At 30.7% G+C, this 72,089-nt stretch overlaps 1 protein-coding gene, 1 long non-coding RNA gene, 1 other non-coding gene and 1 pseudogene across 5 annotated transcripts; 3 read left to right on the top strand and 1 right to left on the bottom strand.

Annotated features, from left to right (window-relative positions):
* Positions 1-20,674: 20,674 nt before the first annotated feature.
* LOC111278539 (uncharacterized) lies at positions 20,675-22,705 on the bottom strand (annotated as a pseudogene). Its single transcript, XR_002688775.2, has 2 exons — positions 22,473-22,705; positions 20,675-21,726 (listed from the first exon to the last, which is right to left on the bottom strand). The product of XR_002688775.2 is annotated as an uncharacterized LOC111278539 (transcript).
* Positions 22,706-36,204: 13,499 nt separating this feature from the next.
* Positions 36,205-36,311, top strand: LOC149517597 (small nucleolar RNA R71). The gene has a single exon (XR_016344351.1). It is a non-coding gene; the product is annotated as a small nucleolar RNA R71 (small nucleolar RNA).
* Positions 36,312-56,038: 19,727 nt separating this feature from the next.
* LOC149517596 (uncharacterized) lies at positions 56,039-56,792 on the top strand. Its single transcript, XR_016344017.1, has 2 exons — positions 56,039-56,366; positions 56,587-56,792. It is a non-coding gene; the product is annotated as an uncharacterized LOC149517596 (long non-coding RNA).
* Positions 56,793-58,694: 1,902 nt separating this feature from the next.
* Positions 58,695-71,833, top strand: LOC111278909 (uncharacterized). Of its 2 annotated transcripts, XM_089764642.1 has the most exons (9): positions 58,695-58,756; positions 59,371-59,436; positions 63,408-63,446; positions 64,055-64,135; positions 64,218-64,261; positions 70,059-70,113; positions 70,212-70,280; positions 70,861-71,103; positions 71,389-71,833. In XM_089764642.1, exons 1-9 carry the CDS (start codon positions 58,739-58,741, stop codon positions 71,638-71,640), a joined length of 867 nt encoding a protein of 288 aa, XP_089620768.1. In that variant the 5' UTR covers positions 58,695-58,738; the 3' UTR covers positions 71,641-71,833. The 2 variants fall into 2 exon arrangements, 1 of the variants encoding a protein (XP_089620768.1); XR_016344016.1 differs by lacking the exons at positions 58,695-58,756; positions 59,371-59,436; positions 63,408-63,446; ... (2 more) ...; positions 70,861-71,103; positions 71,389-71,833 and adding an exon at positions 63,453-63,919 and having other exon boundaries at positions 64,008-64,135; positions 64,218-64,285.
* The last annotated feature ends 256 nt before the right edge of the window (positions 71,834-72,089 follow it).

Here is a 72,089-nt window from a genome sequence, read left to right as displayed (position 1 = left end):
AAATATTCCAAAATAGTTGCCCACTCCTGCATCAAAGCTAGTGTTGACAGCCTTTAAAATTTTCCAGCAAGAATTTAAGGTAGAAAGGAAAAAAGTGGAGAAAGAAAAGATGGTGATATTAGAACAGGTTAATCAATTGAGATATGATTTGATGATTAAAGATGATCTATTGCACAAGCTAACCAAGGAACAAAAGGTGTTGAAAAGAGATTTGAAAGATCTCCATCAAGAAAACAAAAAATTAAGAATAGATGTTGGGCTTTCGAGAGGATCCAAGAAGGAAACCAAGGATTTAAGGAAAATGATGGAGTATTAGAAAGGTAGAGCCAGAGAGAACAAAGAAGCTATTGTCACTCTCATTCAGGACCAACAAATATGAAAGGACAAGTTTTTTGAAGTTGTAAAAAAAAAACAAACAATTAAATTTAAATTCAAGGAAGAAGAATGCAAGAATTCCATTGTGCAAAAGACATTGGAACAAAAGTTGACAAGGCTGGAACACTAATTGGTTAAGAACCAAAATCACATGGATAAGATTTCGATGAAGTGGCAAGAAAAAGAGGACGAATGGGCCCAAATCTGTAACATGGAAGTAGAAGTTCGAGAGATGTGGAAAGTAGAAAGCTTAGGAAGGTAGAATACATAGAATACTTGAGCTCTCAAATTAACAAGGCTGTCCAAAAGATGGGCAAAATGGTTGAAAAAGCAAAAGCACTTAAATGGGAGATCATACCAACCCAAGGCTACAATCAACCATTATTAAATTTCCTATGCGAGGCTAGAGAGCTATATTCTCATGTTAAATGTTTTTTTGATTTTAATGTAAGGATGATCAGATGATGTATAAGAATTCCTATGGTTAAGAAAAGTTTCTTTTGTTCAAATTGATCCAAAACAATGCCTCAATTTGCATTACATTCATTCCATGCATGCATTTTAATAAAAGCAAAGATTGAAAATAATAATAATGATATTGTATCATGAGCTCTAATTCATGGTTAATAAACTAAGGTTCAAGGATAGCGAAGCCAAAGACAAGTTAATCAATCCCACACAGATATAACCCAAAGACAAGTCAATCAATCATACACAGATATAATGTTTGTTCTTTAGCTTGAGTCATGGAAGAAGTGAATGTAGCTAGGTTCGAGAGAGTTAAAGAGGTGTAAAAGGAAATAAGAGAAAGAGTAACGGAGAGTAATGGAGATTCACCAAAGTATTAAGGCATAGATGGCTGAACTAAGGTAGCTATTATCCAATTCATTAAAAGGGTAAAAGAGTTGCTGGTACGTCAAGACCAGGGGGAGAGGCTAATATGAAAGAATTATTATACCTTTCTGGGTTCACCCCACCCTAAGCTCAAGCTCCCTATGGCATACATGTGTAGCCACCAAATGTTCAATCTTTTTGCTAGTCAACCATAGATTCACTTGAATGCTAACCCAAGATCTATCCCTGTTGACCACATTTTCATATTGAATCTAGATGACCTGGACAAATAAGAGAAGTTATGTGAAATGTCAAAGTCAGTTGTGAATTAAAAAAAATGGAAAAGTATGACCAATTTGAAGAAGGCTCAGAGCAGTAGAGGGCAGCAATATCTATGGGTTAATTGATGCTAATAAGCTCAGTTTGGTGCATGACTTAGTTATCCCAATGAAAATCAAAACCTTGGATTTTGAGAAATATGACAGAACAAAATGTCTTTTTGCTCACATTACCATGTTCTATAGAGAAATGGTGGGTCATACCTAAAATGACAAGCTCCTAATGCACTATTTTCAAGATAGTTTAACTAGATCGATAGCAAGATGGTATGCATAGCAAGATCAAATTCGAATCCATTTGTGGAAGGACTTGGCCAAAACCTTTATCGCCTAATATAAACATGTCCTTGATACATCCCTTAACAAGCTATCGTTACAAAATATAGAGAAAAGGTTAACGAAAACCTTTAAGGAATATGCACATCGATGGAGAGATGTGGCAGCCCTAGTCCAACCACCACTAACTAAAAAAGAGATCATTGTGCTATTCATCAACACATTAAAAGCACCATACTATGACAAGTTGGTTGGAAATGCAACAAAAAATTTTTTTGATATGGTGATTCTAGGAGAAATGATAGAGAACGCTATTAAGAGTGGCAAAATTGAAGAGCCCCAGAAGAAGATAGCAAATCCAAAAAAAGAAGGAGCATAAGGCACACGTAATTACTTACAAAAATTCCTCTCACCGTTCATTTATTCCATACAACCTAAACCTACCATACCCTCTTTATTACCCAATTACAAACCAAATCTCCCAATAGCCTATTATTACCAAGTACCCCAACAATTACCACACAGGTTGAGCCTTAGTCCTCAACCACCCAATTACACCCTAGTACCTCCAACTCAACCATTTGCCTAACCCATGGAACCAATAATCAAAGAAACCTATAAAGCAACAACAATAATTGAGAAAAGCCTCAGTTTGACCTAATTCCCATGTCTTAGACTACTTTGTACCTTTAGCGATTGAAAGGCCACTTTATTGCCCCTACACGTGTGGTACCATTAAAGCCACGCTACCCAAATTGGTATGACCCCAACACCATGTGTGATTACCATTATGGTGTGGCAAGATACTCCATTAAAAACTGCATAGCATTTAAACATAAGGTACAATATCTAACAAATGAAGGGCTCTTAACTTTTGATACTGAATTTAAGCCAAATGTCAGTGGAAATCTTTTGCCAAACCATACTGAAGGGAAGATTAATGTTGTGGGTAGTGGAAAAGATGTAAGGATCATAAGATGCGTGGATGAAGTAAAGACCCATTTTGAATGAGTGTATGATTATTTGATTAAGACAAGCATGATGTATCCGATATCTTTGGATGACAATGGAAGCCATGAAGACCACAACTAGGTTTACAAGTACTATAAAGGAATGATCAAACATTTAATTCAAAGATGTGAAGTCTTTTGATGAAAATTGAAAAGTTTGATGGACATGGCTATAATAGAATTTTATGATAAGTATGATGAAAGCAGTGTGTATATGATGGATGATGAGTACCCTGGCAAGTTTTTTTATCCTCAAACCTTTAATGGTATTCTATAATGAGAAACCAAAGCCTGTAGTTGAGAAAACTATCTTTTGTTCTAGAAAACCAATGACTATTTATGTCCTTAGTCTGTTCCCTTACCAAACTAATAAAGTAGTCTTATGGAAGTATGACTATGATGTTGTGATACGAGGACCTAACATAACCTCAAATGATCCAAGTATGGGGAATACTGCAAACATAATAGGCATAAGAGAAATGACTCAGAGTGGCCAGTGTTACACTCCCGAAATATCAAAAAGAGCCAAAAAAAAGAAAGGTAAGATGGGAAAAGAAGAAAGTCAAGGTACTTAGCTGGTGGTAAGCTCAAAAGTGCAGGTAAAAAAGTTGGTATCAGAGAAAAAAACATGTGAGTTTCTAAAGATCATCAAGCATTACGAGTACAATGTGGTTGCCAGCTAAACAAATTACTAGCTCACATTCTTTTATTATTACTATTATGAAGCTCAAAGCCTCACAAGAATGCTTTATTGAAAGTACTTAATTAGGCTTATGTTGTACATAATATTTCTGTTGAGAAGGTAAATCATATAGTGGGAAATATTATGTCCCCTAACTTTATTACTTTCAATGATGATGAAATACCTCTAGAGGCACAAGGTAGTGTTAAGGCCATACACGTTACTATTAAGTGCAAAACTCACACCATGATAATAAGTCATTTATTAATGTCATGCATATGATTACATTGTAAAAGCTTCTAGTGGACTTTTTCTACATGAGAAGCAATCGCATGATAGTGAAGGCTTTTGATAGAACATGAAGAGAAGTGATCAATGATATAGAGATTTCATTACGATTAGCCCGTATACCTTCATATAGTTATTTACTTGCAAGACCTTGGATTCATATGACTGGAGTTGTACCTTTATCTTTACATCAAAAGGTAAAGTTGTTGTTGTTGAAGGGAAACAAGTTTGTCTAGATGGTGAAGAATATTTATTAATGATGAAAACTTTGACCAATCTTTATGTTGAAGCTATAGAAGAGGCGATTGAATGCTCATTTAGAGCTTTTGAAGTAGCAAATGCTACTTATGTCAGAGAAAGGTCAAAGATATTGGTCCCTTACTTATCGAAGACTACAAATATGGTGATCAAGTAGACTATCAGTAAAGGTTGGTGAGCTAAACAAAGTTTAAGAAGGGTTTTAGCAGGAATCAAGGAGGCACCGAGCACGATTGAGAATAAAAAAATATAGGGCTTAGGTTATAAGCTTACTGTTATTGATAGAAGGAATATGATGCTAGAGAAGAAAGAAAAAAGAATGGCACACCTTAAAAGGCAAAAGTTGATTGATGGAAAAATGGTGTTCCCCTATCTGTATGAAACATTCTGGTTTGGTGGATATGTCCACCTTGGATCATCGAAGTTGAAAAGTGTGAACCAACGATGGGATCAAAGGAAGCTTTTTCTCACATTTGAGTTAACGTAGATGGGGAAGTTTTGCAAGATGAAAAGATGTTCCTTTTTAGGTTAAGAGATCCAAGAATGATGTATTGATCCTGTTATCCTTGAACCATTCAAATTTAAAAAGTCCAATTGCTTCTGCCTAAGAGCATATGGAGGTTAAATGTATAGGCTTACTTTCATTATCCTAATAAAATGATGAATGCGATGCATTTCACATATACCATCTTCTCTGTTTTTTCTCTTTTTTTTCTTGTTATTCATATTTTTCTTGCCTTTGCCAAAATCAGTCATATTTCTTTGAGATTGTATCCATTTTTAGGCCTTTAAATAATGAACATTATGGATGATTAAGGCAATAATGTTGGATTTGATTTTGAAAATTCGATGATGTTGATTTAGAAGACTATGATTTGCCTCATGATCTATTAAAATGGATGGAGTAAGAGAAAAAAATCATAGAACTCCATAAAAAATCCATTGACTTGTTGAATTTGAGAGATTGTGAGAATAAGAAAGAAGTTAGGATTGGTACTTCACTATCACCAATTTAGAAACAAAAATTGGTGGATTTATTGCAACAATATGTGAATGTATTTGCATGGTCTTATCATAATATGCCTGGGCTTAGCATAGATATTGTCGACCATAGACTGCCTTTAAAATTAGAATGTCAACCAATATAGCAAAGATTAACACGCATGAAACTCGAAATGTTGCTAAAGATAAAAGAGGAAGTGAAGAAATAGTTTGATGCAATTTTTTAGAAGTAGCCAAGTACCTTTAATAGGTAGCCAATATAGTCATAGTTCCTAAAAAAGATGAAAACATTAGGATATGTGTAGACTATTAGGACTTGAATAAGGCCAGCCTAAAGGATAATTTCTCGTTGCCTCGTATTGATACCTTTGTGGATAACATTTCTAGGCACTCTACCTTTTTGTTCATGGATGGATTTTTGACTATAACTAGATCAAAGTGGCCCAAGAAGATATGAAAAAACCACGTTTGTGATAATGTGGGGTACATTTTGCTATAAAGTCATGCTTTTTAGGCTAAAGAATACTGGTACCACATATCAAAGAGCGATTGTCACCTTTTTTTATGATATGATACATAAAGAGATAGAGGTGCATATTGATGATATGATAGCCAAGTCTCAAGAAGGGGATGATCATGTAACTAATAACATAAAACTCTTTGAAACGTTACAAAGATACCAACTCAAGTTGAATGTGACCAAATGCACATTCGATGTTAAATCTAGAAAATTGCTAGGGTTTATAGTTAGTGAAAGAGGTATAGAAATAGGCCATGATAAAATTTAAGCCATTCAAGAGTTGTCAGTATCGTGCACACAAAAGGAAGTGAAAAGCTTTTTGGGGTGATTGAATTACATTTCTCACTTCATATCTTAACTTACATTGGAATGTGATATGATTTTTAAGATGTTTTATAAATATAATCTGGGTAAATGGGATGAAAAAAGACAAAATACCTTTGAAAAGATTAAGGAGTATTTGACAAGCCCACCGATATTGGTACCCCCAGTTGTAGGAAAGCCATTGATCTTGTATCTAACAACGTGGAAAAAATCGATGGGATGTGTATTAGGTCAAAAAGATGAAACTAGTAAAAAAGAGCATGCTATCTACTATTTAAGCAAAAAGTTTATAGAGTATAAAGTTGAGTATTCCTAAATAGAAAAAATATGTTGGGCCCTGGCTTGGACTACTTGTAGGCTTAGACAATATATGCTCTATCATATGACTTAGTTGATATTAAAGTTGGATCCCATCAAGTACATTTTTGAAAAACCATCTCTGTCAGGTAAGATAGTGAGATGGTAGCTCATACTTTCAGAATATGATATTGTGCATGTGGCACAAAATCCATAAAAGAGAGTGTGATAGTTGATTTTCTTACTGATCAAACTACATAAGATTATGAACCTATAAAGTTTAAATTTCTAGATGAAGATTTAATGTCCATCTTACAAGGTGAAAATGAAGAGCCTATAAAAAAAATCATGAAAGATGTTTTTTGACAGGGCATCTAATATAATAGGGCATGGCATTGGGGTAATGCTAATATCCTTGGAAGGAAATTACTACCCCTACACTGCAAGGTCGAATTTCAATTGTACAAATAATGTTATTGAGTATGAAGCATGTGTCACAGGTTTACAGATGGCCATTGAAGAAAGATTGAAGCACTAGAAGTATATAGGGTTCAGCCTTAGTAATTTACTAACTAAAGGGTGAATGAGAGACCAGGAACCCAAAATTGGTGTTATACTAAAGGCATATAACTAACTTGATAAAATAGTTTCAAGAGATCCAATTTAAGCATGTTCCTCAAGAGGGAAATCAGATCATTGATGTCTTGGCTACTGTGGTAGCAATGTTCAAGTTAAATGATAATATAGGAATCTAGCCCATCATGGTACAAATGAAAAATTCACCGCCACTGTTCAAATATGAAAGAGGAGGTAGATCGATGACCATGGTATTATGACATTGTGCAGTATATTAAATGCCAAAATTACCTTGAGCAGGCCTCAAAGAATGATAAGAGGATTATTCAAAGATTAATAGCATGATTTGTGCTTGATAGAAAATTCTTGTATAAGAAGAACCAAGACCAGATATTGCTAAGGTGTGTAGATGCTATGGAATACACACCAATGGGCATATGACAGCCAGAAAGATTATGAGAATGGGTTACTGCTAATCTACATTAGAAAATAATTGCATCAGTTATGCCTGAAAGTGCCATAAATGCCAAATTTACGTGGATAAGATTTATTCCTCTCCAATCCCATTACATGTGTTGTCACCACCATGGCCTCTCTTTATGTACGAAATGGATATGATTGGACCTATAACCCTAAATGCTTTAAACGGGCATCGTTTTATCTTTGTAATAATTGATTACTTCACTATATGGGTGAAAGTAGCTTCGTATGGTAGTATTACAAGCTCAGTGGTATACAAATTCATAAAGAGAGAGATAACATGCTGGTATGGGCTCCCAAAAAGGATCATCTTTGATTATGCTAGTAACTTGAACAATAAAATGATGAAAGAGTTATATGCATAGTTTAAGATAAAGCATTATCATTCAGCACCATACCATTCGAAAATGAATGATGTGATAGAGATTACGAACAAGAACATTAAAAGAATATTGGGGAAGATGATCGATACATATAAAGACTGGCATGAAAAGTTACCCTTTGCCTTATTTGCTTATAGAACATCAATTTGAACCTTTATAGGGGTCATCCTATTTTCACTACTGTATGGGATGGAAGTTGTTTTACCAATTTAAGTGGAAATTTCTTCCTTGAGGGTTTTGATAGAGGTAAAATTGAATGAAGTAGACTAGGTTCAATCTCATTTTGAACAACTAAATCTCATTAAAAAAAAAAAAGCTCTCGGCACTTAATCATGGGTAGATGTACCAAAAAAGAATCATGCGAGTACATGATAAGAAGATACAACCCCGGTGCTTTATGAAGGTGAATTGGTTTTGAAAAGGATTTTTTCAATTCAACATGATAGTAGAGGAAAATGGACACTTAATTGGGAAAATCCATATGTGGTAAAGAAGGCATTCTCTGGTGGAGCTCTAATCCTTGCAGAAATGGATGGTGATGAATTACCAAATCTTGTGAATGCCAACACTATTAAAAAATATTTTACTTAAAAAAATAAAAGAAAAAAGAAAAAAAAAGCTTAAAAAAGAAAAAAAAGAAAAAAAAAAGATAGAAAAAAAGAAGAAAAACAAAAAAAAGGAGACGATTTAGATTGCAAACATGAAAAAGGTAGTTTGAACCAAAAAGAGGATTGTTTCAACTAAAAACCTGAAAAGGCAACTTAAATGAAGGTGGAGCTAGAAGAAAACCCTTCAAGTAATGAAAAGATGGTACACAATTGAATGAATCGACATCATAGTTAAAGGAAATGACTTTTGGGGCAAGTTTCCATTAGTTGGAAGAATGGGGCAAGGATTAGTTGCATGAGATCAAACATAGCAAAATTGCAAATGTAACTAGTTTTTGGGAAATGATCTAGTCTAAGTAGGTCAAGGTTGTTCAAATGTTCATCATTTAAAGAACTGATATTTGATTGCTAAAATATCTTTGAATTACCAGTTCTTTATGTTTTGAAAAGCTCATATTTCTCTTTCTAAAACTGAAATAAATATCTCATGGTTAACTAAATCTCATATTTAACTTTAAACATGGGATCATTGCATTTGTCACTTGAAATTAGGATAATGATTGATAACGTTCATGACAAACCAACGTGTAGCTAAAAAAAAAAAAAGATTTAAGGATGACGGAAAATAACAATATAGGGCCAAAAAATTAAAAAAAAGAAATGAAAATTGATTGCTCACCAATAACAAAAAGAAATAAAAAGGAAGAAAGATAAAGAAAGAATTTGGAGAAGGTTTTAGGATAAGTAAAGGTCAAATAGGTCTATTAAAAGTTTGCGATTCGAAACTTAGAGAGGAAAAAGAAGCAACTGGATGAAAAAATGAAAGATTCAGAATGATGAGAATACTAGAAGTGGCTTATAAAGTTTGAAAGAACCAAACCAATCTAAAAAATCAAATTAATATGAATGAAAGCGCATGATCTAAATCATTGATTGCATTTTCATCTTCCTAATTCATCACAATCATTGCATGCATTGCATACATTCTTACAATAAGTTGTATTGAGGGTCTCTTTATGATATGTCTAAAAAATTAGGATGTGTTTCTTTCCAAACAAGGATGATGGTTCGATTAAGAGAATTGGCCTCAAAGATGAAATGTTACCCTTAGCGTGATCCTTAAAACCTTTATTATCGATTTATAAAGCACCCGAATCACTTCTTTGACTTATGGTTAAACCATGATCACATTCATCAACTTGCAGTCCAATCCTAGTCATATTTATTCTTTGACTCATAATTCAATCCTGGTCTTTTTTATTTTTCAACTCGTAGTTTAGTCCTAGTTCTATTTATTCTTTGACTCTTTGTTCAATCCTAGTAATTTTCATTTCCTAACATATGGTTCATTCCTAGTCATATTTTCATTCTTTGATTCATGGTTCAATCCTGATCATATTTATTTTTCGACTCATGTTTCAATCCCGATCATATTTATTCTTCAACTCATGGTTCAATCCCTAACTCGTGGTTCAATCCCAATCATTTTCATTTCTTTACTTGCTGTTCAATCTTAATCATTTTTATTCTTCAACTCGTGATTTAATATCAATAATATTTATTTTTTGACTCATAGTTCAATTCTTGTCATTTTTATTCTTCAACTCATGGTTTAATCCTAGTCATATTTATTTTGACTTGTAGTTCAATCCCAATCACTTTCATTCATTGACTCGAGGCTCAATCTTAGCCATTTTCATTTCCTGATTTATAGTTCAGTCCTAGTCATATTTATTCATCAACTCACGGTTCAATCCAGGTCATTTTCATTTCTTGGCTTATGGCTTAGTTCCAATCATATTTATTCTTCAACTATGACTCAATCTCAATCATTTTTATTTCTCAACTAGCATTTTCATCCTATTCATTTTTTATTTTTGGTTCATGGCTTAGTCTTGAACGTTTTCATTTGCTAACTTGTGTACCAATCCTAATCATTTTTTGGAGTTTATAAACTTATCAATTTAAAGAAAAAAATGAATAAGAGTTTTCTCTTTCACTCGAAAGCATTATCTGGATAAAACTGTCATCTATGTCTTTATATATTTATGAGAATTTTTATCATTTCTTATTCTAAAAAATATGCAATGAGAGACAATTGTAGACACTAAATTTCATCCAAAACATTTTTTTAACATGATTGACCCAGATCCATTTGTGAACATAGGCCGAAACCATTAATTTAGGACCATTACTTAAACCATTTAGAGACCCAATTACAAGCCTAAACAAAGCCCATTTGAAGCCTATAAGAAAGCCCACTTTAAAAGCTCGTAAAATACATCGATATTTAGACCTATAATAAACAAAAAAAAGGAAACTCGTAGGGTTGCTGTCAAATATTTTTGCATGAGATTTTTATGGAGGCTACCTTTTCACATGGATGCATGAGAAATAAAATAAATAAATAAAGTGAGTGAGCCTCAAAGTCAACTCGAGTCAAATCAGGTCAACTAGGGCAATAAAGTTAAAATTAGTCAAATAAAGTCAAAGTTGCATAAAACTTGGTCAAAATGGATAGAACTCAGTCAATTCTCAAAATTCACAACCTAATTGGAATTAATGTGGTTTAAAGTTAAAATTGATGAATTTTATAACACTAAAAATTTTTATTGCATGTGAAAAAGTACAAAATTACTAAAATACCTGTTGGAAGGATTTTCGTAATTTTACTTTCCTGGAGTAAATTTTTTCCATGAAACTTTTCAAATCTCAATTTCATAATATTTCATGATTTTTGATGCATTTGAAATCACAATAGTACCTCAAAAGGTGTGAAATTACCAAAATACCTCATAATGGTATTTTTGTAATTTCGCCTTCTTGAGCTCAGATTTTCATGAAACCTTTTAGATCTTAATTTTATAATATTTCAAGATTTTTGGTGCTTTAAAATCTCAAAATTGAGTATGGGAACATTGATTTCTAAGAAAATAGCCTAAATACCAAAAACTTTGTACTAAGGGTAAAATAGTCATTTCAATTAGTTCAGAGGTTATAAAAATCCAACCTTTGCATTAATGTGGACTAGTAGATCTCATATTGAATCTTGATACAATGGTTAAAGATTGCTTTTTGAAAAAAAAAAAAAAGAGAAACTTTAGCCCTTGGATGAGATTTGATCCAAAGGCCTATATTCAATCTTTCAAAGATATTTTAGTGGCTTTCTTCTTCACAAGAACAAGGGGGGCTCTTGGACAAAAGGAAAGTTTTTTTTTAAAGGAAAGTTGAGAGGGAGGAAAAATTTTTAAAGAGTAGCAGAAAACTAAAGGGAAAAGAGGAAGGGAAAAGAGAAAAAGAAAAAATAAAAAAGAAGAAAGAAGCCATCTGAAAAAATGAAAAAGAACACCCAAAGGAAAGAAAAAAGAAGGAGGCCTACTGGTCACTTGAAAAACAAAAAAAATGATGGAAAGGTGGGAGCAAAAAGGAAAAACCTATTAGCTCTTGAGGGAAACAGACAATAGGTACATTTCTTAATGCTTTTCATGGTTTATACACTTGTGAGAAACCATTATCATGTTTTTGTTGTAGGTTTTAACATTTCCTATAGATTGAATAGGCTTTCCACATAGAGTATAAGGTGTAAAAATATGAACTTTGTTTTTTTTCGATACATCGATGAACTAGGAGCATTCAAGCTCCATTTATGGACCATGGTTGTTGGTTCTTTTAGTTAGTGTTTGCCGGTAGTGTTTTTAAAAACAAAAAGGTGCAACTTTGGTGGTGCAATTTTGAAAGAGTAAGCTATATACAATGAAAAGGAGCCTTTTTTTCTTTTTTTTTTTTCTCTTTGAAGATCGAAAACCATTGGAAAGCATGAGAAGGTTTTAAAAGTTTAAAAGGTTTTAAGCATCAAAACCTTGTTTTTTTAATTCATTTTTGGTCTAGTTTAGACCTTGGTGTGTGGTTTTGAAAAAAACAAAATCCATTCATGGTTGCTTCTATACTTGTTTGAAGAGGTTTTCGGCTCCATTATTTTCACTTGTGCCATTTAGTTTTCAGCCTAATCCATGGATAAGAACCCAGAGTATCCCTTTTCATATTTGTTGACTTCTTTAAAGGTGTAGTATGTGAATAGATATTTAAAGATTCACCTAGTATATTTGAGGAAATTGGTTTATAGAACAAAAAGAGCTGGGACTATTGATTATATGGTTTTCTTTTGGAAATCAAAAGTCATGTAAGTTAGAAGAAAAAATATGTCTTTCATAAGAATATTAGGTTGTCTTCTGATGAGATTCCACGATTAGCCATTTATGCTTTTGACATTACAATCTGCAAGGTAGCCCTTATTTACAAGAAATAGAAATAAATAAATTTGACAGGCTCTAGATGGTTTGTTACCTTCATTGATGATCACACCAAAGTTACATGGTTGTTCCTCATGAAAGACAAGTTAGAGGTTAGTTCAATATTTTAAAATTTTAACAATATGGTGCAAACTCAATTTCAAACAAAAAATTCAAGTGCTCAGAGTAGATAAATGGACAAGAATACTGCACTCAATTCTTGGATCTTACTTGTTAGATCAAAGAGTTATCCATCAGAGCTCATATATTGAAACTTTTCAATAAAATGAAATTGTCGAGTAGAAGAACAGATACCTGATAGAAGTTGCAAGATCTATTATGCTAGCCTCTCATGTCTTAAAATATTTCTGGAGAGAGGTAGTCCTAACAATAACCTTTCTTATCAATAGGATGTCTTCTTAAGTACTAAAATTCCAAACTCCCTATCAAACACTTCTCAAAACCTACCTTCATGCCCAAATCATTTCCTTCATACCAATCAAAGTGTTCAAATGTACTACCTTTGTTCATATACACCAACAATAACATAATAAACTAGACCCTAAATCACTTAGGTGTATATTTTTTTGCTATTCACCTAACTAAAAAGGCTATAGATGTTATTCACCAACTACCAAAAAGTTTTACACTTCTATGGATGTCACCTTCTTTGAGAATAACCATTCTATCCCAAAGTCGATATTCAAGGGAAGAGTTCTAGAGAATATCAACTTTGAAAGATTGAGCCATTATCTTATCTTTTCTCTACTTGTCTGCCAATTCAAATTCCCATTTCAAATAATTCTTCTTCTTCTTTCAAGTCAACTAGTGATCCTGAGTCTTCATAATCTCCTGAAATCACATAAGAGACAAAAGCTAAGGAAATGATTATATATTCAAGAAGACCAAAACTCAAAAGGAGATAAGAACATATACATCTCCAACATAGAGCCAAGATTTTAAACCAAATCCAAGGACTTTTGAAATTTATACAAGTAACAAAATTATCGAACCTATCTCTTATGATTTTTCTAGTGATCTTGATCAGACCATTGCTATAAGAAAAGGTGTGAGATCATATACTTAGCACCGTATTAGTAACTTTGTTTCTTATGAAAATATGTTTCTTACTTATCGAGCATCGGTTACATCATCAACTAATGTTCATATACCAAATACCATCCAAGAAGTGTTCAAACAACCAAAATGGAAGGGTACATTAATGGAAGAAATGCAAGCACTAGAAAAGAATGGCACATGGAAAATTACTGATTTTTTTAGAGGAAAGAGCCTAGTGGGATGTAAGTAAAGTTTTACTATCAAACACAATATAGACAAAAGTGTGAATAGATTCAAAGCTCATCTTGTGGCTAAGGGATTCACTCAGTCTTACGGGATTAATTATGAGGAGACACTTGCTCTTATAAGAAAACTGAATTATGTTCGTGTGTTACTTTTGCTTGCTACAAGCCTAGATTGGCCTCTTCACCAACTTGATATCAAAAATGCATTTTTAAATAGTGATCTAGTGAAAAAGGTCTACATGAAGATTCCTCTAAGGTTTGACAACCAGGACAACATCGACAAGGTGTGTAAGCTTCAGAAATCTTTATATGGCCTCAAACAATCTCCTCGTGCCTAGTTTGAGCATTTGACTAAGGCTATTAAAAAAAGGGTTATTACATGATTGGTTATGTTGATGATATTATCCTCACAGAAGATTATAAAGAGAAAATAATTGGAGTAAAGACTCTTCTAGCTAAAAAGTTTGAAATAAAAGACTTGGGACACCCTCGATACTTTCTTGGCATGGAAGTAGCTCGATCAAAAAATAGTATTTCTATTTCACAACAAAAATATGTACTTGATATTCTCAAAAAAATAGGGATGCTCAGGTGTAAACCAATGGATAATCTAAATAGACCCAAATGTCAAGATGGGAACTAAAGATAGAAGTCATCTTACAGAGCAAAACAGACACCAAAGACTTGTGGGAAAATTAATTTATTTAACACACACTAGACCTGATATTGGCTTATCTATAAGTATGGTGAGCAGATTTATGAACAATCCTATAAACACACACATAGAGGCAATATACTGAATTTTTCAATACTTGAAAAAAATCCAGGCAAAGGGTTGTATTTCAAAAAAAATACTAAATAGAGATGTGAAGATTTTCTCAGATACAGATTGGGCTAGTTTTATGATAGATCAAAGGTTAACTACAGGGTATTATACATATGTATAAGGTAACTTGGTCATTTGGAGGAGCAAGAAACAAGCAATGGTATCTCTAAGTAGTGCTAAAACTGAATTTAGAGCTATGCTCACTGGATTTGTGAAGGAATTTGGCTTGAAAGAATGCTACAGGAACTAAAAAAGTCTGCTGGGAATTCAATGAAACTATTTTGTGATAATAAAATAGCTATTAAGATTGCCAAAAACCCTATTCATCATGATCGAACCCAACATGTAGAGATTGATCACCACTTTATCAAAAAGAAGATTGATGAAGGCACAGTCAAATTGGTATACATTCTAATAGAACATTAGACAACAGATATCTTTACCAAGGCTCTTCATCATGGCAATTTTGATAATTTGAAGTCCAAGTAGGATATGATTGATATCTACCACCCAACTTGAAAGAGAGTGTGGAAAACCGATTCCTGACCATATTTGATTAGCTGTCATTCATTTAGTATTTTGGGTGTTTCTTAAATAAAATGGATTTGGTTCATTGATCAAATTTTTACTTGGTAGTTTTCATTTATTGTTAGAAGATTTTTAAGTGATTTGTTATTATCTCTAGGATATCATAAGATTTGTCAATTTTGATATTTTAGCTATATATATCCTCTTGTACTCTAGAAAGTTTCTTAAAAATTCATAAATAAAATTCTCATGAATTTTTTTGTGTACAAAATGCAAAAGTTGAAGTTCAAATACAAAAAGAAAAAATTATTTTCAAAATAATTCAAAATTTGACATTTTTTATTTTTCATTTTGTTATGTACAAAATGCAAAAATTGAAGTTCAAATACAAAAAGAAAAAATTACGTTGAAAGTAATTCAAACTTTGTCTTAGATAATAGAAAGCATAATTCTTTTTTGTGAGACCAAATGAATCAATCTAAAATAATCTACAACATATAAACCTTTCTCTATTGCCAATGCCACTGTAGTACCAACTGCCACTACTATCTCTTCCTTCTAGTACCCAGCACCCTTACTCACTAGCACTATCATAAAAACAAAGATATTAGCAATAACACCATTAAGCTTTGCAATATTGGCATAAATATGTACCTAAATCATCATCATCTTCACTTTTTTTCCACTACTATCACTACCACCATAAGGATCATCATTTCAATCTGTTATCACCATCATCATAATAGTTTCATTTTTAGCAATTCCTTCATTAGCTAGAACATATTAAAGAAGGATAAAGAAGAAATTTAATGACTTTTCATCTAAAAGCCCCAAAATGTTCTCAATTTCTTTCAATATATTTAGAGCCCATTTGAAAAAGTTACAAAAATAAATATCATTTCACACATTGATGAAAACTTTCACCAAATAAAAACATGAACACTTCATTCTGCTAACTGAACATAAATTGTGGGAAAATACTTATTTACAATTGGTTGTAATCTTGTAATATGTATATTTATATTTGTTTCTCTAGAATTAAGTATTTGCATTCCTAGAATTAAGGATAAAAAATTAGAATAGACAATCCCTTAATTATAAGATCGATTTTAGGAAGATTTAGTTTCCTAGTTTATCCACTAGTTAATTGTTTATAAACTTAAGATGCTTGTATAATTCTTTATGAGCAGTTTTTCAATATACATTCAGTTTTACTCTTAGTTTTTCACATAGTTTTATTTCTTAGTTTTTTCACATGGTATCAGAGCTTTAGGCTCTTCTTGGGAAAAAAAATTTTTTAGCCTTCATTACTGAATTCTATTTTAGGCCTTCATAGCCAAATCTTGTTAAATCTTTTAGTCTTATTTTTTTTTTCGTTAGCCTTCATTGCCTAGAATCATCTCTGGTTAAACATTTACTATCAAGACTCATTTTGGTTCTGAGAAAAATAATCATGTCAGAGATAGCAAAATATACCACTACTACTCGATTTGAGGAAGAGACAACTAGTAAAACCACTGAAGTACTACAAAAGTCTCGAGAACAAAGGGAGTTGAACAAAAAAAAAGATTGAGAAACTAAGAAGCCTATTGAAGACTCTCGAAAAGCCTACTGTGGCATGTTATTTGGGTAAGATTTCTAGTTCAGGTAAAACTTCTAGTTCTCATGGATTAAATATCTCGATTAAGCACGTTACGAGTTATTAGGTCATTGACTCAAAAATCACATACTATATGACACATTCCTCATATAAGTTTAGTACATATACCTTGTGTCCTAGTAATAAGAAAATTGTTGTTGCAGATAGTTCACTTACTATAGAGACAGGATTAGGAGATGTTCAAATTAATCCCTTGTTTGTTTTTAAAAGTATTTTTTATGTTCCTAGATTGTCTACTAATATGTTATCTATACAAAAACTTACTAGAAACATGAACTACAAGTGACATTTTATCCTTCTTATTGTGAATTTCAGGATCAGAGTTCAAAAAAAAAGATTGGACTTACTAAAGAGAATGATGGACTATACTATTTTAAGACATCAAACCACACAAATAATATCAAGAATAGTTTACCTTTATTATTTCTTTCTGAAAAATCTCCTAATAAAAATAATTTTTGGCTTTATCATTTTCGTCTTAGACATCTTTCTTTTGAAACTTTAAAAAACATGTTTCCTTATTTGTTTAAAGGATTAAATGCCAAAAATTTTCATTATGATGTTTGTGAACTTGCAAAACATATACATGTGTCTTTTTTAGTTAGCAATAAAAGAAGTTTTACTCTTTTTTACTTGATTCATAGTGACATATAGGGTCCCACTACAAGTCCTAATATTTTCAGTGCAAGGTGGTTTGTTTCTTTCTTAGATTATTATACCATGGTCTCTTGGATATTTTTACTTAAATCCAAATCAGATGTGAATAGTATACTTTTAAGCTTTCAAAACATGATCCAAAATCAATTTTGAGTGAAAATCAAATGATTTAGGTCTGATAATGCAAGAGACTATTTCAATCAGAGTTTATCTACCTATTTTCAAAAAGAAAGAATTATCCATGAATCATTTTGTGTTAATACTCTATAATAGAGTGGAGTGGTAAAGAGAAAAAATAGTCATTTACTAGCCACAACCCGAGCTTTACTTTTCAAGCAAACGTACCAAATCCTACAAGGAAGAAGTTATTCTCACTGCTACATATATTATTAATAAGTTACCTTCAAGGGTTTTAGGATTTAAAGCTCCTATGGAACTACTCTCACAATTCTATCTCAACTTTAATACCACAAACAACCTCACATCTAGGATATTTGGTTGTACATCATTTGTTCATGTTCACAGTCACAATAGGGAGAAGTTGGATTCTAAAGCAATTAAGTGCATTTTTGTGAAATATTCATCAATTTAGAAAGGGTATAAGTGCTATCCTCTTCCTACCAAAAAATTTTATGTGTTTATAGATGTTACTTCTGAAGAAAGTAAATCATTTTTTACTCAACCTTATATTCAGAGGGAGACTTTTTTCATGAAAGATAATGATAAAACTTTTTTTTGCTTGATTTATCATCCTCTTTAATATTTTCACCCATTAATTCTTATAAATCGAAACCTGTTTATTCTGAGTCTAAGTCAAACACTGAATTTGAGTCTGAACCTATTCCAAACACAGAGGATGTGACAAAGAAAATATTGTTCTTAATTTTATGAAAAAATTACAGGTGTACTCAAAAAGAAAAGTTTCAGATCCTGAACTAGTGCAAGTTCAAGAACCTGATCCTAACTTTGGAAATGAGGTAACTACAATCTTTGACTCTATTTTTCAAAATGAGCATAAATCCTCTAAAACTATAACTAATGATTATGATCTGCCTATTGTCATTAGGAAAGGAACCAGAGAATATACTAAGCATCAACTATACTCGATCTCTAATTTTGTGTCATTTGAAAAATTCTCACCATCCCACAAAAATTTTCTTGTGAGTTTAAACACTATTTTTGTTTCAACTACATTATCCGAGGCATTATCTAGTGAGAAATGAAGGCAAGCCATGAAAATAGAAATAGAGGCCTTAGACAAAAATAAGACATGGAAATTGGTAGCGTTGCCTAAAAGAAAAAATTCAATTTGATGTAAATGAGTTTTCACTATAAAATACAAGGTAGATGGTACTGTTGAAAGGTATAAAGCCAGATTGGTGGCTAAAGGCTACACTCAAACTTATTAAGTGATTTATCAAGAAACTTTTGCTCTAGTTATCAAGATGAATACGGTTATAATTTTGTTATCATTGATTGCAAATTACAATTGGCAGCTTCAATAATTTGATGTAAAGAATACTTTTCTACATGATGATTTGGAATAAGAAATATATATGAAGCTTCCAATGGGATTTAGAGTTCATCTAGAATAAAAAAAAGTACATAAGTTGAAAAAAGCTTTATATGGCCTTAAACAATCTCCTAGGGCTTGGTTCGGGAGATTTGTCAAAGTGATGCTAGCAATGGAATATAAACAGAGTCAAAGGGATCACACATTATTTATCAAGCATTCTGATTCAGGGAGAGTCACAGTTCTATTAGTATATGTTGATAATATAATTGTCATTGAAGATAATGAAAAAAAGAAAGAATCTTTAAAATAATATTTGGCTAGCGAATTTGAGATAAAAGAGCTAAGGAGATTGAAGTGCTTTTTAAGAATTGAAGTAGCTCATTCATGGCATGGTATTTTCATCTCACAATAGAAATGATGAATCTTTTGAAAAAAACTAAGAAGTTCACATGTAAACCTGTAAATACCCCTATAGATCCTAATCATAAACTTAGATAAACTAATGAAGATGTTGCTGTAGATAGAAAGATATACCAAAGATTAGTTGGAAGACTTATTTATCTCTCACATACTAGACCTAATATAGCATATGCTGTGAGTGTAATAACTCAATTTATACATAATCTTAAAGAAGTGCACCTACAGGCTGTCTACCATATATTGCACTATTTAAAGGTCAATTCTAAGAGAGGTATCTTATTCAAAAGAAATTCGAGACTAGTTTTAGAGGCATATACAAATGCTGATTATGCAAGTTCAGTAACTGATAAAAGATCTACCTCAGGTTACTACACTTTCTTAAGTGGTAATCTTGTGACTTTAAGGGATAAAAAACAGAATGTGATGGCAACATCAAGTGCAAAAGCAGAGTTCAGAGCAATGGTTCAATAATTTGTGAACTACTATATTATCCTAGAAGACTTGAAGGTCAAGTGAGATGGACTAATGAAGCTCTACTGTGATAACAAGTCTGCAATAAGCATTGTAAACAATCCTGTGCAACATAACAGAACAAAACATATTAAAGTAGACTGATATTTCATAAAGGAGAAACTAGACAGTTGGTTGATTTGTACACCGTATGTATGAACCAAAGGTCAACTTACAGATGTGTTGACTAAAAGTCTCAGCAGTACAACATTTTAAGAAATTATTTTCAAGCCATTAATGAAAAACACTTATTCACCAGCTTGAGAGGGAGTGTAAAAAAAACATTTATTTAAAGCTGATTGCAATAAGCTGATTGTATTCTTATAATCTGTATATTTATATTTGTTTCTCTAGAATTAAATATTTGTATCCTTAAAATTAATGACAAAAAATTAAGATAGACAATTCCTCAATTATAAGATTAGTTTTAAAAAAATTTAGTTTCTTAATTTACCCACTATAAACCTAAAATGTTTGTATAATTCTTTATGAGCAGTTTTTTAATATACATTTAATTTTACTCTTAGTTTTTCACATAATTTTATTTTAGTTTTTCCACATAAATCAATGATTCAAGTCTCTTGTAGTGATCAAGTCAAAGTCTAACATAGCTAAACACAATACACATCAACCAATCAGTGTACTACGTTTTTGTGCCACATTGGAGCAGTTTAGCCTTAGTCCAACAAAGAGTTCAAAATGAAATCAATCAATAAATAGCAGAAGCCATAGCTTTTTCTTTTCAGGCTCTTACATAGAGTTATTCAACTAAAATTTACTATTAATTCCTATGAAAAAAAAAGTACTATTAATTGGTGTCTTCATCATTGATAATAAATGCAAGGAAGTTTAAGATGTAAAGTATTTCCCAGTCCATTCTATCCAACTTTATCATACAAAAAGTAAGAGCAATGTGGAGTTTTATTAACCCAAAAGTAGAAATCAAGTAGCGATTGAATAACAAATGCAAACACACTTGGTACTTATGGTTCCTGCAATCTGACTGTTCGTTGTTGCTGATTCAGTGATGTGATTATTCGCCTCGTTTGAAGCATGAGTAACTGAGATAGCTGTATAGGGTGTAGAATCAGTAGGATTGCTATGAGAAGAACCTTGACCTGAGTGTGACAAATCTTGCTTAATATCCCTGTTGCGGTTATGAAAGCGATAATAAAGAATAGGAAGTGTTGCATTGTGGCTTTTCATTTCTTGACAATGACAAACAACGATAGATGTTATAATCTGACTGAAAGTACCAACTAACTCAACAGAAATCCATAATTCAGAATTTAAAGGGCTCCTGCGACGTCAACCATACCCATCATTTCTCCTCATGAATGATGAACTCCTAGAGTTTAATCTGTTTGAGGAAGCAGTCTGATTAATGGGAGCTTGTGTGCCGCTAGAAGGCCTATTTTCATTCTGTTCTAAGTTCACTCCAGAAGGTTGTTCACCCTGAGACGAGCTTGAAGAAGTATCATCATGCCTTGTTATGTCAATGATGTGCTCTTGATCAATATGGCTTTCCACTCGTTCCATTAGCAAAGGATAGTGGTCAGTTTGCTTACCGCTTTCTTCTGGAGAGAAGCTGCCCATCGAAGTCTGGCAACCCAATTAGAAGGTGCTAAAACATAGGTCGCTTATAGACTTTCCAGATATCTATTGCTTTCCCCCTCCAACGTTGATAGGCGTGTCAAGCAACTTAAACCACTTGGCACTGCAATATCTATAAATCCACCAACTTTATTCCCTCTTTACACAAAAGCTGCCATGAAATCAAGCGTAGAATCAATTTTTACATGAATCATGTCAACAAAACCCATGTCTTGAAATTTTAGAGAGAGCCTCGACTTGTGTGTAGCAATTATAACATGGCTACGACACTGCATAATTGGTGAGTTAAATTGAGCAGCACCAGCTCATCAAAATGATGCATCAACAGCATAACAGACGACAAAGCAACTACAACATATATAGGACTGCACTCACCACAAATACATTAATAAATAACTTCAAATCATCTTTCGAGATTACCACTACAAAAACAAAAGAAACTAGATCCTTAAACAATAAAATACAGCATAACAGGGACGTTAAGCATCAACAAGACCTTCTGAAGAAAAGGTCATATATTTCCACACAAAACTCATACAAAACCAAACTAAAACTACTCATAAATAAAAACCCAAGCAAAAAAAAAAAAAAGAACTTTTCAAAAGATCATGATTAAAGTAAACTAACATTACATTTCCAGCAATAATTTTGATAACCCATAACTTTATTCGCATAATATTTTCTCAAGAACTTGGCTTCAACTGAAAATAAATAAAAGTTCAATCTTTTAAACATTTATGCTATTTTTCTAAGCGAATTAAAATCAACCCATTAATAAACTATAACAAAATTCAAAACCCATTATCAATTTTGCAGAATCAAGTTAAATTAATAGGAAAGTAAAGCCCTAAATTAATTAAATGGAAAAAAAATCGAGTAAAAAGGCTGGAACATTACCTAAGATTTTGAATAAGAAATATCTGATAGTATATGAAAGTAAATAAAAAAGAGAAGTGCCAGCAGATAAACTGATAAGCCCCCTTCTTTTTCTTTAATTTTCTCGGAAAATACAGCGTCAGCTTTTCTGCTCCATTGCTTACGCCAAAACAGTGAGAGAGGGAGAGAGCAAGCTTTTCTTTTTCCTTTTTCTTATTATTATTATTATTTTTTGTTTTTTGGATTGGAAAGAAAAAGAATAGAGAGAAGTAGAAATAAGTAAGAAACTTTGTGGACCGTTTCATTGAGTGAATTCAGATCAAAGTGGTTGAATTTTCCTCCATCACGGATCTAACGGTTTAGATCTATTTAAGAGACCACAAATAAAAATCATGAAAACTCAAAAGTTTAAAACTATAAGGTTTTTTTTTCTCCATCATGTGTAAAATTTGCCACATGCTAATTTCCTCCATCACGGATCTAACGGTTTAGATCTATTTAAGAGACCACAAATAAAAATCATGAAAACTCAAAAGTTAAAACTATGAGGTTTTTTTTTCTCCATCATGTGTAAAATTTGCCACATGCTAATTGCATAAAAAATATTTTTTTTAGTTTAAAAAAAAAAGAAAGATATTTTATTTATGTGACCACGGAGAAAAAATGTAAATTACATAAAAAAAACCCTTTAAATTATGAACTTTTTCATGTAAAGGAATTATAAATTTCAAAATATTGCAATTTTAATTTTTTTATTTTCCATGGAATAGTTTTGCTCACTTTCATTTCCTTTACTCGTTGAATGATTCCTTTACTCGTTGAATGATTGTAATTTTTTAAAAACAAAAAGAAAAAAAATTGAGGAGGATAGGCTTCGCTTTATATAACAATAGTAAAAAGAGACAAAGAGTAGTTGATTGGAGTGATGAAATTAAATGAAAAAGGACATGTTTAGAAAGAAAAATAATTAAGAAAAAAAAAGTTTAGACCTCTTCGGTCAAAAAATATGCAATTTCTTCTTTTAAAACCTTAACTACTTATTATATTTTAATTTTATTACTACACTTTTAAATTGTTTAATTTTTTAATAAAAATAATTAATTTGAAATATTTATAAAATATTCTACTAATACATGTCAAATTTAAATAAAAAATTACACACCAATTAATGACATGATCCAAGATTTTTAAAAAATATTTAGTTATAATATATATAAAAAAAATATTTACGACTTATTAATTTTACAAATATAATGGTGTTCAAAAAAAATTTTTGAAGATGTCGAAATAAAATTTCTCATTAAATTTTTTTTTTTTTACTTTTCCATTTTTGGGAGTGTTCATTAACACTCCTCTATATGTGAATATGCCATTGACACTTATCATTGAGTTAAATTTTCATCCGCAATCTTAAAAATCTATTTGATTGAAATAATTATTTGAAACAAATTATTGAATGAATGACAAAGCTTTTTAATTTGAAATTGTTAGGAGATGATTTTGCATTAAATTGTATAAAAAAAACTTTTTGCAATTTTTGCTTCAAATTGTATAAAAAATAAGAACTTTTCACAATTTTTTTTATTTAATAATGGTTAAAAAAAGTTATGATATAAAATTGTAGCATAATTGGAAAGAAAAATAGAAAGTGATAACAAAGTAAAAGATGAGAAAAAAATTATATTTATACAGTAATTAAATTTAACAGGAGAGTTGTTTAGATTTTTTTTTTTTTTTGGAAAAGATCCTTTCTACTACTTAAAAATTTGTGAAAATTTTTACTATTTTATCTAAAGGTGATAAATGAACTTTCAACTAAATCTATGGTTAAAATTTAATAATTTAAACTAAATAAAAAAATAAATAAAAAAATAATTAAAATGATTAAAATGGTTTGAACAAATAGTCATTATAAATTTAGTTGAAAGTGCATTTATTACTTTTAGAAGAAATAGTGAAAACTTCTATTGATTTTTAAGTAGCGGAGAGGATCCTCCCCCTTTGTTTTCAATGTTTTAATAAAATGTCATAAAATATAAACAATCATCATGTTGAACTAAGAGTTTTAATCTCATGAATTAAATTTCAAATTATCACAAAATACTCAGCTCAGCTACAACTACGTGCTCGATTTTAGTTAGGTTGGCTAAATTAAGTGTCAATTTTAGTTGCAGCATGGTTATCACCTTTTTTTGCTACTTTTTTTTGTAGTAGGCATTGGAAGCTTAGCTAGATGAAATGCCACCTACATGGTGCTCCAAAATGTTGGTGCTAAGCTGACTAAAGAAGGTAAAGACATGAAATTACAAGTATAAGGTTGGTCAAGGACAAAGGCTTAAAGTATCTCCAATGTTTATACTTCGATGCCTAAATCAATGCTCGAAAGAGAGAGAGAGAGAAATAAGGGAATTTAAAGAGAGTGTAGGAATTGATCGACTATACTTGAAATGAGAAGGGTATGTATACCTAAGAGGAAAGACTTCTAGATTTTGGCTATCCAAGCTTTTTGAGTCAGGTTAAGTGCTAACAAGGTTGACCTATCCTAACATGGCATGAGAGGAACCAATGGGAAGATGACTAATCAGCGTGTCCATGTGCAATCAAGTGGGATGTTAAGCTAGCCAAGTCGATATGAACTCTGATAATTTAGGTCGGCTCGCCACGTTAACTCAACTCTAATGACCAAAATGTCCTTGATTTATTGATGAGTCATCATTTACGTAAAAAGATAGTTATACCTTTTTTACCATAAAATGTCCCTTACAATTAATATAACTTAACTATAATCACAAATTATTAACAAAAAAGCAAATAAACAAACAATATTTTAAATACTTCAAATGAAAATTTTTAACTTTTTTATAAAAATTTATTGATTTTAAAATTTATAATCTAATCTTAAAAAATTAAATCATGTTTTTTCTTCTATGCTTGCAAATAAAAGAGGAAATTGAAAACTCTATAATTTAACTCCATACATTGTCAAGTGAAGAAAATGCAAATCCTTCTCTATGTTTTCCATAAAAAAATGAAAACAAGTTTCCTTCTTCACTAATCAACCTATGCATTGTCAACCTCCCTTTTTACCTCTAGTTCTAAAATCCAGTTTTAGATTCACAATGTTATTTAAAAATCCAAACCTAAATATTGAAATAATAACTTATCAAAATATCCAAAAATTAATAAATTTGACTAAATTTTAATATAATTAAATAAAAACATAATCAATGTATTTTGCTTTTTAGCCTATAAGCTAAGAAGGCTTAAGAAGATATGTAAGGCGGAACTTTAAACCCTATCATCCCATCTTTTTTTTGTAGAAAAAATAACACAATCAATAAAATCAATCCAAAGTCACAAGGTAGTGAAAATCTATTTTGAAATGTGTCAATGGTATTTTTGGGACAATGAGAAGATGTTTTGTTTGAAGCATGTTGGGAAGTTGATTAAAAGGTAGAGTGACCTGAAATGAGAGGGCATCATATGTAAGAATCCAAAACACACTTAAACACTAAAATCAACAAGTAAAGAAGGTAAGAAAGGTATAAAATGAGGTAGAAAGAAGAAGGTAGAAGAAGACGAGAATATATGAAAGTAAATATAAAGGTTAGAATGATGTACTTGTATTCCAAACCTTAGCTTTTTATAGTGTGGATTATAGCTTAAATGTGGAGATATGGCTAGTTAGCTTGTTGTTTAAAAAACATTAGGTCAATTAAGTTGATCATTTGCCTAGCAATCAATTGGTGTTGACTAGGTTGATCACTTATTTGACGATTGGTAGGTATTGACTTGACGATCAAGACATTGAATGGACAATCAAGATATAACAAAATGTGAAATTGGGTTATATGACTTTTTAAATAAATAATGTTTATAAATTTTCATAAAGAAAGAGTCAAATTTACCCATTTTCAAGTATTTGAAGTAATATTTATTTTATTTATTTCATATTCATAATTTGTGGTTATAATTGAACCACATCAAAATTTCATGGTAACTCCCATAAAAGCAAATACATGACATCAAAACTCATTAAGGGGGTACATGGTTCGTAGTTCTTAGATTCCAAGAAAAGTGATATTGAAAAAAATGTGATTTCTAAGTTTAGTGACCTTAGGGAACACAAAATTTTTGCATTTGGTTAGAAGAATATAAGATTATTTAATAAAATCTTTTATTATGTTATCCTTGATAACACATGAATAACATATGGTATTCATAACATATGACACATGAATAACAAGTGATTTATTTAAATTTTTATTTATTTAACATGTAAATTATTCATTTAATATTTTTGTTAAATTATTTAATTAATCAATTCTTTTGATAAAATATTTTTCACAAAAATTGCGTTTTCGTTGAAACTAAAGAATTCTTAAATATAAAATTTTTCGTATTTTTAACTAAAATTGTGTTTTTTATCCTAAAAATGTTATTTTCATTTAAACTAAAGAATTTTGAAATATAAATTTTTTTATATTTTAAATTAAATTTGTGTTTTTTATCTTAAAAATATTGTCTTTGTTGAATTATGAAAAATAAATTTGTTTTCATATTTTCAACAAATATTGTGTTTTTATTTTAAAAACATCATTTTTGTTGAATTATGAAAAAAAAAATTTTTCATATTTTTTATACAGAGCACATTTGTTTTTTAAAAATATTATCTTTGTTGAATTCTGAAAATAATTTTTTTCATAATATATTTTCAACAAATATCATGTTTTTAATCTTAAAAACATCGTTTTTATCAAAATTAACTATTAAAAGCAAAATATAAAATTACTATGTTTCTAAGATAGATAACATTATTTATGTAATTTGAAAATGTGATTAAGTGAGGGTAAATAAGAAAAATAATTAAGAAGGATAATATATACCTAATTGTTAATAACAAGTAACATCCAACTCTATTGTCATTAATCAATCTAATCCAAATACATAAATATACAATAAGAGATTTTGCTGATAAGTTATTCTAAATAACATGTATAATGATAAGAAAATATATAATCATTTGAATAACATGAGTCTTGATAAGAAATTATTTTAAATTATGTATAAAGTCAAAACAATATATTAGACATTTGAAATTAAGAACATTACATATTCTAAATAATTATAGTTGTTATTTTACTATTTTAAATATGTATTATCGAGTATTTTGTTAATTGAAGATATTATGGTAAATAAATATTATGGAATATATTTGAAAATTATTATAAACAACACACAATTTGGTTATTTGTGAATTATTTTGCTATTTTAAATATATATTATGGAGTATGAAATGGATTGAAAACATTATTATTTTGTTATGTAAGCTATAGTTTAATGTCTTTAATGGAACATTACTTATGAAAGTTGGAGACTTAAACTTAGTAGTATAATTTACATTATATAAATGTGTTAAAAGCTACTATTTAATTTTTAGTATCTTCAATTATTTAGTATTTAGTCTTATTTGGCTGATTGCAACTTGTAAATAAATGGTTGTTTATTATTAATTTAGCCATGTTATTAGTGTATATCCATATTAATTGTGTCTATTCGTACCGTATTTAAAGAGATTAATTGTATATATATTAGGCGTGTTGTGTCTTGTGTAATACGTATAATGAATGTATTGTGTTCATATTTAAAATTTAGACATATTTTATAATTTGTATCATATTTGCATTTTAATAATTCATGTTGTTACACGTGTTCAACATGAAACTAGACATGACATAGATACACAAATTACTAGGTCTATCCATAGGCTTGTTTTCTTCTCCCATTACTCTAACCTTAATGTCTCCTTAGTCTTGCTCTTCTTTAGCTCTAATGTAGCTTGGAGTCATATGGTCCCTAGCCTTCTTTCTCTTCATCATGGTTACATAGTATTGTTTGGCCACAGAGTGGTCTCTTAAAACCTCACTTATCCTATTAGAGGGAAGAAAATTTGATTTTAAGGTGATTAACTGGCCCTACAACTCTTAAAGTTGACTGACTCGATCGTGTTAATATCATGTTGTATGCTGAGGGGATGTCAAACTCGATAAAGAAGGTGACTATCCTTGGTTCAATCCCTAAGGTGATCGGTAGCCTGATAGAGCTTTTCACTAGCACTTACTCATTCCTAAAGCCGATTAAGATGGCAGTGAATGGCCTCAACATATCTTTTGTAATCCCCATTTTCACCATGATAGAATGGTATAGGACATTGGCCGAACTATCATTATCGAAGAGCATTTGATTCACTACATAATTGTACATGACTTGTATGATGATGGCATCATTATGGGGAAATTGAATCTTTTCCAAATCCTCTGAACTAAATAAGATTTGCTCATCTTTTTAGCTCTTTTACTTTTTTACTGTGGACCTAATGCCATTGTTATTCTCAAATCAAACTTATTATTGGTTGATGCTGGGGTCCCACCAGTAATTACATTACTGGTCCCCGCTATAAGTAGATTATTCACATCATTTTTTAGTCATCTCTCTAGCCGAGTTTATGATCGATATTACCTTTGTCACTACCACATTTCTTGTTTTCTTAGTCTCTTCTTGGTTCTTCTTTTCTTGGTCTTTTTTTTTTCATTTTCTTTTCTTTTCCTTTTATTTTATTTTGTTTGTCCTTGTTTCTTCTATACTTTTCTTTTTCTTTTTTCTTTTCACTTTTCACTTTCAATTTTTTTTTCTTTTTACTTTCTCTTTCTCTCTATTTTTTTTTCTTTGAATGGATTCAAAACCTTTTTTGGACATTTGCCCTCAACATATAAGGTTTTTTTTTTTTACTTCACCGTACTTAACCTTTGAATACATTCCTCTTTTGCCCTTTTTAATGTAAAGAGTGATTCTTGGTAAGAGTTCATTTAGAAAAAAATTTATCAAGCTTAAAGAAGTAGCAAAAGATAAGTTTCAATATTTGTAAAAAATGATGAAAGATGGCCAATTATAATCTCAAGTATGTCACTTAAATTTAAAAAGTAATTCTTTTCTAAAAAATGGGTTTAAAGAAAGGCTTTTAAAAAAAAAATTTGGAATTTTTTTTTTTTTTTATTTTGATTTTGAACTCTTAGTTTTCTCTCAATGGTGTTTTGACAAATTTATTAGAATTTTATTTTTGGACTCATTTGAATGTGTCAAGTGCATGATGTCACAATCAAAATTTCTTTTTTTTTATTATTCTTATTTTTCTTGTTTCTCATTTTTCATGCTTCTTCTTTTTTTCTTCTTCATGCCTTACATTTTTCATGTAAGATCATAATTTGGGGAAAATGCCCTCATTTAATAGGCCACCCCTTAATAAAAGTCAATGTGATAAAAGAGTCATGTTGATTAAACTCGTTTGAGGTGTTGAATGGTTCATGTTACACCATAATAAGGAAAAGATCGGTCATAACTCAATTTATCTTAAAGACAATGAATAATTTTGCTTTTTTGGGCAATATGCCCTAATACGCATATAAGGACAACTTTAATATAAAGAATTAAGAGACTCGTACGGTTATGGTCATTCAAAAAAATTTAAGGCTTTGGCAATTTTTGAAAATTTAGCCTAACTTTGACATATATCAAACTACCGACATCTAGAATCTTTAAAAAATGTCATTTTTGTCTAATTTTTTAGCAACTTAAAAATATTTTTCAAATCAAATGTTTTTTTTTTTTTTATCACCTATGAAAAAATTATCACCCTTTTTTGTTTTGGCATGATCAACTAAAGGTTTAATTCATAGGATTCAAATGCATGCCATTTGAAACATTAGGATTCATGAATTTTTCTCCAATGATTTTTCCATGGAATATTCGAGAGCAAAAATGTGAAGGTATTTATTAGTTAATTTTTAATAATGATTACAAAATTTCTAAAACTCTAGTCACCGTTTAAGAAAAATCTTCTTTTTTTGTTTTTCTCTTTCCTTTGGTTTTTTTCCATCTCTTTTGAAAATTAATCATGTAGAGCTTTATTCTAAATAATTGCATAAAAAAACAAATTCATGGGAAAAACTTCAAAGCATTTATTTAAAAGTCTAACAACATTAAACTTTACATGCATGGTATGCACACAAAATGAAAATTCAAAGATTTTTAAAAAATGTCCTCTTTTGGTCATTCAAAACTTAACATTCCCCTTCTCTCATCCCAACTTTCAAATATCACATAATTGATTTTCATTGTTACACAAGCTTTGTAGTTAATAAACCACTCTAGATAAGATTGTCAAGTATATCTCTCAACTATTTACTTTTTTCAATTGAATTACCAATTACCCTATATGGTATTTGCATTTACCATTAGGATTGTAAACACCTTATTTTGTCTAGGAATTTTTTAAAATTTATTGGGCTTTGAATTTCAATATTAATTGTATAATTAGGACTAATTGGAAAGTTAATTTTGGGCCTAAAGATTTTCAAGCTAGGATGATGGAAGAAAAACAAGCTATTAGAGTAGAGAAGATGGAAAAAGCCCAAGAAAAGATAAATGGGCAACTAGCACAAGTAACAAAGTAAAGGGAAAAGGGTAACAGAGGAAATCACTATCCAAGAAGGGCACTAATCATTTAATGATGAAGATCATTTGTATCCTTTTAATTCCCATCCATATCATGCTTAAACCTTTTAAAAAGTACAACTACAACAAGTACCATTCATTAAAGGGTGCTCATATTCAAGTTATGGTATGCCATCAACTATTAGTCATGCTCAATTTCAAGGGCATACTATTCCAATTTCTGGCATGAAATCCTCAAATCTCGTTGATGTCCTTGATTTTTATAATCCTAAGTAATAAAAGAAATTTAAAGAAAGCGTATTACATGTAAAATGAGACTTAGTTTCTTAACAAAAGATAAACCTCATAAAAGAAAAGTTTTAGGCTATTGAAAGATTGGATTTTTATGGTTATGTTGATGGAACTGAATTTTTCTTAGTGCTTGATGTGGTTGTTCCACTTACATTTAAGGTTCTTGAATTACAACTACCAAGGGTGATCAACTACAAGCTTTATATCTAAACTAATGAAAAGATTGATTGTGATTACAAAGAAAAGTAAATCAAGAAAGCAATTTCACAGGCCAAAATCTCAATATCCAACTGTCATTTGAAATTCTTGGATATGGTTGAATATACTAAAAAACTAAAGTTAAAGAATCGAAAGCTTAGAGAGAAAAGAAAAATTGAGGCTGAAAGTTGTAAAAGCATAAAACAAAGAATTTAATGAATCTTGTATGAAAGTCAAATACTTGTAAGAAAGAAAGATTGTAAAGATTGCTTAAATGTAAACCGAATGCTTTAGATTGGAAAAGAATGATCATTGAAACTAAAAGAACATAAGAATAGTTTATAAATTGAAAAGAATGTATGAAAGCTTGAAAAAAAATAACAAAAAAATGCTTTGAATTAAGAAATGAATTTAGAAAACACTTTAGTTATGGTTAATTTGTCGCCTTAGCCAAACTATAAAGAAACTATACAAAAATAATGGAACTGAAAATAAAACTAGAGACAAAAAAAATAGAATAGGATGAAATGTGTTATTACAAGAGAAAGCCTTTCTATTTATAGATAGGGATTCGACTATGGAAGAAGATTTGGATTACGAAGTCATTTTTCTATTTAAGCTTTATAAGATAAGTCTATCTTGATCTTCAAAAGAGTTGGTCGAACATGAGAGTCTTGCACTTTGGATAGCCTTTTCCAAATAGGTCATCTTGGGATTGATTTTGGACATTGATGAATTCTTGCATTCATCAAGAGTGATTCAGCTAAAACATGATTGATCAAGACCATATAGTTGCATTTGATTCAAACTCTTAAGATTAGCTTCTAAGAGTCTTTATTTAATCTAAACTTTTTTAACCTTGACTCTTGTGTAGTATTTAACTTGCATGAAAACTCTTTCAAGTTAATCAAAAAGTTCTTATCTTGTAAAATCTCTCTTGTCCAAATATAATGAGAAATCATTCTTCATGTATAAGTTTTCAATTCTTTAAGTGCATGTAAGAGTCTTTTTGTAAATAGGATAATCAAATATGTATAGGAGTTTTAGTTTAATTAGGATTCCTTAATGTAGGAGAAATTAGGAAACCAAATGTAAGTGAGATTTGGCTATTCTTTTTCTAACATGGCCGAACAAGACAATAATTAGACTTATCCTAATTTTACATGAAGTACACATCCCAAGTACATAAAGCTTCCAAATTAAGAAAACATAGATTAAAGGCACCAAATGCACTCAAATTTCAAAATTTTTAAACTAAAATGAATTTGTAAAACACTATATATTCATTGTTATCACACCCCCACACTTAACTTTTTACTTGTCCTCAAGTACAACACTCAAATCAATAATACTAATAATCAAAACAAATGCACACAAAGTCAAAATCTCACAAATTATCAATCATGCACTATAGCATAATACAAAGTTACAAACATAGTTAAATAAGAAACTTATTCAAAAGTAAGCTTTCAATTTCATACAACTCTTATGCATGTGAAATTAATCCATTGCTAATCTATACATACAATTTAAGTAAAAAAAATGCAACATATGCCATCACATATCAACTTAAAGATAAAATACACTTCATGTGTTTACTTTTCTCATTACTTGTCCATTAATGTTAGACTTATATACTTGACTCAAGATTAAAAGATCTTTTAAGCTTACAATGTAAAGCTTGGGTCAATGTAGGAAAAAGAAAAATTTAGGCTCATAAACTTTTTTGCTTACTTTCTTATTTCTTGGAATTGAGACTTGAATTGAGAACACTTTCCAAGGCTTGAGGCATCTCTTTATTTTAGCATTTTTTTTCATAGCCATTTTTGGCTTTATCCATTTTGGCTTTTATTTTTCTTTTTTGTTAAGCTTTTCTTTTTTACTTTCTTGATTTCTTTACCCCTCCCTTCCTCCCAAATGTAAAGAATGGTTATTATGATTTGTCCAACTTATGCATAAACAATATTGGGTTAGGTAATAATAAAAAGAAGGATAAATTCAAAGAAAAGGTTTGGGCCTATTAATGTGGCTAAATAATAACAAAAAAAAATATATATATATATATAGGCTCAAAATTAAAGATACTAGGGATGCTTTATTAAATGTGGACTTAAAAATACTCAAACTGTTCAAAGAATGCCTAGATCATCTTTTGAATCAAATACAATATAGAATTTAGTCTTGAAGTTTGAGTAGGTAAATTCTAAAATCATACCAATACTTTAAATTTTTTTGCAACTTTATATCTTACATGCTTTCTACAAGAATCGATACATATCAAAGATCAAGATCAAAATGCACAAAGCTTTAAAAATATATTTCACTAAAAAAACATACTAAAGAAATCATCTCATGCTTTATTACATTCATAATTTTTCTCATATCATACATAAGTCAATCTTGAACAAGTTATGAAAAATCAACTAAGCTAGCACCATCATGAATATAGCATGCTAATTCAATTCAAAAACAAAGCATATAAGAAAAATTTTCGAAAACAAATTTAGCTCAAAGGTATTCTTTTTCCCCTATATTTAATTTAAACAATATTTCAAATAGAACATTTAAGAACTATAAAAAAAGAAATACTCCTTTATCTATACTTTTATTTAAAGCTGAAACTATCATCATTCTTTGGGCATCTCTTTGTATCTCTTCATCTTATAAAAATAACTCAAGAACAAAAAAAAGATCAAAGCATACCTCTTCTAAAAACAAATAACAAATAACAAAGGAAATGTAAAACTTAAAAATGACAAACTTGGTTTACCTCTTAAGTAGCTCTAATTTTGGTCAAGCTTGACCATACCTAAATGATTTAAAATTACCTCATTCCTTTAGAAAAGGAGTTTTCCTTATTGTTTGCACCTTTGAGGTATTACATAAACTAGCTTTACTTTAAGAGGTGTACTAACTTTTCTAGCAAATATCACATAAAATGGAATTGGGTTTAGCATAGGGACATTTGGTTTAGGACTTAAAGGACTGACCTTGGGGTTACAAGAATTAGGGCATCATAGGCTTGGTAAGTGGGTTGTGACTTTGGATTTAAAGGTTGGTGGGTTCAGTTATGCTCTTTATTTTTAGGTTTCTCTTTAACTTTAGACACAGCTTGTACATTTTCATCTTCATTAAGGATACCTTGTCTAGTTTTAAAGGAAATCCTTTTATCCTTAAATCTTAATGTGACCTCATAATTGTGTAATACAACAAGATTGGGGCTTTACTATCCTCTATATGTAATACAATAAAATCAGTAGGAAAAGCATACCTATCCATTTTCATAAAAACATTTTTTAACACTTCTTAGGGTCTTTTGTGAACCTATCAACAAATTTAATGGTAAATATTGATGGTTTCAATATACCAGCACTGATCTACACAAAAGTATGCAAAGGCATTAGATTTAAACTTTCATCTAAATCACAAAGAGCTTATTCAAAATATAAGCTATTAATTAAACAAGGTATACAAAAATTTCTTAGATCATCTTACTTTTTTTAAAAAAATTGTTGAAGTGTAGGACTACACTCTTTAGCAAGTGTAACTATCTTTATCTCCCAAAGTAGCTCTTTTCATTTCAACTTTGGTGTTGGTTGTGCTACTTCGAATATCTCCTTTAAGGTCATTCTTACTCTTTTCATTTCTCAGTTATCTTCTTACATTTTTTTTCTTTAAGTTGTATGCTTTCAAAAAGTGTTATTCCAACTTGAATAAGCCTTTAATCTTCCCTTGTCAAATTTTCCTTTATGTATTGTTCCTCTAGGTTTTTTTGTTGAATGTACTCATAATGGTCCTCCTTTATCTCATAATTTTCATGCATCTTCCTATTTGCCTCAACACTTTCAAGAGCTTTCAATGCCATATGATCAAAACTAGTCAAAAATTCTTTTTTAAATTACAATAACCTCTCATCTTCCATACCTGAGTTTTTAACGTAATCCACCTCAGGTTGCTTCACAAAGTTTTGTAAATTCACCACCACTGGGTCATTCATAAAATAATCATCATCATTAGAATAATATTTCACCATTGAAGTACATAACATTACATGCTTCTTTGCCTTTTTTTTTAAGTTAGATTCAACATTGTTGGGCAAGGTTCTTAGAGCTAGATTAGCTATGGCTTGAGCTAGTTGACTTATTTAGATTTGAAGGTTTTAATTGATATAGCTTAGCTTTGAATGGTGGCATTATTGAATTACGTCAATTGGGTCAACATCTCTTCAAAGCTTGTTTTCTTTTTTTTGGGTGGGTTATATGGTGGTGGGCAAAAGTTTGAATTTTGGTTGGTGGTTTGATGTTTAGGTTGGTTTTGATTTTAAGAAAAGTTTAGGTGGTTCCTCCAACCTGGGTTATATGTGTTACTATATACGTTATGGGCAGGCTTGGATTGTTGGGTATATAAGACTATTTCTATCCTAAATGGGCATTTATCAGTGGTGTGTGGTTTTTCATAAATTTCACATGTAAGAAAAGGGCTATGAATTCTTAGGGCATTTATTTTCTTTGTCAAACTAGCCAATTGTGATATGATAGATGTAAAAGTGTCAAGCTCATAAACACCAATAGACTTTTTATGTACCTTTCTTTATATACCCCATTGATAGTTGTTTGTTGCCATTTTCTCTATCAACTCATGTGGTTTTTCAGCGATGTTACTTATTATGGCTTCTCCAACAATCAAATCAAGTGTAGTTCTCATGGATGGTATCAATCTATTGTAGAAAATTTGAATTTGCAACCATTGTGGGAAACCATAATATGGACATTTTCTCAACAATTCTTTGAATCTCTCCCATGCATCATATAGATTCTCACCATCAAATTGCATAAATATTGTGATTTCGTTCCTCATCATAACTATATTGGTAGGTGAAAAAAATTTTACGAAGAACTTTTATACCAAATCATCCTCAAGTGATTAAACTAGAAGGAAAAAAAGAAAATCAACTCTTTACTTTATCTTTGAAAGAAAAAGGAACAAGTCTTAGTTTAATTGTATCATAAAAAACACCATTATATTTAAACATATCACATAATAAAAGAAAGTTAGATAAATGGAGATTAGGATCATCGCTTGTTAAGCCTCCAAATTATAAAGAAGTTTGGACCATTTGAATAATTGAAGGCTTTGTTTCAAAATTATTTGCTTGGATCACTAGCCTTCTTATGGATGGTTGAAATCCATCAGCATTAGGAATCACATAGTCCTTTAATGTTCTATGACCTTTATTGTTTGCATTTGCCACTTGGATTGGTGTTGTTAGTGTTGTTTGCTCTCTTTTTAAACACCCAAAGGTTCTTTTAATTTTTTTGTCAAATGGAGCTAGGTCAACACTTCTAGATCTATATAAATAAAAAAAAATCAAAATAGTTTTAAACAAATAAAAGAAAAAGTGTTTAGATTACAAAGGAGTAGAAAATCTTTATTGATATTGATTTGAACATTGATATAATCCTCGAAAATAGCTCCAAAAACTTGATTGCTACCTTTTGTAATGCTTGTAAATGCACAGATCATAATCAAGCAATAGTAGTGAGTGAGTAGAGTATCATCCTCAAGGATTATATAATTGAATTGTCGGGTGAAATCAAGTACCAAAGGTGATCAACTACAAGCTTTATATCTAAACTAATGAAAAGATTGATTGTGATTACAAAGAAAAGTAAATCAAGAAAGTAATGTAGAAAGCAATGTGTAGGCCAAGATCTCAATATCCAACTATCACTTGAAATTTTTGGATATGGTCGAATATACAAAAGAACTAAAGTAGAAGAATCAAAAACTTAGAGAGAATAGAAATATTGAAGTTGAAAGCTATAAAAGCATAAAACAAAGAATTGAATGAATCTTGCATGAAAATTGAATACTTGTAAGAAAGAAAGATTATAAAGATTGCTTGAATGTAAATCAAATTCTTTAGATAGGAAAAGAATGATTGTTGAAACTAAAAGAACATAAAAAAAAACTATGTAACTAAAAACAATGTATGAAAGCTTGAAAGAAAATAGATCTTGAAAACAAAAAAATGCTTTGAACTAAGAAAAGAATTTAGAAAACATTTCAATTATGACTAATTTGTCACCTTAGCCAAACTATAAAGAAACTACAAAGAAAAAACTAATAGGACTAAAATGAAGAACTAGGGAAGAAAATAATGGAATGAGATGATATGTGTTTTTACAATGGAAAGCCTCTTTATTTATAGATGGGGATTCAACTATTGGGGAAGATTTGGATTACTAAGTCTTTTTCCTATCTAAACTCTAAGAGATAATTTTACTTGATCTTCAAGAGAGTTGGCTGAACATAAGAGTCTTGCATTTTGGAGAGCCCTTTCCAAATAGGTCATCTTGGGATTGATCTTAGACGTCTATGTATTCTTGCATGCTTGATCTTGCATTCATTAAAAGTGATTCGATAAAACATGGTTTATCAAGACCATGTAGTTGCATTTGATTACTCTTGTGATAAGTTTCCAAGAATCCTTTTTTTTATCTAAATTTCTTTAACCTTTACCCTTGTGTAGTATTTAACTTGCACAAAAACTTTTTCAAGATTGATTAAAGAGTCATTGTCTTGTAAAATCTCTCTTGGTTGAATACAATAAAGAGTTCTTTTTCAAGTGCATGTAAGAGTTCTTTTGTAAATAGGATAACTGAACATATGTAAGAGTTTTAGTTCAATTAGGATTCTTTAATCCCAGTGAAATTAGGAAACCAAATACAAATGGGATTCGGCTATTCTTCTTCTAATATGGCTGAACAAGATAATGATTAGGCTTTTCCTAATCTTGCATGGATCTTTCATGAAATACATATCCCAAGTACATAAAACCTAAAGATCAAGAAAACACACATCAAAGGCACCAAATTCACTCAAATTTCAAAATTTTTCAACTATAAGGGACTTGTAAAACATTATATATTTTACTGCTATGAAGGTGATAGGCAAAAAATGAAGAAAAAGGATGTCTAAGCTATTACTTATGATGGACAATTGGTTGGAGGCTTCACCACATGTCACTTTTATCAGATTTACTAATCTAATTATTTAGCCATAAATAACATCTCTCAAAGTCCTTATCTTTATTAACCAGCCCAACAATTATGCTTTCAAGCAAATCACTACTCTTAATTAATTGCCATTGTTTATGTCTCTTAGTTTGTTACCCAACTAGTGAGTAACCAAAGAGGACCAACAAACAATCCAAAAAAAAATTCCAATTCCAATTCTTGATATTTTTCCTTTACTAGTAAAACACTAGTATATCTCTTTTGTACCTTGGAAGACAACTCAAAATTTGCCTACAAGGAGTTATCATCCAAATGATAAATGTGATTATCACATAAAGGCAATTGGGCATTCAATTAAAAAATATAGGTAGTTTTAAAAAAAGATTAAAGATCTCATCAATGGTGGCACCTTGACCAAAGAGCAATGGAACAATGAAAATCTGCTTTGATGTAGATTAGATTTCCTTTATGAAATGTTATTCCAAAATTTTGAAGTTTGCATTTTGATTGATAGTAAATGTTTTGTTAGTGATTGAAAACAAATACTTACATAATTTGTTTTTCAAATCCATTTTAAAAGTCATTTTTTTTTTAAATCAATAAAACAATCTTAATGGAATTAGTGATTACTGTCAATAACAAAAGTCTCCATCTATTTCACAAATCATTTCATGTAATAATTTAGTTGACAACCATATCACTCAAAAACTTAAATCCTTAAAGGGCATATGTTTTGGAATTTCATAAACCTTATCTCAATTTAGCCAAAATGATTTCAAGAGTAATGATTTTCTTTAGACAATGAGCAATGAAAATACTGTTTAATTTGCAAAATCTTTTTTATAAGCCAGTACATTAAGCACTCTTTAAAAGATTTTGGATTTTGGTAATTTGATATATGTCAAGGCTATGCTAGAGCTTCAAGCACATTACCATCCAAATTCATCCACAAATCTTAAATTCTTTAATTGCTTTACCAAAGTTACACTTAGCTTATGTCTTAAGGCAAATTTACTAGAAAAGCAAAATTACCTAATGTTTCATTATCTTTTTATACAACATGTTAGCTTGTGAAATGTCATTTTCTTTCTTCATTGAATGTAGATTATATGAACAGCCTAATTGGACTATGAAAAAAATCATTGTCTTGTTTGATCTTCATCTTATAGGTTAGAAGAGAACCAACGAGTTCATCTAATGAGTTCATCAAATGAGAGTGTATGAGGATCTTTTAGCTCTTCAATGGTCGTCTCTTTTACCTTTTAACTCTTTAGAGACTATTCAAAAATTTTTTCTCCATCTCCATATTGGAATTTATCTTTCCAAGAGCTTTCAATCCATTAATGATTTCGATGAAGTAATTTGACATTTCACCAATGGTCTCTTTCAGTTTCATCTTCCAAAGTTTATAATCATCAATAAGCATGCCAATCTTGATTTTTTTCACTTGATTTATACCTTCACAAGTGATGGTCAATTTGTCCTAAATTTCTTTTACATTGTTAAATAAGGAGACTCTATTGTATTCACTAGGGCCCAATGCATAAAAAAATATGCATTGCCTTAGCATTAAGTTGAGCTATTTTGAAATCATTTACATCCCATTCACTTTTGTTTTGGATGATTTCTCTATATTTTACCTTTTTCTTTGGGATGAGAGGACCATTTACAATTACTCTCCATACTTCATAGTCATTGGCTTGAATGAATAGTTTCATCCTAGTCTTCTAATATGAATAGTTATCACCAACAAAAAGAAAAGGTCTCACAATATAATGACTTTCATTGCCAAGGGATGTGGCAACCATTTCAATTGTCATGAGACACACCTCTTATTAACCTTCATTTTAATAAAAGCTTGTTGATTATTTCTCTTTACTCATCATAACATCATTTTGAGCCATTTGGATCACTCATTGGTTGTTAGACCTGCAAAATAGAGTACTAGCTCTAATACTAATTATTATCTCAAAGTATTGAATAAACCAAAAGGTAGTGAATTGATTAGTTAGAAATTTTGATAATTTGGTTACCAAATTAAACAATGACTATGTGTATTTCTAAGTAAATAAAAATAATATATATGCACAGCAAAATAGCTTGAAATATAAAGGAGTAGAGTTAAAGAATCAAACATTGAAAAATTATAAAAGTTCGATCCTTCCACAAAGCACCTACATCCTCTCCCTTAGCCTCACTTATCAAGGAGTTCAATCCATTATTTAAATGTTGAATGTTACAACCAGCCCTTTCAAAGCTTGATATAACCAACAAATAAAACTTTCAAAGGTTACACTCCTCATAAAGCTTATAATCTTAAGACTTAGGACAAGTGTTTTGCAAACTTAAGAACCTCTATAAGGTTTGGTATTTGCTAATTTGAAGTACAAATAAAAAATATGGACACTAACAAGAGGATTTGAATACAAGATATTATGCTCTTTTACACTTCAATTTTGCTCTTTAACGCTTAAAGAAGATGAAAGATGGATAGCAATAAATTCTTTTGGGTCTTAATGGCTTATAATCTAGTGGAAGAACTCTTTTTATATGTAGAAATGAGAAGAGAGTTGTTGCCTTAATTAAATGCTTTGAATGCTCTATAGAAAATAGGAAAATATGACCGTTTGAAGCTGTCAAGGCCAAACCAATAGATTAATTTTGGAGGAAATCGATTGGTTTTGGACTTTTAAGCCAAAATGTGTTTCTGCAAAAAAAAAAAAAGAACCAATCCATCCCTTTTAGGAAGGATCAATCCATTTTACAAGTTTTGAAATCGAGATGTTTTCTATATAAAAAATAGATCGATCCATTTTCAGAGGGATCGATTCATTTTTGCCTTTCTTAAATTCGAGGCCATTCTGTATAAAAAAAAATCAATCCATTCATCCATTTTAGGTTTTAATCAAAGCTTATTGTTTTTATAAATTGGAGATCAATCCTATCTATAAGAGTATCGATCTTTCTTTCCCAAATTTGTATAAAATATGTTTTTAATGAGGAAAGAAACTTGTTTTTGGTCTCAAATCATTTTTCATTTGAGAAAATTACTAGTAAAATTTTTTTTTGAGTTCAAAGTAATTTATTTTAAGGTTCAGTAATATTCTTTTGTTATTTCAAAATAGTTATCAATTCAAAGCTAATAAGGATTAATTCTTCTTTCCTAATATTGTATAAAACATGTCTTTAATGCAGAAATTTTTTGCTTTGGTCTCTAAGTTATTTTCATTAGAAAAACTATTGGCAAAATTTTTTTTTTTGAATTCAAAGTAATTTTTTCTAAGTTTTAGCTATGGTGTTTTGTCATTTTAAAACAAATATCAATTTAAGGCCAACACATAGCATAAATACTTTTACATTGTATTATTAAAAAAATTTTTACTTGAAATTCAATAGTTTTAAATATTAAAAAATGTATATTTAATAAAAAATATTACAATGAGATATTATCTCATATAATTACATCTATGATATAATCAACTTTAAATTTTTAAATTAAATTGAGATTCGCTTGATTATTGGTTTTATTATTTTTATCTTACTATGCAAAATATATCTTTAGATATAAAGAGTAAAAAATATTTTTTGAAAAATAAGAAATAAAAATTAATATCTATAGATAATAAAAGGTATGACTTTACTTTTGTAAACATTTATATTTAAATATAAAATACCTCCCATTTCACATTTTAATCGTTGACACTTAATAACATATGATTATATTTATACCCAAATATAAAGTTTTTTTTTAACTTTTTTTTAGAAACCTAATTATTATTATTATTATTATTATTATTATTATTATTATTATTATTATTATAACAATGGATGAAAATTTATTTGTTTGATCCTTCATTTTATATTTTTATTACATTTTAGTGAGATCAATGTTAGTTCAAAGACTTGGAATAAACCAAGAGAGGGGGTGAATTAGTTTTAATAAAATTTTCAAAGATAATATTCAATAACCACAAATTATCAAAATAGATAAGCACAATAGATGAATATAAACAATAGATAGGGTTAGAGAATTTAACACCAAGATTTATAGAGGTTTGGTCATTTCTTAGACACCTACGTCCTCTCCCTTAGCCTTTCTTACTAAGGAGTTCAATCCACTATTTGATGAAGATTATAACTAAGCTTTCACAAAGCTTTTCAACTCAACAACATACACTCTTAAGGGTTATCCTCCCCCTTAAGCTTACACACTCACAATACAAAAAATTCAGAAGTGTTTGGCAAACTTTAAGAACCTCACAAATGTTTTCTAAGTTGAAGTACACAAATGTATAGATAAGAAAGTAGAGAAAAACTTATATGAATTCTGCATTTTTTCTCTTTTTACAGCTTTGAATGCTTGAGTAGATTGGTAGATGAATAGCAATAAGTTTCTTTAGCTCTTGTTGCTCTTGGTCTACAGTGGAATGCTTGATTTATAGTTAGGAAGAAGTTGAGAGCCGTTGGATTGCATTTAATGCTTCAAACATGCAGAAATTTTAGACAGAAAATAGCCGTTAAGAGTTTCAGGCCTTCTGGGGATCGATCCCCTCCCTTAAGGGATCGATTGTTTCATGTTTGAGAAAGCTCGATTTTATGCCTATTTTGCCTTACCCGATCGATCTCTTGCTTGAGAGGATCGATCTCTTGCTTGAGAGGATCGATCTATTCTTTTAGGTGATCGATCTCCTCTGTGGGGGGATCGATCCCTTTTCTTGGTCTTCACACTTGAGGGATATTCTGTTTGAACAACCGATCGATCCCTTTAAGAGGGGATTGATCCCTTGCCTTAAGTGATCGATCCTCTATGTGAGGTGATCGATCTTTTTTCTAAAAAATTGTACAAAAAAAACATTTTATATGAAAAAGTGATTGATCCCTTAAATGAGGGGATCGATCTGTTCTATTAACCAATTGATCCCTACAGGGAGGGGATAGATCGATTTTTGCCAAATCTCAAGAGCTTCCGGTTCTGGTTGAAAACAGGATCGATCCTTTTGCTAGAGGATCGATATGGTAATGGAGGGGATCGATCCCTTCTATCAAAACCTGCATAAATCATGTTTTGTTTCGAGAATTTGAGTTGTTTTGGTTCTCAAATGAATTTTGGCCAAATAAAAGGGTGGAAAAATGTTCAATTTAAGCTTAGATAAGATTGAAACAAGTTTGGTAAATTTTTATTTTGTCAAATCAAAACTCTTAATCAATTTAAGGCCAACAATCTCCTCCTTTTTGATATGACAAAACTAAATGAAAAATTTGCATGAAAAACATTTTTCCTTTTGAAAAGAAACTCCTCTTGAACTTATGAAAGGCAAACTCCCCTTGAATTTAGGCATAAGATTTAAGACAACTAGACAAGAGTAATATCACCATAACCATCAATATATCCATCAATATCAAAGCATCATTATCAATATCAAAACATCATCAGATTTTCATACATCATTAAATTTTCTTACTAATGTTTTTTCCCTTTTTTGTCATAGCAAAAATACTAAATGAAACAAATCAAAATGAAGGAATAAGTAATTTAAGGCCACCCAAGGTCACTTCAAACATGAAACTACACACCAATGCCATAAACCACAAAGTCACAAGCCATAAGAGAATAAAAGATAGGTTGCATTAATATAAAGATCAAAGTCTACAAGCCATAATGCAAAGTTATATTTACAAAAAAAAAAATGTGAGAAAACATAAGAGATGGCAGTAAGAAGGTTTCAGTAAGGTGGAGGTAGAGAATGAAGAGATGAAGGTAGAGGAGGAGAGTAATGCAAAGACTGTCCCATGTGCTGAGGAGTAAACCTCATATGCTTAATATCAGCTCGAAGATACTGGACTTGTGCCACAAGATCATTTTGAGTTTTTTTATGGACTCTAATCTAATGCTCATAGTGCCAACCACTTAGTACAGGTTGTTCATTTGAAGTAAAAACATCTCTAGGGTACCTTGAGTGTCAAAAGGTGTGCTAGGGGGTTCTCCTTGAAGTGCAGGCATGTTTACAGGGTCTTACTCCTCGTCTTCTTTTTGTGCAACACCAATATCTCCCTTTTTAACCTATTGGCCATCTGAAGTTTCAACATACCCCATACTATGCAATGTGGGAGGCCCAAGAATACTAAATGGGTCATTGACGCGTATCTCCCTGTCGCCTCTAATGTTTACTTCCAAATGTCTTAAAAGATTGCTTATCGCATACCCATATACCAGAGTAACATCTCTATTCTGAACAATCCTCATCATGTCACTAAAAATGAAATGCACCAAATTTGGTTTCTGTTCATGCTTGATCTTGTACATTTACCAATAATCTTATTTCTTAATGGTAGAGTATTAGGTCTCAAAAAGGGCTAACACATGGGTTACAATAAGGTGTAACAATCGATCATGCATGGGTAACCTAGAGGCTTGTGTGGGAGTAACCTATAAATTAGGATTCTGAAAGATATCTTGAGCAAGTTACACCATATCACAAATCCCTTTCATCAGCTAACATAAAGGCCTCAGCTAGCACTTATTTTGTAACTAAGATTTCTTTTCCCATTACATATGTTCTGAACCTATCAAGATAATGCCTATTTGTTCCTTCAATTTGAACACAGCTGGCATTACTATAGAATACTCTTACTAGATTCTCAAATAAGCGACTCTCTATACACAAGTAAGGCATCTATCCAAAAGACTCAAAAGTATACAAATAGGGAAACTCTATGGATTAAAAGAAGTTTAGAGAGATTACCCTTCCAGGTTTTACTTCTCGGTGAGTAAAGTGTGTCTCATACTACTCTTTGGCATCGGGATTGTTAAAATTCTGGTTGAAAGAAGGCTTCATGGTGGAGCTTGAGGCATTTCTTAGAAGGTTTCATTGTCCAGTCATGACTTTGGTTTTAGATGCCATGAGAGATTGTGGTTAGTGAGTTTACAAGAGAACTTTGTAAGAGAATGAGTCAATTTTTAGTGGAAATATCTAGGGTGTAGAGAGAATGAGTTGGAGAAGAAGATGAATAGGAGAGCAAAGATGAAAGGGTCGATCAAACAGGTGAGGACCCGAATTTATCACGCCTAAAATTCATGAATCGATCGATCAAGTGAAGTAAGGGATCAATCGATTTTGGGCTTTTGCATGGAACCAATCGATTGGGTTTGAAAGGGATTGATTGGTTTTGTACCTTTCCAAGTCATTTTGGCTACTGGTTGAATACCCGATCGATCTTGTCAAACAGGGGATCAATCGATTCTTCCTGGGTTTAACGAAATTGGCTACTACCTTTACACCTGATCAATCCTGTCCAAAGGGGATCGATTGGTTTTTATTGTAGCATGTTGAAAACCATGCAATATGATCATTCAAACAAGCATTTTACAATCATGCATAAACCAAAAAAAGAAAATTTAAAAAAACATATATTTAATCAATGAAAAGTGCACCATACATCATAACATCAAGAATTTCACTTCAAGAAGCATTCATCATGCCAAGTTCACCTCTAATTACATAAAATCTATCCTTATCAATAGGTTTTATGAAGATATCAGCTAGTTGATGCAAGATGTCAACATATTCAAGTACAATGTCACCCTTTTAAACATGATCTCTAATAAAATGACACCTAATTTCAATATGTTTGGTTCTAGAGTGTTCAATATGTTTGGTTCTAGAGTGTTGAATTGGATTTTTAGTGAGGTTGATGGCATTAGTATTGTCACATTTAATGGCAATATGATCCATGGTTATTCCAAAATCCTTTAATTGTTACTTAATCCACAAAACCTGGGTACAACAACTTCCAGCTGCTATATATTCAGCTTCGATTGTAGATTGAGCAACACTATTTTGTTTCTTGAAAAACCATGATATGAGCATATTTTCAAATAATTGACAAGTATCAGAATTACTTTTTCTATCAATTTTGCATCCACCAAAATTCGCATCGGAATAGGCATGTAAAGCAAAGAAAATAGCCTTTTGGATATCATAATCCTAAATTTGGGGTGTCCTTAAGGTATCTAAAAATCTTTTGACAACAGACAAATATGTTTCTCTAGGAGATGATTGAAATCTAGCACATAGACATACACTAAACATAATATCAGGTCTACTAGCAGTAAGATATAGCAATGAATCAATCATAAACCTATATAGTTTAGAGTCAACACATTTACCTCATTCATCCTTGTCAAGCTTTGTTAAGGTGCTCATTGGTGTCAAACAAGGCTTTGATTCTCTCAATTCAAACCTTATGAGTAAATTTTTGATCTATTTAGCTTGATTTATGAAGGTGCCATCTTTTGTTTGCTTTACTTGTAGTCCCAAAAAAAATGTGAGTTCTCCCATCATGCTCATTTCAAATTCACTTTGCATAATCTTAGCAAATTCTTGACAAAAAATTTCATTAGTAGCATCAAATATAATATCATCAACATAAATTTACACTATAAGAATGTCTTTACCTTTTGTTTTAATAAAAAGTGCAGTGTCAACCTTCCCTCTATTAAAACCATTTTCAATCAAAAAAATTGACAATCTTTCATACCAAGCTCTAGGAGCTTGCTTTAAACCATATAATGCTTTTGTCAATTTATAAACATGATTTGGAAATTTGAATTTTCAAAACTGGGAGGTTGCTCTACATACACTTTTTCATTTATAAAACCATTAAAAAATGCACTCTTGACATCCATTTGAAAAAGCTTAAAATTTTTAAAACATGTAAATGCAAGCAACATCTTTATGGCTTCTAACCTTGCTACCGGGGCATAGGTTTCATCATAATCTATTCCTTCCTCTTGCCTATACCCTTGAGCTACCAATCTAGCTTTGTTTCTAATGATATTTCCATTTTCATCCATTTTATTCCTAAAGACCCATTTGGTGCCTATGGTAGAATGATCACTAGGCCTAGGTACAAGATTCCATACATGGTTTCTTTCAAATTGGTTCAATTCCTCTTGCATGGCCAAAATCCAATGATCATCTCCTAATACTTCATCGATATTTTTTAGTTCAATATGGGATAAGAAAGCAACATAATTACATATATTAAAAGAAGATCTAGTTTTTACCCCTTAAGTTAGATTACCAATGATTTCACTATCTTTGACATACCTTCTTTCTCTAAGATGATTTAGCTTTTTTTCTATGTGTTATGGCTTCTCTAAAAACTCATCTTCTTCCTTTTGATTTTTTTTCTCAATGTCATGAGGTGTATTATTGATCCATTCTTGAAGTATATATACATCATCATCATCAAGAAGCACATTTCTCAGAAGTGGGTGAAATTCATCAAAAACAACATGTATAGACTCTTCCACCACTAATGTTCTTTTATTGAAAGCTCTATAAGCTTTTGAACTAAAAAAATATCCTAGAAAAATTTTTTCATCACTTTTTGCATTAAACTTTTCAAGATCATCTTTTGCATTGTTCAAAATAAAACATTTGCAACAAAAAGGATGAAAATAGCTTATGTTAGGCTTTTTTCCTTTAAAAAGTTCATAGGGGGTTTTCTTCAAAATTGGCCTAATCATAGCTCTTTTTATAATATAGCAATAAGTATTTATGGCTTCTATCCAAAAATATCTAGGTAGATTATTTTCACAAAGTATGGTTCTAGCCATTTCTTCTAAAGTTCTATTTCTCCCTTCTACTACCCTATTTTGTTGAGGGGTTCTAAGAGTAGAAAAATTGTGGCTAATACCATTTTCACTACAAAATATATTAAAGCCTAGATTTTCAAATTCCTTTCCATGATTACTTCTAATACTAGTAATTGAATAACCTTTTTCCAAAGCCTCATTCTTTGAATGTAAAAAAAGAACCCATATGAATCTAGTAAATCATCAACAATAACAAACCCATATTGTTTCCACCAAGACTCATTGTTCTAGTAGGGCCAAAAAGATCAATATGCAATAGTTGAAGAGGTCTAGTAGTTGAAATGCAGTTCTTAGGTTTGAAAAAAATTCTTCTATGTTTTCTTTGAGCACATGCATCACAAACCTTGTCATTTTCATATTTCAACTTTAGCAGACCAACGACCAAATTATTTTGAGAAAATTTTGAAATTACATGCATACTTGCATGTCCAAGCCTTCTATGCCAAATCCAACTCTTATTTTCTTTTTGAGCCATAAAACAAACATTTTTAGAGGATAGGTCATCTAGATGCACTATATAAATGTTTCCTTGATGGTGTCCAACAAAAATAAGCTTGTTAGTTTTTATATCAATTACTTGACAGCACATGGATTCAAACACAACCCTAAATCCTTTATCACATAATTGACTAATGCTAAGTAAATTATGCTTGAGACTTTTCACAAGTAAAACATTTTCAATAGAAGTAGATGGATTGTTACCAATGGAGCCAATCCTTTCAATTTGACCCTTTGAGTTGTCACCAAATGTAACATCTCATCTACTTTTCACTTTCAAGTCTTTAAAGAGAGTTTTATCTTCGGTCATGTGTTTTGAGCATCTACTATCAAGGTACATTGATTGTTCTTGCTAGAATTTGCTTTGTAGCAATGCTCATCCACTTACAAAAACATAATTAAATTTTTATTTTGGGTACCTAAATTTTTTTGGGTCCTTGAGAGTTAGTACTAACAATTTTTGTGCCTTTTGGAATCTACTTCATTGTAGTAACCTCATTTTGAGATGTGCTAACTCCTTTTGGAATTCACACTCTTCTAATGAGCTTACCTCAATAAGTGACTTTCTTAAAGGAACAATATTGTATGAAATAACCCAATTTATAACAATGTGCACACATGCTAGATGAATCATTTGACTTAACAAGAAAATTATTCAAGTGAGTCTCTTTGTGTCACCATTATAACCTAGTTCATCTTTATCAAAGAAAGCTCTTTATGTTTCTAGCATGTCATTAAGCTTTTGATGACCCATATAAAATCTAGAAAATGAATTATACAGATTTTCATTTTTCTTAGTCAAGTCATTGACATTTACCTTCAAGAGTTTTACTTCATTTTCTAAGTCTTCTTTTGTTTTAGTCAATGACTCATTTTTTAGTTTTAATTTACTGATCATTTTCCTATGTTTCATGCTCATGTTCTCAAATTATATAACTAATTCATCATAGGCATCTTGTAGTTCATCAAATGAGTATGAATTTGAATCACATGGATTAGAGGTTACCTTGGGCTCATCAAGAGCCATGAGACATAGGTTGGCTACTTTCCTCTCATTTGATTCATCACTGGAGAAGTCACTATCACTCCATGTTGCTACCATAGCTTTCTTCTTTGGCTTAGTCATATTTTACTTTTTCCACAAAGGATAATTAATTTTAATGTGACCCGATTTGTTGTATTCATAATAAAAAATTTGATCCATTTCTCTTCTACTTGATTCCCCTTTAGTCATATCCCTTTGTGATCTCTTCCTACTTGAGAACTTATTCATTCTCATGAACTTCTTGAATCGACTTTGTAAACATGGCCATCTTTCATCTTCATCATCTTCCTCTTGAGTAAAATTTTTTTCATCTTCTTAAAAGGTAGATTTGAGAGCAATGCCACCTTTCTTGACTGGTTCTTGTCTCATTTTTATCTTCATTTCATAAGTGAGGAGAGAGCCCATTAGTTCATCCAAAAAAAGTGTATGAGGATCTTTAGACTCTTCAATGACTGTCACTTTGGCTTCTCAACTCTTTTGTAGACTATTGAGAATTTTTTTTACCATCTCCACATTTGAATATGTCTTCCCAAAAGCCTTTAAACCATTAATGATGTCAGTGAAACGGTTTGACATCTCACTAATGGTTTCATCAGGTTTCATTTTAAACAGCTCATAATTATGAGTAAGCATGCCTATTTTTGTCTCTTTCACTTGATTTGTACCTTCATAGGTGACAGCCAACTTATCCTAAATTTTTTTTACATTTTCACATAAGAAGACTCTATTATACTCACTTGGTCCCAATGCATAAAAGAGTATGTGCATTACTTTGGTATTAAGTTGAGCCATCTTCATGTCATTGACATCTTATTCACTTTCTAGCTTTATCACCTCCTTACCATCTACCATCTTCATTGGAATTTGAGGATCATTTACAATGATCTTTCAACTTTATAATCATTTGCTTGAATGAACAGCCTCATCCTAGTTTTTCAATAAGAATAGTTGTCACTAGCAAAGAGAGAGGGTCTAATAGTTGAATGTCCTTCACTTTCAAGAGATGTTGCAACTGTTTCATTTACCATGAGACACACCTTTTGTTGGTAGGTATAGTTGTTGTAGCTTGATGATGGTTTTTTCACATTGATTACCATATTTCTTTGAGCCATTTTCAGGATCACTTTAGACTGTTAAACCTATAAAAAGAGTATTGGCTCTGATACTAATTATTAGCTTAAAGACTTGGAATAAACCAAGAGAGGGGTGATTGGTTTTAATAAAATTTTCAAAGATAATATTCAATAACCATAAATTATCAAAATAGATAAGCACAATAGATGAATATAAATAAGAGATAGGATTAGAGAATTTAACACCAAAATTTATAGAGGTTCGATCATTTTTTAGGCACCTATGTCCTTTCCTTTAACCTCTTTTGCTAGGGAGTTCAATCCACTATTTGATGAAGATTACAACTAAGCTTTCACAAAGCTTTTCAACTCAATAACATACACTCTTAAGGGTTATCCTTCCCCTTAAGCTTACACGCTCATAATACAAAAAATTCAGAAGTGTTTGGCAAACTTTAAGAACCTTACAAAGGCTAGGTGTTTGCTAAGTTGAAGTACACAAATGTATAGATAAGAAAGTAGAGAAAAACTGATATGAATTTTGCATTTTTTCCCTTTTTACAACTTTGAATGCTTAAGCAAATTGATAGGTGAATAGCAATAAGCTTTTTTAGCTCTTGTTACTCTTGGTTTGCAATGGAATGTTTGATTTATAGTTAGGAAGAAGTTGAGAGCTGTTGGATTGCATTTAATGCTTCAACCCCACAAAAATTTCAAACAGAAAATAGTCGTTGAGAGTTTTAGGCCTTCAGGGGATCGATCCCTTCCCTTAGGGGATCGATTGGTTCATGTTTGAGAAAGCTTGATTTTATGCCTATTTTGTCTTACCCGATCGTTCCCTTGCTTGAGGGGATCGATCTGTTCTTTTAGGTGATTGATCTCTTATATGGGGTGATCGATCCCTTTTTTGGGTTTCCACACTTTGGGGACATTCTGTTTGAACAACTGATCGATCCCTTTAAGAGGAGATCGATCCCTTGCTTTAGGTGATCGATCCTCTATGTGAGGGGATCGATCCCTTTTCTAGAAAATTGCACGAGAAAAGCATTCTGTATGAAAAAGTGATCGATCCCTTAAATGAAAGGATCGATCCGTTCTACTAACTAATCTATCCCTACAGGGAGGGGATCGATCGATTTTTGCCAAATCTCGATAGCTTTCAGTTCTGGTTGAAAACAGGATCGATCCTTTTGCTAGGGGATCAATCTGGTAATGGAGGAGATCGATCTCTTCCCTGAGGGGATCGATCCCTTCTATCAAAACTTGCATAAATCATGTTTTATTTCGAGAATTTGAGTTGTTTTGGTTCTCAAATGAATTTTGATGAGATAGAAGGGTGGAAAAATGTTCAATTTAAGCTTAGACAAGATTAAAACAAGTTTGACAAATTTTTATTTTGTCAAATCAAAATTCTTAATCAATTCAAGGCCAATAATCAATACAAAAAAATACAAAAAATTTTGTACTTCTTACATGTGTAAATGTAGCTTTTTAAAAATTGAGTGATATTAATTAACCCTATAATTTAAATGTGACTACACCACTGCCTTCTCGCCTTTCTCTCTCTTATCTTTTTTTCTATTTCTTTTCTTCTTAATTTTTTATTTTCCTTTTTACTAATTATTTCTTTTCTTAGTTTCAAAAATAAAAATTCATAAAAGAATTATAAATAAAAATGGTATGGCATTTTTGGCCACATGGTGCATTTTATTGGTTTTTTTTTTTCTAAAATACATACTAAAACAATCCCAATACTTTGTAGAAGGTGAACATTTTCTACTAATTACTAGATGGCACAAGTCATTTAAAATTTTTTAATTATATTTAGTGATCAACTAAAATTTTAATGTGTTAATAAATTAATTGAAAATTTATCAAAGTCACTTGTTAAATAAAGATGAAACATGTGGTTTGTCTAATCAAAATTCAAGAAAACATATATCCAATCACTCAAAACTTTCCTGTGACTCATCAATTTTATCTTTAGATAAATTTAAATAATTTAAAGATAAAATCAAATTCTTGCTAATCAAATTTCTAAAATTAAATGGATTTTCCAACCAAATTTCATTCATGATTCATCTTTTTTATTTCTAATTAAATTATAAGAATTTAGAGATAAAATAAAAAAAGATTAAGTTCTTTTAATACTCTTTCACCTAGCATCACTAGACACTATAAATAAGGTGCTCATTAAGCCATTGACATAGAATATGGGAAAAGAAAACTTAAAGGTAATTTTCGGAAACAAGCTCAGTAAGACAATTGGGGAAAAAAGATTTAAAGAATTGAAGTCTTTAAAGCTTGTGCAAATCTAAGAAGGAAAACTTGAAAAATAAAGGAAGATTTGAAAAATAAAATCTCAACAAGCTCTATAGAGTTCCAATAAATAAATTCAAAAAGACAATTGGGTAATAAAAAGATCTAAAAAATTAAAATCTCCAATGCTCCCACAAGTCCAACTCAAAACATAGTCTAAGAAGGGAAATTTGAAAAACAATGCATTCAAGCAGGCAATTGGGAAATTAGGAGATCTAAAGAATAAAAGTCTTTAAGCTCTTACAAGTCTAAGATAAAAAATTTGAAAAACCAAGGCACTAGAGTTTTACCAAATAAATTTAAAAAAAAAAAAGAAAAATCAAAGTCTCAAAATCCAAAAATTTCAAAATTCCTTCAATTTTAGGATCAAATTTCAAGATCTTAAGTAAAACCCTAAATTTTTTGTACAAATTTGTTCAATTTAAAAACAAGTTGTCAAGTTTATACAAAAGAAAAGAATTAGAATTTTTTTATTTAATAATTTTAAAAATTTCACTTCACATTCCTGATATATTAAATTTGTTATTGACTCCATAATTTTATTATCTTATTTTTAGACACAAAATTTGTGTGTATATACTTTTTCAAAACTTTTAGATAAATTGTATTCTTTTACGAGAAATTAGCAAATACACTATTAATGTAATTTTTTAACTCTACAAATAGGGTTAATAGGATGGCACATATGTCTTTGGATATATTTTAAAAAATTTAAAAAATAATTAAAAAAAGAAGTGGGACATATTTTATTGTTTTAACCTATTTGTGGAATTAAAAAACTCCATTGGTAGTATATCAAATAATTTTTCTTTTTTTAGGTCATGTTTAGTACATAGGATAATGAATAGGATAGGATAATAATCATCTTATTTTACGTTTAGTCTGTATTTAAAGAAAGGGATAAGATTATAAAGAAGATTAATCATCGTTTTTGTAAAAAATAATTCAATATTTCCAAAGTGGAGAGAATTATTTTTAATCCATAGGATTGAATTTACATGTCTGACTATACCCTTAAAAATTACATCACTAATTTAAATTATATAAATTTTAAGGAAAGATAATTTTGACCAATAAATAAATTATCCTATCTTAATTTTTACACACATTAAACACAAGATAAGATGATATTATTTAATCTAATTTTATTTAAAATATCATTTTATCTTATCTTCTTATAATTTTGTATACCAAATACATCTTTAATGTACCCAATTAAACATATTTATTTAATTAGGTTCTTATTTGTACAAAAATTGCTAAAATCTATTATTTCCTACTACGTCAACATCTCCGTGGTTGTTATTTCTTGGCCACATCAACATCTACATGACATAAATAGATAAAATATGGTAATGTAGACTATAATTTTAAATGCTATGTGTGCTATTGCCATGTAAAAACTAACTTAGTATCAATTTTCATAATTTTGCCATGTGGACATGGATATGTTGAAATGGCAAAAATTATGAATATTTTTGGTCTTCATGCAAAATAAAGACTTGAATAATAATAATAATAATAATAATAATAATAATAATAATAATAATAATAATAATAATAATAATATAAAGGTTTAATTGGATATTATAAAAAGATAAAGGATTTATTTGAATTTTCTTTCAAAAAACTAGGAGTTTTTAAATTATTTGAACCACATTTATTATTAGGGATGTCAATGGGTAAAGCATAGGATAAGTAGAGCATTCCACATCCCTATCCTCATTCCTAGTTTTTTTATATTATACACATTTTCGTATCCATATCCAATGGGTATTTTAAATTTATCTTCATCTCTATCTCTGTTGATATTTAATAAGTATAGATAATTCACATAATCGTAATTTAACAAAATAAAAATAAAAAAATTTATTTTTTATTTTTATCTTGTACATTTAAATAATTTTTTATAAATATATATTTTAAATACAAATATATTAGTTCTAATAAATCTAAAATAAAATTTATATTATTAAATAAAAATTAATTTATTAAATAATATAAATATATTTATGGTATAGGTACGAGATGAGTGCTACATTATCCATCATCATACTGATACCAAATAAAAAATTTAAAACTATACTCATCCTTATCCCCATTTTTAAAATTTAATACTAATTCTCATTTCCATTAAAGTAAAAAAATTGAATTCTTTGTTGAGTTTAGATAAGATTAACATCTCTATTTACTATCGCATCAATCATTGATAAAAATGTTGGTCAAAAGTAAAAATTAATTAACGAAAAAAATTTTTAAGTGCTTAGTTGCCAAGGTTTTTTCAAGTATAAATTGACAGTTTCACTATAATTTATGTACAAAAGATTTAATCAACCTTTACTTATATTTATAAATAAAATACATTTTTATTTCATAAAAAAATAAAAATAAAAATAAAAAAATAAGTCGATTTTCAATTTGAATTTTCTTATTCTCTTGTATCTAAATTTTATTTTTAATTTTTATATTATTAATTCAAAATCAAAGTTAACATAATAAAACTCAAATAGAGCACTAAGATTTTTTCCTCAATGCTATATCTAACTCTAAGTACAAGTGTAATTAAGCATAACATTAGATAAATTATTTGTGAACGGGTTCGATTTTTGTTCGTTTATATTTATTTTATTAAATTTAAAAAACATTCATAAATAATATTTTATGATTCATTAATTAGATAACAAACATGACAATATTTATTCATATTCAGTTTATTTTGATGCAAACAATGAAACATTCCATGGATAATTCATAAATAGGTTCGATTTTTATTTAATTATATTTATTTATTAAACTTAATAAACGATTATAAAATAATATTTTATAATTTATTAATTAAATAAATAAATTATAAATATAATAAATTTCGTTCATGGTCAATTCTTTTATTTTCATTTAGATTTTTTTGTTTTGAATTTTTGATCTAAGACATAATTTGGATGGGTTAGTGAAAACTTAAACTGGGCATGGGCCACATGTACAAACAGTGATTAGCCCAAAAAAACGTGCAGCAATTCGAGCCACTCCCTCTCCCTTCAAGTTCAAACCCCATTTTTTCTTTTTGGTTGTTGTTTTCCCCCATTAACATCACCTCAAAGAAATATATCAAACCCTGGCTAATGCCCATTTACTTTCCAATTCATACCAAAGAAATACCTAATCCCCAAAGTCTTCTTCTCAACTTCAAATTCTACCCTATTAAGTAATTTTCGTTTACTGCACAGAACCTCAGAGAATTCCCGCCCCAGCAACCGGACCCTAGAAATCTCCTGCTTCCCTTCCCCGTAACGCCTCGCCAATGTAAGCCTTTCCAATTTTTAATGTTTGTTATCCAATTCCGTTATCTCCAATCATTCCACTCCCCAACAGTTCCGTTTGATGTTACTATGAACCAATGCTTGCAAATGCAACAAATTTCCCTTTAAAAAAAAGTGAATATGATTAATTAAGTGGATTTTCGCTTGGCATTTTGCTTTTTTTTTTTTTTTTTTCTAATTTATTGGTTTCGGTGTGGGATAAGTTAATTGACTGAGAGTGCTGTGAGGGGAAAAGAAAAGGAAGAAACAAATGAGTAGGCTATCCTTTAGGCCGCGCCCATTAGACATACAGAAGAGGCTACAATTGTAAAGTCAGTCAAAGACTTCGAAGACGATGAGACTCCTACTTCCTCCACTCGTTACTCTCAAATGCTCCGTCTAACAGCTGTCGAGGCAGATAACGAGGTACCCTTTCCCTTCACTTCGCTTTTATGTTAAAAGATTTTGCTCTTTATTGCGTTTTTAATATTACCGCTTGTAATCACTGGCTCTAATAGCTCAAAGTCACTGGCAAATTGCAATCTGTAATTTTAAACTAAAGCAAAATCATGCAGTTTGGTTCTAAATTATTACTTTTTCTTTTGTATATAAACATTATTTTTGCCTTTTTGCTTAGGGAAAAACAATAAAACAAATAGAAACTTTATAACAGTTGGGAGCTATTTGTCTCCAGAACTTGGCTATGACTTAGCCTTGTGCTTTAAGGCTCCATTTTATTGATGCTTTTGTTATTTGCTTTTTGCTTGTGAAAATGTTGCTAGAAAGCAAAAGCAAAAATGGTAAAGGTCGATATCATAATTGATTTAAATATGGACAAATAATTAGAATGTTACAGTAATTGCAGAATAATTAGTCTGTATAGAAGTGGAATCATGCATTTTTTTAATAAAAAAAACGTTATATGTTTTATCTATAATCCTTCAAAAGTATTGTTTGCTTTTCTATCCAAACAGACATTTTTCTATTTTGCTTTCTAAAGCAAAAGGCAGGTAGCAAAAGCACCAACAACAAAGTTCAAGGAATTTAATCAGTTGTTATGTATGGTTTATAGGAATTAGATTAATTATATGTATAAATTGTAGTGCAAAAAGAGTGCGTCTATCTGTCCCAGAGGAATTAGATGCACAGCTTGTTTTGCTGAATGATTTTCTTTTTTAAACTGACTGAAAGGGTAGATTTTAGACGTATTATAAGAACACCATGCTAATCAGCAGATTTATAAATGTTAAAGATGACTTTAAATTATTGTAACGTATTGTCTCTATAGTTTCAAAGTTATCAGTGTTCTTACATACCCTTTGTGATAGTATAATATATGTTCACTTATATAGAATAATTGTTTTTTAGGTACAACAAATCCCAACCAAGAAACTCACTCCTGAAATACCTACACCTCAGTTTGTTGTTGTGGATACATATAAAAGAGATTATGCTAGCACGTTCTTTCAACCTACATCCTATTTATGTGCGATGGGAGGTATGTGAAATCAGAAAGATTCCTCTGCTGATACTTAAAACCTAGTTTGGGCGCTTCTTTTCTAGTGATATTTTAATTGATGTTAGCATTTGAAAGTCTGTTCAATTATCTGCGGCTCGGGCTGAGATTGGAGAGTTTGTTGAGTACAATCTAGATAATGAGGATGAAGATTGGCTTCGAGATTACAACAAAGATAAGAAGATTCTTGCACCTGAAAAGTAATTACGTAAATCTTGATTTCACTGTTGCATTTGTTTTGTTATGTTGTTCATGTTCAAGTAATAATTAAACAAAAAATTCTTCCCTAATTTTTCTTTGTTTTTCAGTTCTTCACCCAAAATTTTCTGTTAATATCATTTAATTAACTCTTTTTTACTCTTGATTATTTTTAAGTTTGAAGATTGTTAGGAAGTTGTCTAGACTGTTATATCTGTCTAAAAGTGAGCATAAAGAAGCTGATTGATGGTGTCTTCTTTTGTTTTTTTCCCTTTAATTATTACTGGCTATTACGTACTAGAATCAAGCATAATTTTCTCTTCTGGCTTCTTTGCAGCCAACCACAGAGCCCATTTCCTGCGATATTTTATTTTTGAAATGATAGTGCTGTACTAAATGGATAATAAACCCAGACAGAGGGCAAGCATCCTCCTGGGATTTAGCGGATCCTCCCAGAATGTTATCGTATCGTACAAACTCAAATTAGTTCAATTGTTATTGACTTGCATATCTCCTTTCTGTTTAATTTAATTCTGCAGTTGTGCTTGCTGATGCAAGTTGGAGAGTCTTCTTTTTAAGTTGGAGGTGTTGGCTCATAAAGCTTGGGAGAGAGTAGAGTTATAACACCTACTCTTGTTTCACCAATTCCTGTGATTTTGACAATGGATGCTACTATTGAGGTGAATGTTGTTTTTATTTTGCAGGTGCTTACTAATTGTTAGATTTTTGTCATGCACCCCATATCCATGCGCCTGTCATACACCTTGGGTTATATTAATATTCAACATTTGGAGCTTCCTTGAACATAAGATGGTCATATAACGAAAAGTTTCAATGATCATTTTAAAAATTTCCATTGAATAAGTTTAAATTACTTGTATATGATTCTCTTATTAGATATAGCCATCTTCTGATGTTATGATGATTGATGCCTTTGACTACTATGCATTCACTTTATAAATTCTACAACCAGCAGATTTGAAGCCCAAGAGTCTATTTTATGTCAGTTTTTAGAAATTTTTGTTTGCCTATTTCTTTCTCTATTTGGGATTTGGCTACTTGATGCTCATTTTGAGAACTTTGATGCAAGATGAAGAGATATTACTGTGTTCAATATGTTAAATACCTGTCCTTATTCTTTACCTCCAAATACTAAATCTTGTTTGATAACATGTTTATTATTTGTTGCCTTAGCATTTTGATATTTCATTTAATAGACTAATTTGTCTAATCATTTGATAGTGATACATGAGCTCATGTTTATTCTAATTTTCTTGGTTGCTTTAATTGCTAGGCCTTGCAATCTCAATCCATCAAATATGGAGTCTGTCAGTCGGTTTATAACTATTGGAAGGAAAAGGTATGGAACAAATATGACAGATAGATGTTTTGTGGACTTGTTAGATGATGCCGAGAATTGATGTTTGAGATGTGAAGATTAACTGCAAATAGAAAAACTCACAAAGAAGACAACTCACAATAATTTGAATAATGGCAGAATATGATTATTGGATTAAAAAGGATAAAAGTTCACCACCAAGACTAAAAACTAAAGGATACAGAAACACCACCTTAAGAATTATAATAAAAGATACAGAATGATAGAAGTTCACCTCTCTAGGAAATCCATCTAAGAGATACAGAACTTGAAGAACAATCTAAAAGATTGCATAAAGATAAAGAAAACTCTATTTTCTTTTCTACCAAAGAATAATAGAAAATATATAGGCTAGGAACATCCTTCTAAGCATGGGAACTTTCAGATTGCATTGTTAGAATCATGTCTAAAATCATGTGAACTCATTTACTCTTGGAGATAACATAATAATGAATCTGACCATAATCCCATCCATATTCATGCTCTTATTTTCTAGCTAGTGTGAACACAATCTCTCTATTCTAGCTCATCTTATTTTTGTATTTATTTAGTGGATTTGGACTAAGGATAAGCCAATCGTATTTTTGGATAAGTCTTCTTTAGTCTCATCCCAAGTTATATGATGTGCAGACACTCTAGTGTCAATCTCCTCTAGTTGGAAAAGACTTGTCCTCAAGTCTGAACTAGTATTCTCGCCATGGTAGGGTGACAAATCAGCAACATTGAAGGTGTAAGATACTCCATAAGGGTTGGGAAGCTTTATCTTATAGGTATTCTCCCCAATGCGTTGGAGAATTCTAAATGAACTTTCGCCCTTAGGTTATAATTTGCCAAACTTCCTTTGCAGAAACTTTTTTTTGTGCAAGTAATCCCACACCAAATCATGTTCTTTGAACTTCACATGTCTTTGATGCATGATTATTGCCCTTTTATATTTCTCATTTTTTTACAAAATTCTATTCTGAACCTGTTCATAAAATATTTTGATACTCTTGGCTCTTTCTTCTACATCTCCATCAAAATGCTGATTAGTATAACATTAACTTAAAACCAAAGGATAGATTGCATTCTTCCTAAGAACAATTTCAAAAAGGCTACAACCAATGGTTTGACTTGCGGAATGGTTGTAGGCAAACTCCACTCGTAGTAAAACAAGTTCCCAGTGTTTTAGTTTCTTTCTCGCATAACTCCTCAAGAAAAATTTTGCCTTGTTGGGTAGAACAACTCTTGTGATAAGGTCTATGCAGTGTTGAATGTCCCTCATTGGTGGTAGACCAGCTGGTAACTCCTCCTGAACAACATCTTGAAATGTTGCTAATAATGGTTGTGTCATTGCAAAGGGCTTCTTACTATCTTTATTCTTCTCAATCAACATCACTACATACATAGTACTGCCCATCTTAATTTCTTTTCTGTAATTGGCCTTGGTAAACAAGCTACTTACTTCCCCTTTGGTTGGTTTGGACATCACCAAGGGCTTGGTAAGGCCTAAGATGATTTTGCATCCATCCTTCACAAATGTGTAAATGTTGCGGTAACCATCATAAATAACCCTCCTATCATAATGCCAAGGTCTTCCGAGCAATAAATGGCAAGCATCCATCGGAGCCACATCACACCACACTTCGTCCTTGTAATTCTTTACTATGAAAAAAAGAAACAAACACTTCTTGCTACCTTGATTTCATTCTCTTTTTGCAACCAAGATAGCTTATATGGTTGGGGGTGATCCACTGCCTTAAGGCCTAATTTTTGCACTATAAAAGTAGAAACAACATTTTCAAAACTTTCACTATCAATTATAACATCACATTCCTTCCCATGGGTAGTACATCGAGCATGGAACATGTTTTTACACAACCAATCTTCTTTCTTAGTAGATGTAATACTTAAGTCGTATTGTATGACTAAGGATGCTCCACAATCGCCATAGGTTACCTCTTCTTCCTCTTCAAGGTTTTGATCCTTTTCAGCCAGCTCCTTTTCATTTTCCTGCAAGTCTTCCTCTACTAGAGTCACAATCTTCCTGTTTGGACATTCTGAGGCAATGTGTCCAAGCCCTTGACATTTAAAACACTTTTTGGTTTGTGCACTAGATTAAGGCTTGCTTGTTGAGGTTCCATCTTTCTTTTAAGGCTGCTTTGGAATGGGCTTAGAAGGAACAACAGTCTTGTATGAGCCACTTTTATTGATATAGCCTTTTCGGGACCCAAATCTCAAGTTGCTACCAGGGGCCTTTTTTTGTTGTCTTTCCACCTTAAGGGTAAGCTTATATACATCATTGAAAGTCCAATAGGGTTGTAGTTGCACTAGATTAGCTATCTTAATTTTTAATCCTCCAAGATACCGGGCAATAGTTTGCTCCTCTTGTTCCACCAATGCGCATTTTAACATAAGGTGGTCAAACTCAACCGTATATTCCTCCACTGAGAGATCTCTTTGCTTCAAATTATGGAGCCTAAGAAAGACATCTTGCCAAAAGTTGTTTGGGAGATACTTTCTCTTCAACTCTTTTTTTATCTTCTCTTTGCAATTTTTTTCTTGCCTTCTCTTTCCCTTTGTTTTTTCAGATTTTTTCACCAAAAGGATGCATGCTTTCTAAGTTTGATGGCCATTAGCATCACCTTGTGATGTTCAAAGGCATCATGGTATTCAAATATGCATTCCACCGTGTGTAACCAATTTAAGAAATTTTTAGGTTGCATCTTCCTCTCGAATTCAGGAATCTCTATCTTCGGATTGAATATGCGAGGTTGAAATTGGTTTTGCGTAAATAGTTTCTGACTTGCCGCGGGTGAGATAGGGTGTTATCATCAAAATCGTTGTTGTTTCCATGGTATGATTGGTTTCTCCTTCATCTTCTTCATTCCTCCTTCATTGCCTCCTTATCTTCTCTCTAACTTCTTGTCTATGCAGCTGATGTTATAGTTAAAGGATTTGTTGCCGTATCTCCTCTATGAGGGCATCCCTTAGGTCAACATTGATAGTTGTTGCAATGTCAGTGTTGGCTTCAACCTCTTTTGCTGGTGCTTGATAACGATGACTTGCCATAGCTCTGATACCAATTTGATGCTGGGAATTGATGTTTGAGATGCGGAGATTAACTGCAAACAGAAAAACTTACAAAGAAGATAACTCACAAGAATTTGAATAATGGCAGAATATGATTATTGGATTAAAAGGGATAAAAGTTCACCATCAAGACTAGAAACTAAGGGATACAGAAACAACACCTTAAGAATTCTAATCAAGGATATAAAACAATAAAAGTTCACTAATAATAGAAAATATATAGGTTAGGAACATCCCTCCAAGCATGGGAACCTTTAGATTGCATTGCTAGAATTGTGCCTAAAATCAAGTGATTTGCATGTGAACTCATTTACTCCTGTAGATTACATAATAATGAATCTGATCATAATCCTATCCATATTCATGTTCTTCTTTTCTAGCTAGTGTGAACACAATCTTCTTATTCCAACTCACTTTATTTCTGCATTTATTTAGTGGATTTAGACCAATGATAGGCCTATCTTATTTTTGGATAAGTCCTCTTTAGTTTCAGCCCAAGTTGTATGATGTGCAGACACTTCGGTGTCATTAGAGATTCAGAATCTTTGTGAAGGAAGAAGTCTGCTGGAAACTTGAAGTTTTCATAGTGCTCAGAATTATCTAAATGTCAATCTATATTGCTTACTGTTGATATTAGTGGAGGATGTGCCATTATTTTGGTGAATGATTTGGTGGAGAGTCCTGGACATGGTGAAAAATACTTTGGACTGCTACATGCCTATATAATATGTGACTATTACATAGTTTGAATTAATATCCTACTATGTTCGCTTACCTTATACTCCTGGAATACTTGTGCCAAACTTCTTGAATTATTGTTGATATTGTAACATGGATGTTTATGTACTTCTACCTTTTTTCCTTTTCTTTTTTTTTTCCAGCGTGAACAATGGCAGAAGCCTATTTTACGACGTTTGCAGGTTAATTTTATCACTTTATGAAATATGAGTGTTCTATGAATTACATATTGCATATATTTGTTGTTCAGATATGTAATGAAAAATAGATATTTTCATTGTTGAGATGTTGCCAAATGGATTTAATGTGTATGTGACTAAAAATCATTATAGTATATCTTATCTAGAAGCAGTTTCATTTTACGCGTAAGATTCTTGCATTTTTATAATCTTTATCCTTTCTTTCCACTTGTGGATGTTGTATGTTTCATACCAGAGTACCAGACCTTGTCAATTCAATAGTGCAAAGCAGCTTTTTAAGAAGAGAAATGGTTGAAAATAATTCGATCTGAAGTAGCTGCGTAAACTGTATCATTTATTTTTTTTAATGTCTATAATCATTAACTTCATTCTTTGTAGCTTGCTATCCTTTTTTTTTGCTTAAGTTTCGCATTAAGAATAATATTTGGGGGCAAGCTAGCTATTATAATTATCAGGTATTATTCCTTGTGCTACATATCTGTGCCATGATCTTTTTTATTTTAATATTTGCCTGAATTAATATGTTTCGGCTACACATTACAGATCAGTTAATGACAACGGCATTTAGATTCTTTTTGCTTGTCGCGCAGCCTCCTCCACCAGTTAATGATAACAACCTTTACAATGTCTTTAGGCCAAGGGAGAAAGCTCGCAAACTTCACACAAGAAGGGTTAGTTTCTGAATTTAGTTGTAAACCCTTAGTAAAGGATTTTTACTGTAAGTACCTGAAGTTTATACTATCTTTCTTGTAGATGCGATGGAGGGAAAACAATGTGCAGTCATTTGAAAAGCTTCGGATGTGAGCACAATTACTCTTCATTTCACTGTACATTCATGAACTTAACATGAAACAATACTTACGTGGTCAGAAAAGTGATTGTCCCATGCAAGGATTTAAATAACGGTTTAATAGCAGAATGGCGGTCGAAAAATTGCAGTAGTGTCACTACCCGCCACTACTATTGGTCGAAATGTGGTTGAAAAATTCATTCACAACAAAAATGAAGTGTAACGATCGTAAAATAATGGCGTAACGGAGAATTATGGCAATAACGGACTGTTATTGTCGTTAATTTTTTTTTTATTCACGGATCTAATAGTTTAAGAAAAAACAAAATTTCAAGTTTTCAACTTTGCAGAATAAAGCAATAAGCTTGCAAAAGTAAAAGCAAAAGTAAAAAATAAAACTTAGAATCTCAGATCTTTTAACATCAAAATTAATCTAAAAACGAACTAGAAAACAAACGAATTATTTCAAGTTTTAACCATTTAATCGATATTTCGGCACTAAAATTCAAATCAGTCATAAGTTTTCAATCAATATTCAAGATCAAATAAGATAAGGAAAGAAAGTTAAATTATCTTTTTTTTTTTTGTAAAATGATGTTTGTTGTGGGAGTTTGAGAGAGAGGAACGAAATATTTTGTATATACTAGGCAAGTGATAGAGATGAAAGGATGCAAGAGAAAATGAGAGATGCAAAAAAAAAAAAAAAAAGAGAAGAAGAAAATCTTGGAAAGCCAAGAAGCACAAAAAAGATGAATAAAAGAGAGCAAGCTGCGTTTTTAGATGGTTATGCTAGAATTAAACAAATTGAGGGACACTGAGGCACGTGAGGAGGGATTGGGTGTAGTGGGGGCGTGGGGGGTGGGGAAGGATTAGGTGTGGTGAGGCATTGGGGGGATAGGGATTGAATTTTTATTTAATTTTGTAATTAATTTTTGAAATTTTTTTACATAAAATTTAATTAGAGGTTTTAAAAATTTATAATTAAAAAAATAAGAGATTAATAATTTAATATAATATATATAGAGATTTTAGATGAAAAATTTTGGTAAATTTTTTTGTATAAGTTAGATGAAAAATAATTAAAATTAAATATTATATTTTGATTGTGTTATAATTAATTTATAATTTTGTAATTGAATTTTAATATTTTTTTGTTGTTTTGATATTTATATTGTTGTCAATTCTTTTGATATTAGATTAATTCTTGTTATTTTTGTGTAATTATTGAAGATTATATTTATTATATAATTATTGAAAGTTATTTGTGATAAAAAAATTTATATCAATTAGTGTATCAAAAAGATTAAGTTATTTAATAATATTCTTAAGATTAAAAATTAAAAATTAAAAAATTTAGCGTAAAATCAATTTTTAATGATGTAATAAGTAATATTAATATTTCTAAATATAAGTTTATTTTATTTTTATACAAAATAGCAAGTATGTCACCGCATGAAGAGTTTTCGAGTAAAAGAGTAGAAGGTGCGTCAAGTGATGATATAGGTTGACATTTGAGAACACCTGTGCCAAATACAAGAGAAAATGTTTCATGTAAACTTTATGATAAAGTTGTAAAAGGAAGAATAACACGTTTCAAAGAACAAATTGCTCATAAAATTGGCAATGTTGCACCATGTCCCAATGTTATTGGTATGTTATGTTTTTATAATTCTTTTGAAAATATTATTGTTAATTTCTTAATAAAAATTATAAAATTACGTAAGAATGTACAACTAATTTTTTTTTTAACTATATTATTAATAGGTATAGTAAGAAAAAGTATGATGAAACTCTTTCAAGAAAGCAAATCAAAAAATCCTAATAACAAAAGGAGAAAAAATGAATTTTTATCACAGTTAAGAGAGGAAGATGATTATGAAGGGTTTATTGATAAAGACATTACTACTAGATAAGCTATGCGAGATAGTATTCAATCACAATATGAGTGGCACAGAAGACAAGAATTCAGACAAAGAACTAGTAGTTGGAACAACATATATGAAGAGGTATGAACCTCTCATGGTTCAATTGCTGAATATTTTAAAGAAAGAACAAGGAAATCAACTCCAAATAGGTCTGAATTTTTATTGAGGGGACCTATACCTAAATTGGCTAGAAGTAAGAGTTCAAGGCAACCAAAAGTAAGTGATTCATTTTTAAAGATATTAAGAAGAAAAATGAGTGAATCGGTATCAAAATTTTTGATATATGATCGACTTCCTTTTTAGTTAGCAAATTCTCCATGTTTGCATAATTTGATTTCTGTGGCAGTAGAAGTTGGCCAACATATAAAACTTTCAATATCTTATGAGGTCTCAGATGTGTATTTAGAGTCTGAGTATCAACAAGTTCATGAATGAGTTAATGGATTAAAAGCTCATTGGAATGAATTGGGTGTCACTTTGATGTGTGATTGTTGGACCAATAGTTTGTATCAGATGCATATCATTAATTTTCTTGTTTGTTGTAGTAAAAGGACCATTTTTTTAAAATCTGTAGATATCTCAAGTGTTCGTAGTAGAAATGTAAACTTTTACTATAGATTATTAGATGAAGTTGTAGAAGAAATTGAAGAAAAATACATTGTTCAAATAGTTACTGATAACGAAATAGCATTTACGGCTGCAGGAAAAAGACTAATGGAGAAGAGAAAACATTTGTATTGAACAGTATGTTCAGTTCATTGTTTGGATTTGTACCTTGAAGATATTGGGAAGAAAAAAAATGTGGCAAAGGTTTTGGATGATGTAAAGAAAGTCACTTATTTTATATACAATCACATTTGGACTGTTAATTTGATGAAGAAATATACACAAGGGAAGCAAATACTTCGTCCTGCTCTTACTTGATTTGCCACTCATTTTATACAGTTAGAAGAAATAATGAAGCAAAAGCAAGGTTTGAGAGAGAGGTTCAATTCAAAGGTTAGTACTTAGTAAGTAGTACAACTATTTAAATCTAGCATCTTTTTATGATATCATTGTTTAAAATATTAATTTAAAGTATATTACTCAAAAAATTTATTGATGAATATATAAGAATTTAAAGATTCAACATGGGGACAACAAAAATCAGGACCTGTTTATGAAGCTAAAAAATCATTTTGAGAAAAGATTTTTGGAAAAAAGCAGGCGATATAATAAAAGTTTATAAGCTTTGGTAAAAATGTTGTGCCTTGTGGATGGTGATGAAAAACCAACAATGGGCTTTATTTACAAGGCTGTAGATATAACTAAACAAGTAATTCAGTAAAATTGTCGTTATTCTGCTAAATATGAAAAGATTATTGACAATAGATGGAGTTTCATGCATTCTGACTTGCATTCATCTGGTAAGTAAACTAAGAATATAGATGATATTTAAAAAATATGTTTATTTTTTATATTTAAATTGTTATATATTTATATTTTATTACTTTAATATAATATTGTTATGAATTATGTTTAGGTTACTATTTAAATCCACAATTTCAATTTGGAGTGGAACATTTTGCAAATGTATTTAAAAAAAATTAGATGGTATAAAAGCAGTTATTGAAAGATTAAAATCTTTGATAAATACTCAAATCAGAATGATTAATCAAGTTAGTATTTAATACTATTTTATAACTTTAACATTTATTTTATGTATTAAAAATTGAATTATTTATTTATTTATTATTGTATTTTTAATCGATATAATTGTTATTATTTCGAGACAAGCATGAAACATTTGATACTCCATAGACACAAAGAGCTTGGAAGCAAATGAATTTAGGTAAATAGTAAATTAAATAATTATAATTTATTTATATTATTTAATTGTATAGCACATTCAAATTTAATTTAAATAATTTTATATAGCTGAGTGGTGGATGATGTATGGTACTTATGTTCCTGAATTACAAAAACTAGCAATCAAAGTGCTTAGTCAAACAATAGCTGCATCAAATTGTGAACATAATTTGAGCACATTTAGCTATAATCACACTAAAGCAAGAAATGGATTGAAGTTTGAAAGACTTCAAAAACTTGTATATACCTATTATAACATAAGGCTGAGGATGAGACATCAGAAAAGAATGAGCATTGATGAGATAAATAATAGTTTTAATCCTATTACCCTTGACCATATTTTTGAATATGATGATCCATTAATAGAATGACTGTAAGAGAAAGAAAATCCTCTGTTAGATGGTCAAAACTCTGATTGGTTGCCCGTAAATAATTCTGATAATGAAATGCATGTTGAACAATCACGTCAATTTCAAGAAAAGAATGTGTCTCGTTTAAGTTCAAGTCTACACTAAGTCAAAAAAATGATGGTGGTGGTTTAAGTCCAGATGATGATGATGATGATAGTGATGGTGATGGTGCAAATTTTGGTGATAACATGGATGCAAATCGACTTTACAACACACTTGGAGGAGAATTTGGGTTTGCTGTTACTGGTGGACTTTTCATTAATATGGCAGAATACAAAATAAATCCATTTGCTGAATCTAGTGAGGGTCAAAGTGCACGTACAACTCGATCAAAAGGAAAAGCCAAAAAGCACCATTATGATATTTCTAGAGGTTCTTCATCTTCAAGTGGGAGACTAAATTTTAGTAACTTTGAGTATAGTGAATCATTTACTAGTACTCAAGGACATTACTATCCACCAAAACAACTTAATTTTCAACCTCCTCATGGTTATCCACCTCCATATGGTTATTATCCGCCTCAAATGTATCCTCCACCTCCTTAAATGTATCCTCTACCTTAAATGTATCATTTACCACAAATGTATCTCCACCACAAATGTATTATCCTCAAATATATCTTTCACCTCAAATGTATCAAGAACAAAAGTCTCAGGGAGGGAGATGGAGTCAACTTGACTCTCAAAGTGAAGATAAAGAATTTGATTCTCCTCGTCATTCTACAATGTAGTAAAATTTGAAATATATATCAATAATTGTAGTTGACAAAATTTAAAATTATTATATTTTTAAGTTTGTAATTTTATTAAATATAGATGCTTGGTATTTAATATATTATGTTTTGTTAATATTTGATTTATCTAGAATTAATATTGAATATGAACTTGGCCAAGAAAAATTTTGTGGATAAACCAAATATGAATGCTTTTTGTAATCTAAATAAAATTGTGAATAATTTTTTTAGAAAATAAAAAACATAGTGTCATAAACTATTTTTAAAATAATTGAATAAAAATTTTTATAATTGTAATTATAATTATTACATTTTATAATAAATTGTGCAAAAGAAAAAAATTTACGACCGCGATAACCGCGGTGACCGTAATTATTTTTATTATATCCAAAAACGCGATAAATGCGACGTGATTGAAAACGTGACCACGACCGTTGTTTAAATCTCTGGTCCATGCTTAAAACACATATCATGCAAAATTATGGTGCTATGTTTTGTGAATTTAATGCTTTCCTCCATTTCATGAAAAGCCACTGCAAAAGATTGAAATTCTTTATTGGTTATCCATAAATTTTCCTCCGTCAGTAGCTAGTCTCATTTGAAAAGATGTAACTATTCACTTATCTCTTTTTCTTCTTTCTCTCTTGTCCATTAAGTCCGCTCGACATTGATCCAAAATCTATGTTTATAGTAATTTGTTGTGGAAGTAGCTTATGTCAATTCAAGATCCTAGTGTCAGATTTTTATTTTAATGCTGTTTTGGACTATAAATATGCCCTTTCTCTATTATTTGTCATTGTAATTATTGTATTATTTTGCAAACATTTTAATAATAATCCTCATAAATTATTATCAAACTAATGTTTTCTTTTTTGCAATTGACTTCTCTCAGGTCAGACGCAACCTAGATCAAGCCAAAACCTTACTTGAAGCTTTAATTAAGGTGCATTTACTCCTGTAATTTCAAGCACATTTGACTGCTAACAGAGGCTTATATAACCACCTGAATTCATACTGCTTGTGGGTTGTGTTTGAATGCAGAGAGAAGAGAAGAAAAGGGATGTTATGGAGAGTGAAGTTAGCCTTGAAAGAATCCAAATGAAATACAAGGTACGTGTCCAATGTGTTCTATCATTAGCTTTTTCCCTTATAGTTTACAGGAATGCTTGGGTTTTAATTGTCTTTAACCTATTGAGAGCATTTAAAGTAATAGCCATACTGAATGGAGGGTTTAGAAAGTCAGGTGTTTTGTAGGTAAATGTCAAAATTGCCATCATAAACCGCTGCTTTGATGTAAAAAGATGGGAAAAAAAATTAAAATAGGAGGAAATTTTTAATAATCTGCCTGACAATGTTGAGCCTGTATTTGCATATCTTTAGTTATAGCAAGGCGCAAGTATTCTCCTATGTTTTGGGCTGTGTGCTTGGAAAGAGATTTCTGTTATTAGTGTCAAATGTCGTATGCAGAATATCATTCTTTTTCCATTGGAGAGTTCTCTCAATGAGTAATCTTTAAACCAGTGATGCCTTCTCTATAGTTTAAAAAAGTGATCTGTGCCAACAATGTGTCCATTCATTTTGTTGGTTTTTATTTATTTTCATTGAATAAATTTTAATATGATATAGAAAACGCAATTTAATATGATTTAAAATTTTTTTGTACGATGTTGGCTGCTTGATGAAATTTCAGCATGAAACTGAGCTCCTCGAAGATATTAAGCTTCCTGGATTTCCACCAATATCTGGCAAGTTTGTTTCAAGTGAAGCTGAGTTTATGGACTCAGATGACCATGCAAACAACTGTCCACATACACGACCTGCTGCAGTTCAAAATCTACCTCTAACAGATTCTAATGTGGCCATGGCTCCTGCTGGAAGCATTAAGCAAGAGTTTCAGTGGCGACAAATGCTGCATGGGTGGCTCCATAAACAGGTATGCCTTGTCAAACTGGCTTGTTCTCGTTTCGCAACTCTAACGTGCAATTCCCAAAAGAATTAATTGCTTTCTTTTATATTGTCATGACCAACGGCCCTGGTGTGCCATTCGGGTAGCATTTCTAGACCAAATGTCTGTAGACCTCGTTTTCCAACTTCAATGGGGTGCAGTTGACTTCATTTTAGCTATGCATTTCTAATAAACTGTGGATTTAACTCGATCCTAAATTATGCTTTCATATTTTTGAGTATGGGTTCTCTTTTTTTGGTATGGTTAATGCAGGATCCTCTTGAGCCGGTTTTGTTGTTCACAAAACCTCTAGTTCCAGATAAGCTGGCGGCTGCAAGCATTGTACCGCCATCTGATTCCTCAACAAAAAATGGTGCATCTGCACCGCCCTATAAATTTCATGGAAGAATGGGCCGGGGAGGCCGAATAGTGTTTGATAGATGGAATCCTGTAATGAATACTCCAATTGATTGCGTTAACTCTTTTTACATACCGCCCAAGCCCCGGCCCTCAACAAGTAACTAATTTGGTTACTTTTGTTTGGTCCCTCCATTGCTCAGGCCGGGGATTCCACTGTAAAGAAATTCAATTGATGTTTATTGTAATGATATACAGTGCGACTGTGCAAGGTAGGTTGGAGGATGTTTTTTGGGTCCTGTTCTGGGCGTTTTCCGCCTTCGCAGTGGCTATATCCATGCATCTGTGTCCTTTTTTTTTTTGCCCAAAAGCTCGTGTAGCATGTGTGCCTCTCTCTCTCTCTCTCTCTCTATATATATATATATATGTGTATATACATATACACTTATTTTTTTGGTCAAACTGTACAATTGATTCTTGTACTTAGTCGACTTAACGGATTTATTTCTTATATATTTGTACAAGTATAGTCCTTCATTTTTTATAGTTTGTTAAATTCAGTCTAATGAATAACGCTGTTTGGATTCTATGTTAGTTGTTAGTTGTGTTGATTATGG

Source organism: Durio zibethinus, chromosome 8 (assembly GCF_047325235.1).
Source record: "Durio zibethinus cultivar Kanyao isolate XHJ-2024 chromosome 8, ASM4732523v1, whole genome shotgun sequence".
In the NCBI taxonomy this organism is placed as follows: Eukaryota; Viridiplantae; Streptophyta; class Magnoliopsida; order Malvales; family Malvaceae; genus Durio; species Durio zibethinus.
The sequence above is the reverse complement of the archived record's forward strand: the minus strand, read 5'-3'. Positions and strand labels throughout refer to the sequence as shown.

Excerpts from the sequence above, each read along its gene's own strand:
- LOC111278909 (XM_089764642.1), top strand. Across the intron at positions 63,447-64,054 it reads CTATTTTACGACGTTTGCAG|CCTCCTCCACCAGTTAATGA; the intron begins GTTAATTTTATC and ends CTTGTCGCGCAG. Across the intron at positions 64,262-70,058 it reads CAGTCATTTGAAAAGCTTCG|TCAGGTCAGACGCAACCTAG; the intron begins GATGTGAGCACA and ends AATTGACTTCTC.